A 72,089-nucleotide genomic window follows, 5' to 3' on the forward strand; every position below is an offset into this window, starting at 1 on the left:
TGTTCGTACGAGGATCGAAAGGAGGGACCGTATTACGATTTTCAGCCATGAATTAATTTTGGAAGACCGAATTCTGAATTTCAACCTTCCGTTTCTGTGCCCGTATGGTCACTGAATGATTGAATAGATGAATTCGAATCGGTTATTGATTTTACGTAAGACCAAAACCTCCTACCGTTCTCAGTCAGATCGGCTGACAAAATTTTACTTTCAAAGTCACTTGAAGCTTCCCCCATTGATTTCCACGCGCTCATTTTCGCTTCGTTCAGTTTTTGTGCGTCTGTTTGGCTTTGATATCTATTTTGAATCTATGATGAAGTTCCCTTTGTTTATGTAGCAGTTTTCTAATGCATCTATTAAATCATGGTGCGTCTAACCCATCCCTTAAGACCTTGCTGTGAACATACTTGTCTAAGGCATATTGAATGATGCTTTTGAAGTTTTTCCAGTTGTGCTCCACATCTTCACCCTTAGCAGTTTAATATTTGTTGTTGACTGCTCAGATACTCTGCTGTTTTTATCCTGTTACTCTTCCTAAACAAAAATAATTTAAAAAAAATGGTTTAAACGGCTCTGAGCACTATGGGACTTAACAAAAAAAATGGTTCAAATGGCTCTGAGCACTATGGGACTCAACTGCTGTGGTCATTAGTCCCCTAGAACTTAGAACTACTTAAACCTAACTAACCTAAGGACATCACAAACATCCATGCCCTAGGCAGGATTCGAACCTGCGACCGTAGCAGTCGCACGGTTCCGGACTGCGCGCCTAGAACCGCGAGACCACAGCGGGCGGCGGGACTTAACATCTCAGGTCATCAGTCCCCTAGAACTTAGAACTACTTAAACCTAACTAACCTAAGGACACCACACACATCCATGCCCGAGGCAGGATTCGAATCTGCGACCGTAGCGGTCGCGCGGTTCTAAACTGACGCGCCCAGAACCGCTCGGCCACCATCGGCCGGCAAAAATAATTTCCTTCCTCTCTTAACATTGCTTGTAATACCTGTAGTCATAGTTGCTGTCACAGCCTTATGATCACTGATACCTTCCAGTACGTTAACTGATTCGGAGTTTATGGGTCTCTGCAAAAGATAAAAGTCGCTACGACGTTTCACTCAAAGATTTCTCACGTCATTCTAGAACGGGCGCAGTACAGCGGCAGCAGACATAAGTTCCGTTGCACAGCCTCGCTGTTGACTTCGTCTGCCCAGGTCTTTACTTAACATAGCGGTCATGCCCATTAATTTTAATACTATCTGTAAGTCTTTAAGTCTTAAGCTTCGTCGTATCAGCATTTTTCCAATCAGTCGCCCCATTATGCGCTAGATTAAATCTCTCTTTCAACGAAGATAATTTTCAAAGTAACCGCTAAGTGCTGATCACATGCGAGATTAGGTTCGTCATTTAACAGTAAAATATTCCGTGTACCATCATTACACAGACTTGAAAATATCCATACAGTTTGGTCAGCACGTTTCCTCCTCACCTTTAACTACTTTCCTACATGCCATCTGAAGTGGACTGACAAGGCAGCCAGTTCACAGTGACGGGTAGCCGATAGAAAGGCACGCGTACACACTCACGCCGACGGGCGTCAATTCTGGAACAGGATAACTATTGAATGGTAGCAAGAAAAGTACGTAGCTGCTTTATACTTAACTTTATTAGTTGATGACTACAGCATTCTTCTTGAGACATTTATACTATCTCTCAAAGTAGGTAAGGCTAATGGCGCCTTGCTAGGTCGTAGCCATGGACTTAGCAGAAGGCTATTCTAACTGGCTCTCGGCAAATGAGAGGAAGGCTTCGTCCGTATGGTCGCTAGCAATCTCCTCGTACAACTGGGGCGAGTGCTATATCGTCTCTCGAGACCTGCCTTGTGGTGGCGCTAGGTCTGCGATCACACAGTGGCGACACGCGGGTCCGACATGTACTAAATGGACCGCGGCCGGTTTAAGCTACCACCTAGCAAGTGTGGTGTCTGGCGGTGACACCACACCATCACCCAGCGATCGGTCGTTCCTTGGTGATCGCTGATAGGTGTATCACAAAGGTACCAAACAGCAAAGGTATTTGCTTACTTCCTATTCTTTGGAGGCTTACTCACTCCGCAACAGTTAAAAAGTGAAACTAAGTGTTTAATTATTTTTATTTTTACTAAACACTGACCAACAGAATTTTCCCTGAAAAAGACAACTCAAACTTAACCTATTTTTTTATTACCCACAATATACAAGCCCAACGCAGTCTGATTGCTGTACATTGACAACATAACTACCAATAAGTGACACAAGAGAATGGTCCCGAATTCCAAGAAATCCTAATAATAATACAAATCCAAAAAAATATTAAATTAAAGGTATATGAAACTACCTCCAACTCTGTTGATTGCCTAAACTCATTTCAATCCCGAATCCCGATAGTGCACAGCCCATTGTTTTTTATAAGTCACTTTCTTCACAGAAAATCTTCATTACGCGAACTTCAGCAATTACAGCAAGTAGCAATGACAGCCAGCTAAATAAAAGGATTCTAACTGCTATAGACTCTAACTGCTAGGAGGCATATGATTAGCAAAAGCAAGATTTTGTTGTAGTGCAAACAATGTACTTAGAAAATACCTTCTACATGTGACATGCAGTTCCAATAATTATATGGTTGTCAATAATTCCATTAGCCAAACATTATCAACCATACATCCATTATCATGCATTTCCTTGCGTCTCACTTTACAATGCATGTCCTACCAACACAAAGTCTCCACTAAGAACATCACGTCCATACACTTCCTTATCCACTCGCCAACTACCAGTCCGTCCAACCACAGAACTTCTTGCCGACGGCGCAGAGCGCTATCAGCGATATTAACACAATCTATAGCGCTGCAAACGTACAAACTGGCTACTTACAAAAGAGACATGAATGATCTTAAAATAAAAGCAAACAGACCCAAATGTGTGATGAGACAACTCAGTCATGAAGAAATGTTTTCGAATTTATTTTCATTTTTCCATTTCTCTCCGTGTATTGGCTTCATTGGCGTCTTGCTCTGACTTAACGATTAAAGAAGAGAGTTAGTTTCTAAGTACCAGGAACCATTTTTACAAAAATATACTTGCCTTTCATTTCTTGATTGTATGACATTTCTGTGACAGCCTACTCTTATTATTGTAGTTGGTTTCCGTGTCAAGTAATAATTTTGAACGGAGTCTAATGATCTGCACATTCCAACACACGATCCCATTATGTGATATAATCACTTCATTTCAAAAGTCGAGTTGAAGGTTTTAATGTTTGTAGATATGATGTTGCAATTTTGTCATATGATCACATAGTTGGAGACCGTGGCTGTTATTTGAAGACAAATGTTGATGGTGTTCGGACAGTAACCAGCCACAAATTTATTTTCAGTTCCTTTATTCAAAAGGTACCGTTACCGGTTTCGAATCGTTATGATTCATCTTCAGACGGTTTTCATGCTTTCATTACATGTGGTGCATTTTTTTTTACAGATTAATTGTCGGGAGATGTCGGTTTGGCGTGTTTGTTTTCATTACATTCGTGCAAGAGATGTGAATACGTTTCCACTGCATTCTTATCGTTGCACACGTAAATTTTTCTCGCTGAACAGCTTAGATTTGTCACAGGCGAGATTTCTAACGCGCACCACATGGTTTGATACATACAGAGTCAATGACGTTTCTGGCTCTGATGTATCAATAATCATGGAACTGGTTACTTCTATATAGGGAAACAGTTTCACAGCTTTCAACGATTTACTACTCATTTTGAACTTCTAAAATCTCTGCTATATGTCAGTAAATTACAAGAGATTCGTAACCCAACGATTCTATAATGTGGTGTGTCATACCTCTTAGGGGCTTCAGGAAACCTAAAGATTGGCAAATGTTATTGGTCCAATGTATTGCGCAACTTATGCTCCGTTTGAGGTGAATACAGGGTTATAAATACAAAATCAAATAGGGGTAATGCAGGAGTAGGTTTAATAATGAATAAAAAAATAGGAGTGCGGGTAAGCTACTACCAACAGCATAGTGAACTTATTATTGTGGCCAAGATAGACACGAAGCCCATTGCCTACTACAGTAGTAAAAGTTTATATGCCAACTAGATCTGCAGATGATGAAGAAATTGATTAAATGTATGATGAGATAAAAGAAATTATTCATATAGTGAAGGGAGACGAAAATTTAATAGTCATGGGTGACTGGAACATGACAGTAGGAAAAGGAATAGAAGGAAACGTAGTAGGAGAATATGGATTAATGCTAAAAAATGAAAAAGGAAGCCACCTGCTGGAATTTTGCACAGAACGTAACTTAATCATAGCTAACACTTGGTTCAAAAATCATAAAAGAAGGTGGTATACATGGAAGAATCCTGGAGATACTCGAAGGTATCAGATAGATTATATAATGGTAAGACAGAGATTTAGGAACCAGGTTTTAAATTGTAAGACATTTCCGGGGGCAGATGTGGACTCTGACCACAATCTATTGGTTATGAACTGTAGATTAAAACTGAAGAAACTGCAAAAAGGTGGGAATTTAAGGAGATGCGACCTGGATAAACTGACTAAACCAGAGATTGTACAGAGTTTCTGGGAGAGCATAAGGGAAAAATTGACAGGAATGGAGGAAAGAAATACAGTAGAAGAAAAATGGGTAGCTCTGAGGGATGAAGTAGTGAAGGCAGCAGAGGATCAAGTAGGTAAAAAGACGAGGGCTAGTGGAAATCCTTGGGTAACAGAAGAAATATTGAATTTAATTGATGAAAGGAGAAAATATAAAAACGCACCAAATGAAGCAGGCAAAAGGGAATACAAACGTCTCAAAAATGATATCGACAGGAAGTGCAAAATGGCTAAGCAGGGATGGCTAGAGGACAAATGTAAGGATGTAGAGGTTTATCTCACTAGGGGTAATGTAGATACTGCCTACAGGAAAATGAAAGAGACTTTTGGAGAAAAGAGAGCCACTTGTATGAATATCAAGAGCTCAGATGGAAACCCTGTTCTAAGCAAAGAAGGGAAAGCAGAAAGGTGGTAGGAGGGTCTATACAAGGGCGATGTACTTGAGGACAATATTATGGAAATGGAAGAATGTTGTAGATGAAGATGAAATGGGAGATACGATACTGCGTGAAGAGTTTGACAGAGCACTGAAAGACCTAAGTCGAAACAGGCCCCGGGAGTAGACAACATTCCATTGGAACTACTGACGGCCTTGGGAGAGCCAGTCCTGACAAAATTCTACCATCTGGTGAGCAAGATGTATGAGACAGGCGAAATACCCTCGGACTTTAAGAAGAATATAATAATTCCAATCCCAAAGAAAGAAGGGGTTGACAGGTGTGAAAATTACCGATCTATCAGTTTAATAAGTTACAACTGCAAAATACTGACGCGAATTCTTTACAGACGAATGGAAAAATTGGTACGAGGGCAGTTCAATAAGTAGTGCAACACATTTTTTTCTGAAACAGGGGTTGTTTTATTCAGCATTGAAATACACCAGGTTATTCCCCAATCTTTTAGCTACACAACACTATTTTTCAACGTAATCTCCATTCAATGCTACGGCCTTACGCCACCTTGAAATGAGGGCCTGTATGCCTGCACGGTACCATTCCACTGGTCGATGTCGGAGCCAACGTCGTACTGCATCAATAACTTCTGCATCATCCGCGTAGTGCCTCCCATGGATTGCGTCCTTCATTGGGCCAAACATATGGAAATCCGACGGTGCGAGATCGGGGCTGTAGGTTGCATGAGGAAGAACAGTCCACTGAAGTTTTGTGAGCTCCTCTCGGGTGCGAAGACTTGTGTGAGGTCTTGCGTTGTCATGAAGAAGGAGAAGTTCGTTCAGATTTTTGTGCCTACGAACACGCTGAAATCGTTTCTTCAATTTCTGAAGAGTAGCACAATACACTTCAGAGTTGATCGTTTAACCATGGGGAAGGACATCGAACAGAATAACCCCTTCAGCGTCCCAGAAGACTGTAACCATGACTTTACCGGCTGAGGATATGGCTTTAAACTTTTTCTTGGTAGGGGAGTGGGTGTGGCGCCACTCCATTGATTGACGTTTTGTTTCAGGTTCGAAGTGATTAACCCATGTTTCATCACCTGTAACAATCTTTGACAAGAAATTGTCACCCTCAGCCACATGACGAGCAAGCAATTCCGCACAGATGGTTCTCCTTTGCTCTTTATGGTGTTCGGTTAGACAACGAGGGACCCAGCGGGAACAAACCTTTGAATATCCCAACTGGTGAACAATTGTGGTTCAAATGGTTCAAATGGCTCTGAGCACTATGGGACTCAACTGCTGAGGTCATTAGTCCCCTAGAACTTAGAACTAGTTAAACCTAACTAACCTAAGGACATCACAAACATCCATGCCCGAGGCAGGATTCGAACCTGCGACCGTAGCGGTCCTGCTGTTCCAGACTGTAGCGCCTGTAACCGCATGGCCACTTCGGCCGGCGAACAATTGTGACAGCACTACCAACAGAGATGTCAAGTTGAGCACTGAGTTGTTTGATGGTGATCTGTCGATCATCTCGAACGAGTGTGTTCGCACGCTCCGCCATTGCAGGAGTCACAGCTGTGCACGGCCGGCCCGCACGCGGGAGTTCAGACAGTCTTGCTTGACCTTGCGGCGATGATGACACACGCTTTGCCCAACGACTCACCGTGCTTTTGTCCACTGCCAGATGACCGTAGACATTCTGCAAGCGCCTATGAATATCTGAGATTCCCTGGTTTTCCGCCAAAAGAAATTCGTTCACTGCCCGTTGTTTGCAACGCACATCCGTTACAGACGCCATTTTAACAGCTCCGTACAGCGCTGCCACCTGTCGGAAGTCAATGAAACTATACGAGACGAAGCGGGAATGTTTGAAAATATTCCACAAGAAATTTCCGGTTTTTTCAACCAAAATTGGCCGAGAAAAAAAATGTGTTGCATTACTTATTGAACTGCCCTCGTAGAAGCCGACCTCGGCGAAGATCGGTTTGGATTCCGCAGAAATGTTGGAACACGTGAGGCAATACTGACCCTACGACTTATCTTCGAAAATAGATTAAGGAAAGGCAAACCTACATTTCTAGCGTTTGTAGACTTAGAGAAAGCTTTTGACAATGTTGACTGGAATACTCTCTTTCAAATTCTAAAGGTGGCAGGGGTAAAATACAGGGAGCGAAAGGCTATTTACAATTTGTACAGAAACCAGATGGCAGTTATAAGAGTCGAGGGGCATGAAAGGGAAGCAGCGGTTGGGAAGGGAGTGAGACAGCGTTGTAGCCTGTCCCCGATGTTATTCAATCTGTATATTGAGCAAGCAGTGAAGGAAACAAAAGAAAAATTCGGAATAGGTATTAAAGTCCATGGAGAAGAAATAAAAACGTTGAGGTTCGCTGATGACATTGTAATTCTGTCAGACAGCCAAGGAATTGGAAGAGGAATTGAACGGAATGGACAGTGTCTTGAAAGGAGGATATAAGATGAACATCAACAAAAGCAAAACGAGGATAATGGAATGCAGTCGAATTAAGTCGGGTGATGCTGAGGGAATTAGATTAGGAAATGAGACACCTAAAGTAGTAAATGAGTTTTGCTATTTGGGGAGCAAAATAACTGATGATGGTCGAAGTAGAGATGATATAAAATGTAGACTGTCAATGGCAAGGAAAACGTTTCTGAAGTAGAGAAATTTGTTAACATCGAGTATTGATTTAAGTGTCAGGAAATCGTTTCTGAAAGTATTTGTATGGAGTGTAGCCATGTATGGAAGTGAAACATGGACGATAAATACACTCCTGGAAATGGAAAAAAGAACACATTGACACCGGTGTGTCAGACCCACCATACTTGCTCCGGACACTGCGAGAGGGCTGTACAAGCAATGATCACACGCACGGCACAGCGGACACACCAGGAACCGCGGTGTTGGCCGTCGAATGGCGCTAGCTGCGCAGCATTTGTGCACCGCCGCCGTCAGTGTCAGCCAGTTTGCCGTGGCATACGGAGCTCCATCGCAGTCTTTAACACTGGTAGCATGCCGCGACAGCGTGGACGTGAACCGTATGTGCAGTTGACGGACTTTGAGCGAGGGCGTATAGTGGGCATGCGGGAGGCCGGGTGGACGTACCGCCGAATTGCTCAACACGTGGGGCGTGAGGTCTCCACAGTACATCGATGTTGTCGCCAGTGGTCGGCGGAAGGTGCACGTGCCCGTCGACCTGGGACCGGACCGCAGCGACGCACGGATGCACGCCAAGACCGTAGGATCCTACGCAGTGCCGTAGGGGACCGCACCGCCACTTCCCAGCAAATTAGGGACACTGTTGCTCCTGGGGTATCGGCGAGGACCATTCGCAACCGTCTCCATGAAGCTGGGCTACGGTCCCGCACACCGTTAGGCCGTCTTCCGCTCACGCCCCAACATCGTGCAGCCCGCCTCCAGTGGCGTCGCGACAGGCGTGAATGGAGGGACGAATGGAGACGTGTCGTCTTCAGCGATGAGAGTCGCTTCTGCCTTGGTGCCAATGATGGTCGTATGCGTGTTTGGCGCCGTGCAGGTGAGCGCCACAATCAGGACTGCATACGACCGAGGCATACAGGGCCAACACCCGGCATCATGGTGTGGGGAGCGATCTCCTACACTGGCCGTACACCACTGGTGATCGTCGAGGGGACACTGAATAGTGCACGGTACATCCAAACCGTCATCGAACCCATCGTTCTACCATTCCTAGACCGGCAAGGGAACTTGCTGTTCCAACAGGACAATGCACGTCCGCATGTATCCCGTGCCACCCAATGTGCTCTAGAAGGTGTAAGCCAACTACCCTGGCCAGCAAGATCTCCGGATCTGTCCCACATTGAGCATGTTTGGGACTGGATGAAGCGTCGTCTCACGCGGTCTGCACGTCCAGCACGAACGCTGATCCAACTGAGGCGCCAGGTGGAAATGGCATGGCAAGCCGTTCCACAGGACTACATCCAGCATCTCTACGATCGTCTCCATGGGAGAATAGCAGCCTGCATTGCTGCGAAAGGTGGATATACACTGTACTAGTGCCGACATTGTGCATGCTCTGTTGCCTGTGTCTATGTGCCTGGGGTTCTGTCAGTGTGATCATGTGATGTATCTGACCCCAGGAATGTGTCAATAAAGTTTCCCCTTCCTGGGACAATGAATTCACGGTGTTCTTATTTCAATTTCCAGGAGTGTAGTTTGGACATGAAGAGAATAGAAGCTTTCGAAATGTGGTGCTACAGAAGAATGCTGAAGATTAGATGGGTAGATCACGTAACTAATGAGGAGGAATTGAACAGAATTGGGGAGAAGAGGAGTTTGTGGCACAACTTGACAAGAAGGAGGGACCGGTTGGTAGGACATGTTCTGTGGCATCAAGGGATCACAAATTTAGCATTGGACGGCTGCGTGGAGGGTAAAAACCATAGAGGGAGACCAAGAGATGAATACACTAAGCAGATTCAAAAGGATGTAGGCTGCAGTAAGTACTGCGAGATGAAGAAGCTTGCACGGGATAGAGTAGCATGGAGAGCTGCATCAAACCAGTCTCAGTACTGAAGACAACAACAACAACACATGCTCCTTTTGTTGAAAATATATTGGAAGTCAGTATGAACGTTACTATTCGCATTTAGATGATACATTATCTAAGCTACTGCGAAGCTTTCTGGCCGCAGTCGCAGTGTAAGTCGTGAGTGGTGTGTTAGTCCGTGGTCAAAGCCTCCAAGTAGCCAGTTGTTGTTGTGGTCTGCAGTCCAGAGACTGGTTTGATGACGCTCTCCATGCTACTCTATCCCGTGCAAGCTTCTTCATCTCGCAGGACCTACTGCAACCTACATGCTTCTGAATCTGCTTAGTGGATTCATCTCTTGGTCTCCCTCTACGATTTTTACCCTTGACGCTGCCCTCCAATGCTAAATTTGTGGTCCCTTGATGCCTCAGAATATGCCCTACTAACCGATCCCTTCTTCTATCAAGTTGTGCCACAAATTTCTCTTCTCCCCAATTCTATTCAATACCTCCTCATTAGTTATGTGATCTACCTATCTAATCTTCAGCATTCTTCTGTAGCTCCACATTTCGAATGCTTCTATTCTCTTCTTGTCCAAACTATTTATCGTCCATGTTTCACTTCCATACATGGCTACACTCCATACAAATACTTTCAGAAATGACTTCCTGACTCTTAAATCTATACTCGATGTTAACAAATTTCTCTTCTTCAGAAACGCTTTCCTTGCCATCCGTAGTCTACATTTTATATCCCCTCTACTTCGACCATCATCAGTTATTTTGCTCCCCAAACAGCAAAGCTCCTTTACTACTTTAAGTGTCTTATTTCCTAATCTAATTCCCGCAGCATCGCCCGATTTAATTCGACTATGTTCCATGATCCTCGTTTTGCTTCTGTTGATGTTCATCCTATATACTCATTTCAAGACACTGGCCATTCCTTGCAGCTGCTCTTCCAGGTTCTTTGCTGTCTCTAGAATTACAATGTCATCGGCGAACCTCAAAGTTTTTATTTGTTCTCGATTGATTTTAATTCCTACTCCTAATTCTTCTTTTGTGTCCTTTACTGTTTGCTCAATATACAGACTGAATAACATCGGGGAGAGGCTACAACCCTGTCTCACTCCCTTCCCAACCAATGCTTCCCTTTCATGCCCCTCGACTCTTTTAACTGCCATCTGGTTTCTGTACAAGTTGTAAATAGGCTTTCGCTTCCTGTATTTTACCCCTGCCACCTTTAGAATTTGATAGAAAGTATTCGAGTCAACATTGTCAAAAGCTTTCTCTAAGTCTACAAATGCTAGAAACGTAGGTTTGCATTTCCCTTAATGTATTTTCTAAGATAAGTCGTAGGGTCAGTGTTGCCTCACGTGTTCCAACATTTCTACGGAATCCTAAGTGACCTTCCCAGAGGTCGGCTTCTGCCAGTTTTTCCATTCGTCTGTAAAGAATTCGTGTTAGTAATTTGCAACCGTGGCTTATTAAACTGATAGTTCGGTAATTTTCACATCTGTCAACCCCTTCTTTCTTTGGGATTGGAATTATTATATTCTTCTTAAAGTCTGAGGGTATTTCCCCTGTCTCATACATCTTACTCACCAGATGGTAGAGTTTTGTCAGGACTGGCTCTCCTAAGGCCGTCAGTAGTTCCAATGGAATGTTGTCTACTCCCGGGGCCTTGTTTCGACTTAGGTCTTTCAGTGCTCTGTCAAACTCTTCACGCAGTATCATATCATCTATTTCATCAACATTCTCTTACATTTCTATAATATTGTCCTCAAGAACATCGCCCTTGTATAGGCCCCCTATATACTTCTTCCACCTTTCTGCTTTCCCTTCTTTGCTTAGTACTGGATTTCCATCTGAGCTCTTGATATTCACGCAAGTCGTTTTCTTTTCTCCAAAGGTCTCTTTAATTTTCTTCTGGGCAGTATCTATGTTACCCCTAGCGATATGCGCCTCTACATCCTTACATTTGTCCTCTAGCCATCCCTGCTTAGCCATTTTGCACTTCCTGACGATCTCATTTTCGAGACGTTTGTATTCTTTTTTGCCTGCTTCATTTACTGCATTTTTGTATTTTCTCCTTTCAAAATCTCTTCTGTTACCCAAGGATTTCTATTAGTCCTCGTCGTTTTACCTACTCGATCCTCTGTTACCTTCACTGTTTCGTCTCTCAAAGCTACCCATTCTTCTTCTACGTATTTATTTCCCCCATTCTTGTCAATCGTTCCCTAATGCTCTCCCTGAAGTTCTCTACAACCTCTGGTTCCTTCAGTTTATCCGGGTTCCATCTCCTCAATTTACCACTTTTTTGCAGTTTCTTCAGATTTAATCTACAGTTCATAACCAATAGATTGTGGTCAGAGTCCACATCCGCCCCTGGAAATGTCTTACAATTTAAAACCTGGTTCCTGAATCTCTGTCTTATCATTATATAATCTGATACCTTTCAGTATCTCCAGGCTTCTTCCATGTATACAACCTTTTTTATGATTTTTGAACCAAGTGTTAGCTATGATTAAATTACACTCTGTGCAAAATTCCAGCAGGTGGCTTCCTCTTTCATTTCTTAGCCCTAATCCATATTCTCCTAATACGTTTCCTTCTATTCCTTTTCCTACTGTCGAGTTCCAGTCACCCATGACTATTAAATTTTCGTCTCCCTTCACTATATGAATAATTTCTTTTATCTTATCATACATATCATCAATATCTTCGTCATCTGCGGAGCTAGTTGGCATATAAACTTGTATTATTGTGGTAGGCGTGGGCTTCGTATCTATCTTGGCCACAATAATGCGTTCACTATACTGTATGTAGTAGCTTACTTGCATTCCTATTTTTTTATTCATTATTAAACCTACTGCTGCATTACCACTATTTGATTTTGTATTTACAACCCTTTATTCGCCTGACCAAAAGTCTTGTTCCTCCTGTCACCGAACTTCACTAATTCCCACTATATCTAACTTTAACCTGTTCATTTCCCTTTTTAAATTTTCTAATCTACCTGCCCCATTAAGGGCTCTGATCCGTAGAATGCCAGTTTTCTTTCTCCTGATAACAACGTCCTCTTGAGTATTCTCCCCCCACCCCTTCCCCCTGGAGATCCGAATGGGGGACTGTTTTACCTCCGGAATATTTTACCCAAGGAGACGCCATCATCATTTAAACATACAGTAAAGCTGCATGACCTAGGGAAAAATTACGGCCGTAGTTTCCCCTTGCTTTCAGCCGTTCGTAGTACCATCACAGCAAGGCCATTTTGGTTAGTGTTACACTGCCAGATCAGTCAGTCATCCAGACTGTTGCCCTTACAACTAGTGAAAAGACTGCCACTCTTCAGGAACCATACGTTTGTCTGGCCTCTCAACAGATACCCCTCCGTTGTGGTTGTACCTACAGTAAGGATATCTACACTCCTGGAAATGGAAAAAAGAACACATTGACACCGGTGTGTCAGACCCACCATACTTGCTCCGGACACTGCGAGAGGGCTGTACAAGCAATGATCACACGCACGGCACAGCGGACACACCAGGAACCGCGGTGTTGGCCGTCGAATGGCGCTAGCTGCGCAGCATTTGTGCACCGCCGCCGTCAGTGTCAGCCAGTTTGCCGTGGCATACGGAGCTCCATCGCAGTCTTTAACACTGGTAGCATGCCGCGACAGCGTGGACGTGAACCGTATGTGCAGTTGACGGACTTTGAGCGAGGGCGTATAGTGGGCATGCGGGAGGCCGGGTGGACGTACCGCCGAATTGCTCAACACGTGGGGCGTGAGGTCTCCACAGTACATCGATGTTGTCGCCAGTGGTCGGCGGAAGGTGCACGTGCCCGTCGACCTGGGACCGGACCGCAGCGACGCACGGATGCACGCCAAGACCGTAGGATCCTACGCAGTGCCGTAGGGGACCGCGCCGCCACTTCCCAGCAAATTAGGGACACTGTTGCTCCTGGGGTATCGGCGAGGACCATTCGCAACCGTCTCCATGAAGCTGGGCTACGGTCCCGCACACCGTTAGACCGTCTTCCGCTCACACCCCAACATCGTGCAGCCCGCCTCCAGTGGTGTCGCGACAGGCGTGAATGGAGGGACGAATGGAGACGTGTCGTCTTCAGCGATGAGAGTCGCTTCTGCCTTGGTGCCAATGATGGTCGTATGCGTGTTTGGCGCCGTGCAGGTGAGCGCCACAATCAGGACTGCATACGACCGAGGCACACAGGGCCAACACCCGGCATCATGGTGTGGGGAGCGATCTCCTACACTGGCCGTACACCACTGGTGATCGTCGAGGGGACACTGAATAGTGCACGGTACATCCAAACCGTCATCGAACCCATCGTTCTACCATTCCTAGACCGGCAAGGGAACTTGCTGTTCCAACAGGACAATGCACGTCCGCATGTATCCCGTGCCACCCAACGTGCTCTAGAAGGTGTAAGTCAACTACCCTGGCCAGCAAGTTCTCCGGATCTGTCCCCCATTGAGCATGTTTGGGACTGGATGAAGCGTCGTCTCACGCGGTCTGCACGTCCAGCACGAACGCTGGTCCAACTGAGGCGCCAGGTGGAAATGGCATGGCAAGCCGTTCCACAGGACTACATCCAGCATCTCTACGATCGTCTCCATGGGAGAATAGCAGCCTGCATTGCTGCGAAAGGTGGATATACACTGTACTAGTGCCGACATTGTGCATGCTCTGTTGCCTGTGTCTATGTGCCTGTGGTTCTGTCAGTGTGATCATGTGATGCATCTGACCCCAGGAATGTGTCAATAAAGTTTCCCCTTCCTGGGACAATGAATTCACGGTGTTCTTATTTCAATTTCCAGGAGTGTATATCGCTGAGGCACGCAAGTCTCCCCACCAACGGCAAGGCCCATGGTTTATGGGGGAGGGGGGAGGAAGTTGCCAGTAATAAGTTTAATTACGTGTATGTTTCGTGTTTGTTTGAGTGTGTGTGGTTTTATTGTGTGTATGTCTCCTACATTGTACTATAGACGGGTGGATGCACTACCATTTGCGGAATGATTATCGTATTTACACTTACACTGTTTGTCTTAGTACTTAACGAGGCTATAAATGTTCTATATGGGCAAGTACAAGCACGAAAACTAACGCCTTGTTTACGAAACCCGGTTCCCCCATGCTCATGTGGCGCCGTCGTGGCCAATATGTCAAGTAGCATGAGGTAATGGTGTTAATTACAGTGAAATTGCAACAAGACAGGGAGAAAAGAAAAGAGACAGACGACAGGGGCATTTAATGACATTAGCAGACAGTGTTTACGATTTACGGTGTGGTTCTGCATTATGACATTTTTGCCTTACATAGTTTACGCCAGTGAATAGATCTATCACTCGAAATCACGAACAGGTCGGCAACATTAATTTTACTACTTTGTACAAGGGAAAGTGTTTCCCTCAAAGATCTGTCTCTTAAAGAATGGTCGAAACCCTCTACGCGGTAGTACATCAAAACCGGTATGAGGGCAATACAGGGTTTCTTACACAATATATCTGGCCTACGATATTCAGTGCTCCTTTCAATCAGCAATAATCTTGACAACTAAACTCAGAATTTTATTTACTGTGTCTGGTTTCTTGTTGAAAAAAACATTTCAATATGGTCACATGACAACGGCAGTGAGTTTTGTCAGTTCTCGCATCCGTGAGCCCCTGCAGGAAGTGTGTTGATTTGTGCGCGGAACTCTAAAAACTAAATTTAAGCGTTTAACGCCGTAGACGGAAATGGGAAGTGGTAGACTTTGGCTGAATACCAGTAAACTGACCCTGCGGTGTATACCGATTAAAATTTCGACCATACACGAGCCTATTTTCAGTACAGAAAAAGGTTGTTCTCACAGGCGAACAATGGTGTGTTTCCAGGATGGCTACTGAGTTTAACGCTACTGTAACTTTTCAGATTGAGAATGCAGCACATGTCCAGTGGGTATAGTTAATCGGCATTTCTGTGATACTAAAAAAAGTCATAGGATTGGTGTGAGGAAAATGGGAGCATCATACCAACAGATTATCAGACAGTTTGCCGTAGTGCAATAATTACGGAACCAGTAGTGATGTGATGGGCTGAGCAGAACACTGTGGTAAGAAAAGTAGGAGTTGGTCCTTTCAGGTGGACAACACTTCAAGAAGATCGTAGGACTGTTTTGCTGGTTCTGACGAAGAGACGGATGACAATAGCTGAAATTCTGCCTGAGGCTACAGCGTCGTGAACAGATTACCAGATGCTGGGTTGAAATATCGAGTTATCACACGTTTTTTGCTACTGACAACACAATACAGACAACAATCATTTGCGTGGGCTAGAGCTAGAGCAGAATAAGAAATTGGCCACACTCTGTCCTCCGTCGTGTTCAATGATGTGTATCGGTAGATCGACGCCCACAGACCACCTGATGAAATGTCACAGAATGCAGACATTCTTCTTATATCATTGTATGGAAAGCTATTAAATAAGACAATAGGACAAATTTGGTAATTATTGTAAGCAGCCCGTATGCTAGCCAGTATAAGGCAAGAATGGTAAACCCTCTTCTTATACCCTTTTTAACCTTAGCACCAAATGGCACATTCTAGCAGGATAATGGAAAACCTCACAATGCACTTCACACTACAAACGCCTTGAGGAATGTACGAGTCCTTGACAGGTCTGCACGATCCCCTGGTTTATCACCTGTGTAGCTTAGATGGAATGTGATCGGAAGACGTGTACTTTCATACCAGCCTCCAATCAGCACTCTTCATGAGCTACATAATATGCGTTTCAGGCACTGCAAGAAATTTCTTGAGGTGACATTCTGAAACTGTTTGCACCCGTGCCACAATGTATACAACAGTATATTCTTGCACGTGGATGTCACATATCATACTGATGTTGACGATGGGCATCAGCTCCGAATGGAACGAATGTTTAACCAGTTAATACTCGTTACGTGATGAACTTCACCACAAAGTTTGGCACATATTGGACTGGTGATGCATGGAGTACCACTTCCTATTTCGCCGGTCTATACGGGACAGTCAAATGAGGCAGATGGGAAAAAGTAAGTAAACTACACTCCTGGAAATGGAAAAAAGAACACATTGACACCGGTGTGTCAGACCCACCATACTTGCTCCGGACACTGCGAGAGGGCTGTACAAGCAATGATCACACGCACGGCACAGCGGACACACCAGGAACCGCGGTGTTGGCCGTCGAATGGCGCTAGCTGCGCAGCATTTGTGCACCGCCGCCGTCATTGTCAGCCAGTTTGCCGTGGCATACGGAGCTCCATCGCAATCTTTAACACTGGTAGCATGCCGCGACAGCGTGGACGTGAACCGTATGTGCAGTTGACGGACTTTGAGCGAGGGCGTATAGTGGGCATGCGGGAGGCCGGGTGGACGTACCGCCGAATTGCTCAACACGTGGGGCGTGAGGTCTCCACAGTACATCGATGTTGTCGCCAGTGGTCGGCGGAAGGTGCACGTGCCCGTCGACCTGGGACCGGACCGCAGCGACGCACGGATGCACGCCAAGACCGTAGGATCCTACGCAGTGCCGTAGGGGACCGCACCGCCACTTCCCAGCAAATTAGGGACACTGTTGCTCCTGGGGTATCGGCGAGGACCATTCGCAACCGTCTCCATGAAGCTGGGCTACGGTCCCGCACACCGTCAGGCCGTCTTCCGCTCACGCCCCAACATCGTGCAGCCCGCCTCCAGTGGTGTCGCGACAGGCGTGAATGGAGGGACGAATGGAGACGTGTCGTCTTCAGCGATGAGAGTCGCTTCTGCCTTGGCGCCAATGATGGTCGTATGCGTGTTTGGCGCCGTGCAGGTGAGCGCCACAATCAGAACTGCATACGACCGAGGCACACAGGGCCAACACCCGGCATCATGGTGTGGGGAGTGATCTCCTACACTGGCCGTACACCACTGGTGATCGTCGAGGGGAGACTGAATAGTGCACGGTACATCCAAACCGTCATCGAACCCATCGTTCTACCATTCCTAGACCGGCAAGGGAACTTGCTGTTCCAACAGGACAATGCACGTCCGCATGTATCCCGTGCCACCCAACGTGCTCTAGAAGGTGTAAGTCAACTACCCTGGCCAGCAAGATCTCCGGATCTGTCCCCCATTGAGCATGTTTGGGACTGGATGAAGCGTCGTCTCACGCGGTCTGCACGTCCAGCACGAACGCTGGTCCAACTGAGGCGCCAGGTGGAAATGGCATGGCAAGCCGTTCCACAGGACTACATCCAGCATCTCTACGATCGTCTCCATGGGAGAATAGCAGCCTGCATTGCTGCGAAAGGTGGATATACACTGTACTAGTGCCGACATTGTGCATGCTCTGTTGCCTGTGTCTATGTGCCTGTGGTTCTGTCAGTGTGATCATGTGATGTATCTGACCCCAGGAATGTGTCAATAAAGTTTCCCCTTCCTGGGACAATGAATTCACGGTGTTCTTATTTCAATTTCCAGGAGTGTATTTATTATATGAAAAATAACCGCCGAAATTGTTAATACTTTTATCCTACTGTGCGAAGAGACGGCCAATGCCTGAATGGACAGACCCAGATCTTGTCAAGGCTGTTTCGAGTACGCTGCAGAAGTTTCTTGCGGAAGTCCTTACACATGTACCCATTCAGCACTCCCTATGCGTTTGCCATATTGTTGGAGTCTGATGAAAGACGATAATGACCGTCGATTTGCTTTGGATGAAGATGTGCATGCCTGGCCACAATCATGATTTCGTAGGCAACTGTAAACACATTTCTTTGAAGGCGTTGACCATCTTGCCCTACAGCGGGACAAATATATTAAGGGTTATGGAGTTTACTTTTCAGGTAAGAAACAATTTACCTGTTTTTTCTGTCTGTTTCATTTTCATTTGACTACTTCTTATAGCAAGAGAAGTAGTGTTAAAAACTTATATGTTCTTTCTTATTAAATTTAAATCCTTGCACCTTTTTGTAATCAGTAAATGATAGGATAAAAAAAATTTCGGGTTTCCAATCGTGTTAAGCAATTAAAATTACACGAGCTTTCGGCTAAGCACTCCTTGGCCATTTTCAAGTGGTACGACTTCCAGGGGGCTGCTGGTACAACCCTAATATACACCAGATGCCGGCTGTTACGTCACTGGTGCCTGCGGCATCGCCATATGTGCGAGTATGTTGACTCCACGTTCGATGCGACCGCTTCAACCGCGCGATCGCTGGATTCCACGCCTTGCTGAGCTGTGGACCATCGTCTCTATTTACGGTGTTATATGTGATTTTTATTTCAATGACTTCTTTAATTACACAATCCATGAAGCCGTTTGTGCGAGCCACGACTGATGTTTCGTCAAATTTTAACCGGTGTTCATTTTCTAAAGCATGCTGAACTAATCAGATTACTCAGGATAGCCTAGACGATAAAACCTTTCATGGTCCTTCCTGCGTTGTTGCACAATGCGTATTGTTTGTACGACATAAGACTGGCCACGCTTGCAAGGTATCTTGCAGACCCGAGGTGTTTTGAGACCTGCTGTGTCTTTAAGTGGACTCAGTAATTGATGAACTTCAGCTGGAAAAGCCAGAAGGTCGATTTGAACTGATGTCGTTTCAGCAGGCGGCTTATGTTTCCCGACACGAAGCCACGGAAAAGCAAGAAAACAATTTTCCTTTCCCACTCTTCGTCGATGGTCTTATTGTGGTCTCTTTTGAAATCACTTCATTTATTTGATCGACGTTATAGCCGGTGTTTCTGAAGACCTTGCGTAGGTGGTTCTGCTCTCGGGGCATTTTATAAGCGTGTGATATTATTCTTGCATGATGCACCAATGTTTGTAAAACACTGCGCTTCTGTGCCGGATGGGGCACCGGTGGCGTCATAGCCGGCATGTAGTGTATATAAGGACCGTTGTAGCTGCCAATTGGCTGTCTTACCCCTTGACAATGGCCAAGGAGTGCTTGGTCGAAAACTCGTGTAATGTTAATCACTTTTTATTCAATGTTATCGCCGCGAGACTCTGCATTCTATCATCAATAAATGGATACCTTGAAAGCCAGACTCACAAGCCATGATGACGTAGCATTTAAACTGCCTCGTTCCAATTCATTGCAATAAATTAGTAAGTATGGTCTTCAGAACAGATAACCTTTTAAATAACTAATTCAACAGAGCAGGGGAGCTGAACCTCCACAACAGAACACGTCTATAACAAGTGATTTCTCGTCTGTTCTCTTGATCATGAGACCCGGTTCGAGGGCAAGGGAAAGAAGTGGATTGCGCTCATGAAGAGCCTTTTGTAAGGACCGTCTTCCCGAGGACCGCAATTACACTTGAGCCGTGGTAAAAATTGCTGTTTTGAAGAGCATGCCGCAGCGCGTTGTGCGAAGCAGTCGCCCTCCGTTTCTGGCAGTGGTGCCGCTGTGGCAATTGCAGCTTTGGTGTCTCCCTCTGGTGGGAACGGGGAAAGGTTGCCTGTTCACGTGCATTTAAGGAGCGCTATGAGCTCGCCAGTCTACCCTCCAACGGTCCCAACGCCTTCTCCAGAATCACCTTGACCTTTTTGCTGCATGGTGTAACCAGTGGCTCCTGAAACTCAACCCTTCCAAGACTCAGGCAATCATCGTAGGTCGTACCACTCGCTCCTTCCGGCTCCTGGATTTCTCCCTTACTGTCTGTGCCCGTCCTGTCCGCCTCACCCCCACCCTCATCTACCTAGGCCTCACCATTGACCGTCACCTCACCTGGATCCCTCATCTCCGCTCCATCCAATCCAAAGCCCACAACCGCCTCCAACTCTTCAAACTCATCTCCGGCCAGACATGGGGGTTGCACCCCTCTACCATCCTCCACACCTACAAATCCTTAATCCGTCCCATCCTCTGTTATGCCAGTCCTGCCTGGATATCTGCCCCCCCCCCCCAAATTCTATAAGTCCCTCCAGATCCTTGAGTGTCATGCACTCTGCCTCGCCTTCTGTATACGTCTCCCGTCACCCACGCGGATCCTCTATGATCTCATTCCTTTCCCCCATCTGCTCCTATTCCTTGAACATATCCGCATCCTCTACACCTCCCGCTGTCTTGAACCCCCTCACCCCGTGGTTGCTCCTCTCCTCTCCAATCCCCGCCCCCTGCCCCGTCTTCACCGTTGTGTCCCCCCTACCCTCCATCTCTACACCCTACATCTCCTTTCCCAAGGTGGCTTCCATCAACTCCCCCTCCCGGATGATGCCCTCTCTCCCTCCATTTATCCCTCCTATCAACTCTGATCCTCACTCCCCCTCCTTTCCTCTGTCCTTTTCCCGGGCTCCCTCTCCCCCCCTTCCATCCTCTTTCTTCCCCACCTTCCCTCTCTTTGCCCCCTTCTCTCCCCCGCGTCCTTTTACATTTCCCTCCTCTGCCTCCTCTCATTCCCTCTCGCGTCTGCCCTTCTCCCCCTTTATTAGTCCTCTCCCTCCTTAGTTTCCCCCCCCCTTTTCGTTTTTTCCTCTCCTCCCTCCTTGTTTTTCCCCCTACTCCAGGTCCCCCCCCCCCCCCCTATCTGCCTTGGGTCGGAAGTGCCATGTTTGTGCCGCCTTTTTCGTACAGTGTTTTACAGTGTGTTTTTCCAGTGCGTGCTCCGTGTTGCGTCCTTTGGGAAGTATAGCGAACAGCCATCATACTGTCGCTGGGTGTGCTTTTTATTACTTGCAAACAGAAACCAGACTGTCGCCATGTTTTTTAATTGTGTGTCTACTGTGTTACTTGTCTGATTCCTGTGTCTTTTATCTACATTGCCAACCCCCTTTTGCTTTCTGTTTTAACTTTCCGCAATTTTACGCCATTTTTCACTTTAAATCGCCATTTTATCGCCTGTTTTTCCTTGTTTCTTTCTTCTTCCTTTATTTAAAAAAAGTCTGTAGGCTGTAGAGCAGCGTAGTAAGCTGCTGCCGGCCCGCCCCCTTCGGGGGGGAATTGAAAATCAATAAAGAAAAAAAAAAAAAACTCGCCAGTCAGTCAGACTGGGTCAGTCTCTCGTCCCCAGCTTGCTAGTCTGTCTCTCGTCTGCAGTTGTGAGGCAGTTAGTGTCTGTCTGTCGTCCGGAGTGCTAGTATGTCTTTCGTTCGGATCAACCTTCAAAGCCGGCAAAATAAGAGTCTTTCCACTCCGCCAGCAAGAGAACTCAGCGAGTTGGTCGCCCGGTCGGGGCTTAGTTAGTGCATCTGAGCCTGCTCGACTTTGCTCAGGCAATGGCCATCGGCGGTTGGATCAGTCGGTTGGTCGGTCGCGCACTGAGACACAAGATGACTTGTCCGTCTTGAGCGTCGGCGCATGTGAGGTCGCCACGTGAGTCCAGTGGGCCGCGGCATATAGCGAGGGGTAGTGACCTCGCGGTCGACACAAGAGCAACAGGGGTCAACCCACGACATCAGTCTGGCCGGTGCGAGCTGCGACGCCGTGAGACGGGAGATCGGCGCGCCTTCCTGCGTCCGTTGAAGCGGCTGGCAGCCGTTCGGGAGAGCGGTTTGGGGGTGCTGGCCAGGTCTTCTTGAGAAATCGCAGTTTATTTGAAGTGATTGGTGATATGTTGTGTGATTTACTCTTCTTAAATTTTACTGTTTTCTTAGTCAGTCTCTCGTCGCCAGCTTGCTCGTCTGTCTCACGTCTGCATTTGTTAGGCAGTTGGTGGCTGTCTGTCGTTCGGAGCTGCCTCTGTAATGTTTGTCGGCATTGATGTGTTAACGAATTTATTGCTTGGAGTGTAACGGCATAATACCTGCAATATGTTTTGGCCTTGCCTATGATCTTGAGAGGCGGCATCTGTGTACTCTAGAGCATCTTAGCTTGTTTGGCCAACTGTGTAGAGTTTTATATAAGTTTGCACTTCATGGGCTTTTATTTAAATGGTCATTTTAGTATATAAAGTTGCCACCCTTCCACCGTAAGACTTTTCTTAGAAGTTAAAATCAAGTTGCACCTTCGGTGGCAAGTTAATCATTTAATGTTAGTGCTTTGTATCATTTCCATCCCTCCTACGGGGTGCATAGTTTGTGGGCTTACGTGAATTGTTAAAACTTTTAGTTTAAAGTAATCTCGTGTGTTGCAGATTTGCACCAGTGTAATCTTTCAGTGGTTGTTGTGAGTGGTCGTGACTACGGCCGAGTCAAAACGGAGCGGCAAGGTTCTCAGTCCGAAAGCTCATACACTCAAAAATTTGTTTGTTTCTGCCTCTGAATAAATTGTAACTTGATATTTAGATTATAATTTTAAATCTGTTTCTTAACAAAAAAGCTTTTAGGAATAAAATTCCTATTTGTTAAAAGCAATTTGATTTTGATTTCATCAGTTACTCTCTGGCAACTACTTCCACGCTCTCATAGTGTGATTAAATGTGTTAATGTTTTTGATGAATCGCTAGTAAATAAAGTAAATTCTTAAGAAAAAATTTTGAAAGTAAATGCACGGTTCAACACTGACAGAAAAAAAAAAAATCGCGGCGCCAAGATGGAGTTGTGCGACGTAAAGAAAAGTTAGTAGGAGTTTTTGCACATCTGGAAGATGATGTCTATTCATATTTCGCGCCAGTCGCACAACAGTGGCGTTTAGTAGCATCACTTCGAGGATGCAAATGAAGTTTGCTTTAAAGACACGGTGCAACGGTCGTAAGCGTTAGTTATCTTTGAGACTGGACGAGGTGACCTGATGTAAGTCAAGAATACCTTTCAGGCAGCAAAGACGCCGTTATCAACCCCTCACTCATTTTGAATGAGGTCCTGTAATAGCGCTACGAGATGCTGGATGTTCCTTCTGTGATATTGCAGAAAGGCTTGGAAGGAATGTAGCGACTGTACATGACTGATGGCAGCGATGGACACGAAAATGTACTGTCGCAAGAAGATTGCTCACGTGGCACCACCGAGAGGGAGAAGCATCGCTTTCGACGTATGGCTCGGGTGCAAGTGCTGCGTCTGAAGCAGCAATTTCAGCAACAGTTGGCACCACAGTGACACAAATAACTGTTACAAATCCGTCACTTCAGGTACAGCTCCGAGCCAGACGCCCGGCGACGTGCATTCCACTGACCCTAACCCACCATCATTTGCAGGCCTGACACTTTGGTGTCAAGCGAAAGCTCATTGGAGGGCAGGGAGGAGGTCTGTTGTGTTTCCTGATGAATGTTGTTTTTTCCTCGGTGCCAGTGATGGCCGTGTGTTGGTCAGGAGGCCAATGGAGGGTCTCCAACCAACCTGTCTGCGTGCTAGACTCTGGAGCTATACCGGGATTTATTTTCTCGCGTGCTATTTCGTATTGCAGCAGCAGCACTTTCGTGGTTATCCCACGAATCCTGACTGCACAACTGTATGTCAGTCTGGTGATTTGACCTGTTGTGCTGACATTCATGGACAGCTTTCCAGAGAGTGTTTTCCAACAGGATAACGCTTGTTCTCATATCGCTGTTGTAACCCAACATGCTCTACAGAGCGTCGACATGCCGCCTTATCGCGCTTGATCGCACCTCTGCTTGATCTCCAGTGGTATACATATGGGACATCATCGGACGACAACACCTGTACCATCCACAACCACCTTAATAATCCCTGTATTGATCGACCAACTGCAACAGGCGTGGAACTCCATCCCAAAAACTGACATTCGGCACTGTATACAAAGTGCACGCACGTTTGCATACCTGCAGTCAACATTCTGGTCGTTACACCGGTTATTATTGTTCCACCATTTTCAATTTGCAATGAGTTATCTCACGCGTACAATCTTGCTATGTTAATCGCTTAAATACGTAGGTTGGAACTTAAATAGTGGCAACACTGCTGTTGAGACACTATGCAATGGAATCTACTATTGTCGCTGATAGCACACGTTGTTGACATACCTACCTTGCCTCCGAGCAAATGGACTCGCCCGTCCCACGTCACCGGCGTGCGCACAATCGAGGGAAACATAGCCACTTGTAAGCGGGCGGTCCAACGCAACGGTGTGACTATGTTTTAGAAACAGGAACAACGGAGCTGGATCAAGATTGAATGTGCCAGAGGTCGTACAGCACGACAGCGTCATCAAGGTCTTCAAGAGGCTTGCGGGGAAACGGCATTGCCGTACAGAACAGTGGCACATTGGGTATAAGCCTTCAACGAAGGCCAGGCAACTGTGCAGGCATGCATTGGGCAGGTCGTCCTAGCGTCTCTGAAGAAGAAGTGCATGCTGTTGCCATGTTAGTGGACAGTGATCGACGCCATACGATTCGTGAGCTCTCCCACGAAACCGGATTGGAGAGTACAACTGTGCTTCGCATCCTGAAGGAAGGCCTGGGCATGCGAAAAATTGCATCACGATGGGTTCCGCATGACTTGACAGTAATGCAGAAATGAATGCGTTACGACGCTGCTCAGACGCACTTGGAGCTCTATGATCGCGAAGGAGAAGCTTTCCTATGCTGTATCGTAACACTGGATGAGCGACGGGCCACGTCGTCCAAGCCAAAACTGAAACGCCAATCCAACGAATGTCGTCATTTTGGGTCGCCGCGAAAGTCAAAAGTCCGTCAGAGCCCCAGAATGGTGAAAGTTATGATGATTCTCGTGTTCGACTGATGGCGATAGTGTTAACTCATTACGGTCCTCCACGGCAGACCGTCAGTGCACAATATTACTGTTCGTTTTTGGAGCATCACCTGCTACCATCTGTGCGAAAGAAGTGGCGACGCTTTCTGCGCAACCCACCCATCATTTTGCACGACAATGCGCAGCCGCATACAGCGCAAGCTGTGGCTGCTCCGTTCGGTCGATGGGACTGGGAAGTACTGTACCATCCACCATACTCTCCGGACTTAAGTCCTTGTGACTTTGATTTGATATCGAAGATGAGGGAACCACTTTGTGGAATTCGCTTCAGAACTATTCCAGAGATTCGTCCGGCAGTAGACCGCTACGTTCGCACCATCAACAGACCAGGCTCTGCTAACGGTATACTACGCCTTCCACATCGCTGGCAACGGTTTCTATACAACGCTGGTGACCGAAGGACAGTATCAGGTGCAAACATATAACTCTTTTGTATCGATTGTGAATAAATACACTCCTGGAAATTGAAATAAGAACACCGTGAATTCATTGTCCCAGGAAGGGGAAACCTTATTGACACATTCCTGGGGTCAGATACATCACATGGTCACACTGACAGAACCACAGGCACATAGACACAGGCAACAGAGCATGCACAATGTCGGCACTAGTACAGTGTATATCCACCTTTCGCAGCAATGCAGGCTGCTATTCTCCCATGGAGACGATCGTAGGGATGCTGGATGTAGTCCTGTGGAACGGCTTGCCACGCCATTTCCACCTGGCACCTCAGTTGGACCAGCGTTCGTGCTGGACGTGCAGACTGCGTGAGGCGACGCTTCATCCAGTCCCAAACATGCTCAATGGGGGACAGATCCGGAGATCTTGCTGGCCAGGGTAGTTGACTTACACCTTCTAGAGCACGTTGGGTGGCAAGGGGTACATGCGGACGTGCATTGTCCTGTTGGAACAGCAAGTTCCCTTGCCGGTCTAGGAATGGTAGAACGATGGGTTCGATGACAGTTTGGATGTACCGTGCACTATTCAGTGTCCCCTCGACGATCACCAGTGGTGTACGGCCAGTGTAGGAGATCGCTCCCCACACCATGATGCCGGGTGTTGGCCCTGTGTGCCTCGGTCGTATGCAGTCCTGATTGTAGCGCTCACCTGCACGGCGCCAAACACGCATACGACCATCATTGGCACCAAGGCAGAAGCGACTCTCATCGCTGAAGACGACACGTCTCCATTCGTCCCTCCATTCACGCCTGTCGCGACACCACTGGAGGCGGGCTGCACGATGTTGGGGCGTGAGTGGAAGACGGCCTAACGGTGTGCGGGACCATAGCCCAGCTTCATGGAGACGGTTGCGAATGGTCCTCGCCGATACCCCAGGAGCAACAGTGTCCCTAATTTGCTGGGACGTGGCGGTGCGGTCCCCTACGGCACTGCGTAGGATCCTACGGTCTTGGCGTGCATCCGTGCGTCGCTGCGGTCCGGTCCCAGGTCGACGGGCACGTGCACCTTCCGCCGACCACTGGCGACAACATCGATGTACTGTGGAGACCTCACGCCCCACGTGTTGAGCAATTCGGCGGTACGTCCACCCGGCCTCCCGCATGCCCACTATACGCCCTCGCTCAAAGTCCGTCAACTGCACATAAGGTTCACGTCCACGCTGTCGCGGCATGCTACCAGTGTTAAAGACTGCGATGGAGCTCCGTGTGCCACGGCAAACTGGCTGACACTGACGGCGGCGGTGCACAAATGTTGCGCAGCTAGCGCCATTCGACGGCCAACACCGCGGTTCCTGGTGTGTCCGCTGTGCCGTGCGTGTGATCATTGCTTGTACAGCCCTCTCGCAGTGTCCGGAGCAAGTATGGTGGGTCTGACACACCGGTGTCAATGTGTTCTTTTTTCCATTTCCAGGAGTGTAGTTGCCACTATTTAAGTTCCAACCCTTGTATGTTACCTAGACAAATGTTTTCCGAAATTTCATTACTCTACTTTCTTTTTTGTCGGCAGCTCGTGGTCTTGCTGAAGCGTTCTCGCTTCCCCCGCACGGGGTCCCGGGTTCGATTCCCTGCGGGGTCAGGAATTTTTCCTGCCTCGAGATGACTGGGTGTTATTGTGTCGTCTTCGTCATCATCATTCATCCCCATTCCGGTCGGAGGAAGGCAATGACAAACCACCTCCACTAGGACCTTGCCTAGTACAGCAGTGCGGGTCTCCCGCATCGTCCCCTACGCTCCCTGGAGTATGGAACCTCATCATCTCATCAATTATTTTTTAGTGCTGAGATTTTTGTTCCGTCAGTGGATATCAGGTTTGTACCACACTGAACAGACATAAGGTCTCGAGTCTTGTATTGATCAATGATGAGTTAAGTCTTTGTACGACGGAAGCTAAACCTATTCGTGTGTGTAGACTCAATTAGTTTATTTGGGTTTAGAACTTATGGAGAAACTGGCGATCTGCATTAGAGAAGGAAAAATTCTTTCATTGCTAATTTTTCAGTTTCAGTTGGGTGTGTGAAGTTCTACGCCATAGACTTTGGCAAGATAAAGCTTCGTTGAAAGACATATATTGTAATATACTAAAGTTGTCACAGTGGTATAAATCATTGAAATAAGAAAAAGCTTACTTGCCCGGGTCTGTATACTATTGTCCAGAGCTGTACTCGCTGTAAAAAGAATAAGAAGGATGGAAAAATGCGTGAAACGAATGAAATCTGACTTCGGGTCAGTGTGATTTTCCAGGTGCTGGAGCATTAGTGTGGACTGATCCGTCGCGAGAGAGGAAATCACTGGAGTGTGGTTCAGGGAGCTCTCCCAGCATTCATCCGAAGTGACTTATGAAAACAACGGAACAGAGATCCTTGCTTCTTTAGTCTCTTAATCACTACGCCACTTCACTCGATGGTAAGAGTATCATTGTTTCAGCGCATAGCGACGCGAAAGGTCCGTGAACCATTGCACCGAGCGCTTGTTCAACATTTTCTTGTCTTTCAACAATTTTAAGAACTTAACCCAAGGAATTTTTTGTTAAATAAGTTACCTGACAAAAAAAAATGAAGGACTCAGAAGGGGAGGAGAAGAAACGGAAGGATGGTATGTGATGTTATTGCCGCGATTACAAAAACGACTGATTTTGACGTTGCATCCCTTCCGGCCTTCCTATAAGCACTGATTCGGTTGGAAAGGGTGTCGTAAGGCTGCTGTATCCTCTCCTGAGGCAAGCTGGCCCACAACTGTTGTAACTGGTCCGTGATATCCTGGATACTACCACTGGTTAAGTTAGGGACAGATGGACAGATATGAGTATCTCGCTGGTCACGAGAGTACCTCGAGATCACGCAGACAGCTCACAGACACACGTGCCACGCGCGGACAAGCATTTTCCTGCTGAAAAATGGTGCCACGATACTGTCTCACCTCCATGTTCTTCATAGTGATCATACATTATCTGTTGCTGTTCACTTCCCTTATACAGGGTGTTAGGTTTATACGTACAGATATTGTGTTGGTACCTTAATATGTGCCCACTTCAGTGTGTTAATTGTTTTTTCTCTGTGTCTAACAGCCTTCCCGCAAACACATCATATAATTTGCTACCTGATGTTTTTTGCAAGATCGTAACCGTGCTGTGAAGTGAACTCGCCTGTCAGGGTAGACTTCCCGATTGTGACGTCCTCTCTTCAATACCTAACCTACGGCCCAGGGAAAAATAAACATTAATGCCTTGTTTATGCCATTTGTGCTTGGAGGTACTAACGAACGCAAAGACATACTGCTACTAATAGCCAGTATTGTCAGTCTGCAAATGAAGCAAATACGGAGGAAATGTCGTTCAGCTCACTAACATCAGCCATCAACACTTATACCACTAATATCCTGTATATTCTATATGGTCTAAACAACACTAATGCTCCCTGGTGTTAGTTTTAATTCTCACAGGGATCTGAAACTAGTCATTTATATTCCGTTGGTGTGCATGTGTACGAAGTTATAGTGACATCTGACCGCGTCCGCGATTAGCAGGAGTACGTCCCGCAATCTGATAACAGGCTACTAAGACGAAGCCAAGAAATTGAGAGGAAAATTTCGGTTTAAAATCTTGTCAGAGATGAGGTAGAGGTGGAACAAAAGCCTGGATTCGAGAAGTAATATCTGGAGTTTTCCAAAAAAGAGTTATAGGTGCAAATGGCTCCAAGCATTATGGGACTTAACTTCCGACGTCATCAGTCCCCTAGACTTAGAACTACTTAAACCTAACTAACCTAAGGACATTGTTGTGGACTGGCAAGACAGCCAATCCACAGTGACGGGTAGCCGAAAGGCACGCGTTTAAGCTCACGCAGGCTGGCGTGAGGTCTGGAACAGTTAAAGGAGTTATACTAGCAAGAAAAGTACGAAGCTGCTGGAATACTTAACTTTAATCCATAATTGGTGAACATCGGTCTGACGGTACATGCATCACAAGATAAATAGCAAATGATAATGGCGTCTTGCTAGGTCGTAGTAAATGACGTAGCTGAAGGCTATGCTAACTATCGTCTCGGCAAGTGAGAGCGTAATTTGTCAGTGAACCATCGCTAGCAAAGTCAGCTGTACAACTGGGGCGAGTGCTAGGACGTCTCTCTAGACCTGCCGTGTGGCGGCGCTCGGTCTGCAATCACTGATAGTGGCGACACGCGGGTCCGACATATACTACCGGACCGCGGCCGATTTAAAGGCTTCCACCTAGCAAGTGTGGTGTCTGGCGGTGACACCACAGACATCACACACATCCATGCCCAATGCAGGATTCGAACCAGCGAACGTAGCAGCAGCGCGGTTCCGGACAGAAGCGCCTAGAACCGCTCGGCCACAACGGCCGGCCAAGTGTTATAGGCCCTCTACTGTTCCTGACTTACATAAACTGCATAGAAAACAATTTGAGCAGTCCTATTAGATTGTTTGCAGTTGATGTTGTCTTTTATCGTCCCGTACAGCCGTCAGACGATGAAAACCAGTTGGAAAATGATTTAGACAAGATAGCTGTATGGTGAGAAAAGTGGTAACTGACTCCAAATAATGAAAATTGCGAATCCATGGACGTGAGTACTAAAAGAAATACGCTGAATTTCGGTTACATAATAAATCACAAAAATCCAAAGGCTGTAAATTCAACAAAATACTTAGGCATTCAAACTACAATTAACTTACATTGGAACGATCATACAGATAATGTTGTGGGGAAAGCAATCCAAAGACGGCGATTCATTGGAAAAACACTTATAGAGTGCAATAAGTCTTCTAAAGACACTGCTTACATCCTGTTTGTCAGCCCTCTTCTGGAGTGCTGCTGTGCTGTGTGGGATCCGCATCGCATGTGACTGACGGAGGGAAAACGAGCTCCCCGTTTTGTGTTATCGCGAAATAGGTGAGAGAATGCCACGAACATAATACGTGAAATGGAGTAGCAATCGTTAAAACAAACGCGTTTTTCGTTGCGGCAGGATCTTTTCGTGAAATTTCAATCACCAGTTTTCTCCTCCAGTTAAGAAAATATCTTGTTGGCAGCCACCTACATAGAGAGAAATGATCACTGTAATAAAATAAGAGAAATCAGAGCTCACACAAGAAGATTTAAGTGCCCGTTCATCCTGCACGCCGTTCGAGAATAGAACTTTAGAGAAATAACTTGAATATGGTTCGATGAACCATCTGCCAGGCACTTAATTGTGAGTTGCAGAGTAATCATATAGATCTACATCTACATGGATACTCTGCAAATCACATTTAAGTGCCTGGCAGAGGGTTCATTGAACCACCTTCACAATTCTCTATGATTCCAATCTCGTATAGAGCGCGGAAAGAACGAACACCTGTATCTTTCCGTACGAGCTCCGATTGCCCATATTTGATAGTTTCTTTCTATGTAGGTCGGTGTCAACAAAATATTTTCGCATTCTGAGGAGAAAGTTGAGGATTGGAATTTCGAGAGAAGATTCCTACGCAACGAAAAAGCCTTTCTTTTAATGATGTCCAGCCCAAATCCTGTATCATTTCTGTGACACTCTCTCCCATATTTCACGGTAATACAAAACGTGCTGCCTTTCTTTGAACTCTTTCGATGTACTCCGTCAGTCCTATCTGGTAAGGATCCCACACCGCGCAGCAGTATTCTGATACAGGACGGACAAGCGTATTGTAGACAGTCTCCTTAGTAGGTCTATTACATTTTCTAAGTGTCCTGCCAATAAAACGCAGTCTTTGGTTCGCCTTCCCTACAACATTTTCTATGTGTTCCTTCCAATTTAAGTTGTTCGCAATTGTAATACCTAGGTATTTAGTTGAATTTACGGCTTTTAGATTAGACTGATTTATCGTGTAACCGAAGTTTAACGAGTTCCTTTTAGCACTCATGTGTATGACTTCACACTTTTCGTTATTCCGAGTCAACTATCATTTTCTGCATCATTCAGATATCTTTTCTAAATCGTTTTGCAGTTTGTTTTGATCTTCTGATGACTTTATTAGTCGATAAACACAGCGTCATCTGCAAACTACCTAAGACGGCTGCTCAGATTCTCTCTCAAATCGTTTATATGGATAAGAAACATCAAAGGGCCTATAACTCTACTGGGTCATTTTGCGAGCCTTCAGACTGCTAACAGAGAGCTGTTTTGTTTCGTGTTCTTGGAAGCAGCTCGTAATTTATTTCTGAGCGGGCGGGCTGGAACAACTTGTGCCGCAAGTTTCTGGAAAATTAGCGCAAAAACGCCAAGCTCTTGTAAGCTATACCGGCGAATCGTTTTAACTCGCATCCGGGATGTAACGAGTGCTTAGCACATCTGTGCGGTGAGCATTCAGATGCGTAGAACAGAATTTTTATCGCCAATATTGACTAGGGAGTCAAGTAGTTATAGCTTCCTATAGCCGTCGAATGTGAATTTTATCTGCTGGAAAACATTGCTTTAAATGTGTACGCATTGAACGGATTGTTTGGCAGCACACTCTTACTGTCTAGGTGTTTCGTAAATATGTGGCCATACAGTCACATAAATTAGCCCTGTGGTCGTTTTCTACACATAAAGAGCCTCTTAGTAGAGTTGATATGGTTTTCAGTCCGAAGATTGGTATGTTGCAGCTCTCCATAACAGTCTATCCTGTGGAAGCCTCTCTCTCTCTCTGTCTCTCTCTTTCTCTCTCTCTCTCTCTCTCTCTCTCTCTCTCTCTCTCTCTCTCTCTCTCTCTCTCTCCACACACACACACACACACACACACACACACACACACACACACACACACACAAAGAGAGAGAGAGAGACCATTCCCTTCAATTTGACGATTCCTTGATGTCACAGGACGTGTCCTAACGACCAATCCCTTCTTTTAGTCGTCTCATAAATATCTTTTCGACGCAGTTCGATTCAGTACGTTTCATTAGCTATACGATCCACGTACACTATGTGATCAAAAGTAACCGGACACCAGGCTGGAAATGACTTACAAGTGCGTGGCGCCCTCCATCGATAATGCTGGAATTCAATATGGTGTTGGCCCGCTCTTAGCGTTGATGACTGCTTGCACTCTCGCAGGAATACATTCAATCAGGTTTCTTGGGGAGTGGCAGTCCTTTCTTCACGGAGTGCTGCACTGGGTAGAAGCATCGACGTCGGTCAGTGGTGCCTGGAACGAAGTCGGCGTTCCAAAACATCCCAAAGGTGTTCTGTAGGATTCAGATCAGGACTGTGAGCAGGCCAGTCTATTAGAGGGATGTTATTGCCGTGTAACCACTCCGCCGCAGGTCGTGCATTACAAATGGGTGCTCGATCGTGTTGAAAGATGCAGTCACCATCCCCGAATCGCCGTTCAACAGTGGGAAGCAAGAAAGTGCTTAAAACATCAATGTTGGCCTGTACTGTTACAGTGCCACGCAAAACAACAAGGGGTGCAAACCCCCTGCATGAAAAACACGCCCACACCATAACACCACCACCACTGTTGGCACTACACACGCTACAGATGACATTGACAGAGCATTCGCCATACCCACACCCTCCCATCTGATCGCTACATTGTATACCGTGATTTGTCACTCCACATAACGTTTTCCTACTGTTCAATAATCCAATTTACCGGCGTGGTGTGTGGCCTATGAGCAGCCGCTCGACCATGAAATCGAAGTTTTCTTACCTTCCACCTGTCATAGTACTTGTAGTGGATTTTGATGCAGTTTGGAATTCTTGTGTGATGGTCTTGATAGATGTCTGCCTATTACACATTACGACCCTCTTCAACTGTCGGCGGTCTCTGTCAGTCAACAGACGAGGTCGACCTGTACGTTTCTGTGTTATACGTGTCGCTTCACGTTTCCACTTCATTATCACATCGGAAACAGTCGACCTAGGGATGTTTAGGTGTGTGTAAATCTCGCGTACAGACGTATGAGACAAATGACATCCAATCACTTGACAACGTACGAAGTCCGTTATTTCCGCGGAGAGCCCTATTCTGCTCTCTCATGATGTCTAATGACTACTGAATTCGCTGATATGCAGTACCTGGAAGTAGATGGCAGCATAATGCACCTAATATAAAAAGTTTGTTTTTGGGGTGTGCGGATAACTTTGACCACTTAGTGTTTCTTAACCGTAGCACGACGTTTCAAATGTTTACAGCCTACATTTCACTTTCGTACAAGGCTACGCTCCTTCTGAACCGAATTTAAATATTAAAAAATTTTCTGTTTTTCAGGGCGCTTTTCATACTACTGGGCAACGGCCTTGCCGCAGTGGATGCAGCGGTTCCCGTGAGATCACCGACGTTAAGCGCTGTCGGGCGTGGTCGGTACTTGGATGGGTGACCATCCAGGCCGCCATGTGCTGTTGCTATGTTTTCGGGGCGCACTCAGCCTCGTGATGCCAATTGTGGACTGAACAGTAGCGGCTTCGGTCAAGAAAACCATCATAACGACCGGGAGAGCGGTGTGCTGACTCCACGCCCCTCCTGTCCGCATCCTCCACTGAGGATGACACGGCGGTCGGATGGTCCCGGTACCCGGTAGGCCACTCGTGGCCTGAAGACGGAGAGCAATTTTATACTACTGCAAGTCTGTATTTTACATCTCATCCATTACTACCATTGCAGAGTGCAGGCTTTCCGTGGCCTATCATCAACCTACACTGTCGTATGGTCCAGCTCACTGAAAAGGAAGACTGCGCAGATTAAATAAATCAATAATTTTCACGTCAGATTCGGGTTGATCGTTAAATTACCCTTCATTTGATATGCTTTTTGTGATGATAAAATAACTATCTCAAAAATCGTTATAATTAGTCTTTAATTATACGATCTCATATTAATTTCCCCGACGACGTGAGACCACCGTCGGCTTGCCTAACCAGCGAACTGGGGGATCGTGGAGGCGAACGAATTTTCAGGGTCCAAATTCAATTAATTCTGCAGTATCGTAAGATGGCGAACATCGGTAAAGGCTAGCCAGCCGTTAACTTCAAATCCAGGCCACGGCTAATCGCCGCGGAAGGACACGTGAGAGCCGGCCGTTTCCGCGGAATTCCCGGCACAATAAGAAAAAAAAAAGCTTCAAATGGCTCTAAGCACTATGGGACTTAACACCTGAGGTCATCAGTCCCCTAGACTTGGAACTACTTGAACCTGACTAACCTAAAGACATCACACACATCCATGCCCGAGGCAGGATTCGAACCTGCGACCGTAGCAGCAGTTCGGAGCCAACTGCCATCTTTGCATCGGTGATCGATTTTAGTACACCGTTTTCCGCCGTGGTCGACCACTTGCGGGATGTTACAGTAAGTTCTGTCAGTACCGACGTTCAGCGGCGTACGCGAGTTTACTGATTATCGTTCTGTACACCACAAGCCGGGCGCTATTTAAGGTGACTACTGAATAATTCTATAAAGTTCCCTCCCTGAGCTTCTGTTATCTTTCATGCCGATAATCAACGTGCTTCGTGGTTTTGCTATCTCACCCCGCAGTCTCGCGTAGTTCAGGAGCTGCACCAAGCTAATTCAATGCTTTACTGTCGATTGAATGTTTTCTGTGTAGCATTCTTGACCTGCAGCAAGAAGAGACAGGAATTACTTTTTATAAATATACCGTCATACTTGTAAATCAGGCTACCGCAACTTTTTTTGTGTGGTACTGGAACTAAAATATGCTATGACATTACCAGAATAGACGCATATTTTCTGTTACGTAACTGCCCCTGTTTTTCGCTCATTATTTCAATTAGCCATCAAAGGAACCCCTGCTAGAAGTAAAGAAGCTCGGCGCCAGCCATGGTTGGGAGAGCAGCCGATTGGTAGTTGGATGACAGTTCTCACCGCTTGCAGGGAATGGAGAATTTGGCAGCTCCAGTAATCACCTTAATTAACGGTCATTACTTATCAAGCTGTTGTCTCTAGCAGACCACTAACGGCTACCCCTTGAGCAGTTATTTGGTAGCTCATACAGCAAAATTCGTTGCCTACTTTTAGAGTCTCTGTTCCTAAAATTGTTTCAACATCGCATCATATACTGTAAGACAACAAGTGTCTGACACAGTTGTTAGATCGGTTACTGCTGCTATAATGGCAGGTTATCAGGATTTAAGTGGTGTTGTAGTGGGCACACGAGCGATGGGGCACACCATCTCCGAGGTAGCGATGGAGTGGGAATTTTCCCGTATGACCATTTCACGAGTGTACTGTGAATATCAGGAATATGGTAAAACATCAAATCTCCGACATCGCTGCTGCCGGAGAAAAGATCCCTCAAGAACAGCACCAACGACGACTGAAGAGAAACGTACAACGTGACAGAAATGCAACCCACTCGTGTGCCCTTGATGACTGCACGACACGAAGCTTCATGCCTCGTCTTGCCCCTCAACACCGACTTGGGACTGCTGATGACTGGAAACATGTAAATGTAAATGTCGTGTGGCTAGGGCCTCCCGTCGGGTAGATCGTTCGCCGGGTGCAAGTCTTCCGATTTCACGCCGCTTCGGCGACCTGCGCGTCGATGGGAATGAAATGATGATGATTGGGACAACACAACAACCAGTCCCTCAGCGGAGAAAATCTCGGACCCAGCCGGGAATCGAACCCGGGCCCTTAGGATTGACATTCTGACGCGCTGACCACTGAGCTACCGGCGGCGGACACTGCCTAGTCGAACGAGTCTCGTTTAAAATTGTCTCGAGCGGATGGTCGTGTACGGGTGGGGAGACAACCTCATGAATCCGTGACCATGCATGTCTGTAGGGGACTGTTCAAGCTGGTGGAGGCTCTGTAGTGGTTTGGGGCGTGTGCAGTTGGTGTTACGGGACTCCAGATACGTCTAGATACGGCTCTGGTAGGTGACATGCACGTAAGCATTCTGTCTGATCACCTGCATCAGTTCATGCATTCCGACGGACTTGGGCAACTCCAGCAGGACAGTGCGATACCGCACAAGTCGAGAACTGCTACAGAGTGGCTCCATGAACACTCTTCTGAGTTTAAGTACTTCCGCTGACCAGCAAGCTCCCCAGACAAGAACATTATTGAGCATAACTGGGATGCCTTGCGACGTGCGTTTTAAAAGAGATCTCCACCTCCTGGTCTCGACTAATGTCGGAAGTAGTGCTGGAGGGGGCTCTACACGATATTAGGCAGGTGTACTAGTTTCTTTGGCTCTTCAGAATAATTCGACTACATTCCATTATCATAACCACAATTAGACCCTGCTGGTGCTTGCATTTCAATAGTCCAGTGATGCACGTTATTTTTACTCACCCCTGAAATATTAATCTAAAATGGAAAAGATAATGAATCTCAAACGGTTGATGAGTGATGGAAAAAGGTCGACAAGTGACAGAAGTATTGAATCAGAATGCTGTTTTAATAGATTTTGCTTTATTGCTGTAGATAATACAGTCGCAGTAGACCAGTTTCAGCTCTGTGGCGATCTTCAGTCTACATGCAGCTAAATACGCTTCGTTATCAGTTGCAAAATTATAACTAATAAGAATTTTGTTTCATTGTGTGTTGGTTCAAATGGTTCTGAGCACTATGGGACTCAACATCTGTGGTCATCAGTCCTCTAGAACTTAGAACTACTTAAACCTAACTAACCTAAGGACATCACACACATCCATGCCCGATGCAGGATTCGAATCTGCGACCGTAGCAGTCGCGCAGTTCCGGACTGAGAGCCTAGAACCGCTAGACCACCGCGGCCGGCTGTGTGTTGGTACTTACATACATATTGCATGGTGGCGCTCTCGCTGTCTTGTAATCTTATTGTTGAATAAGGAACTTCAGTTGCAGCCTAATTTTACGTGTTAATCATTTAATGAAATTTTCACTTATGATCACTGTTTCTAGTCAGCTTAGGTTTCTATCGATGGTATATACGGTTTTAGTTTTGACAGCTACGAGGTTAGTGGTGTTTAACGTCCCGTCGACAACGAGGTCATTAGAGACGGGGCGCAAGCTCGGGTTAGGGAAGGATGGGGAAGGAAATCGGTCGTGCCCTTTCAAATGAACCATCCCGGCATTTGCCTAAATCGATTTAGGGAAATCACGGAAAACCTAAATCAGGATGGCTGGAGACGGGATTGAACCGTCGTCCTCCCGAATGCGAGTCCAGTGTTTGACAGCTACGACTGACAGCGAATCCAGTAATGCAGTATGGTTACAATTTGTTCGTTTATTTGTTTATGAATCGTAGTAATTAGAAATAGGTCCATTGCTACGGTATAGTACACAGTAATAAATCAAAATCAATTGTAGCAGTATTCTGGTTCAATACTATATTTACACTGGCATTACAAGCCATCTACCATGCTGTGGGCCCAAGAGAAAATAAGTTTCCAAAGACTGTTAAGAAGTTTAATACTAGGATGCGAAGTATCTGTAATGTTATTGCGAGAACACATTTTGTTTTTAATTCAGTGAACGGTGATTTATTTTACAGAGTGAATTTACATGAAAATGTGCTCATTAATTTAGAGTACATTACGTAGTGCGCAGTTCTTATTCGCTGCGTGAAGCGGAGTCGACCACTTCTTTCGAAATGCTGTTGTATTTCAGTTGTTTTGTTAACAGCGCCCTTAGCTCACACACATGGTGGACATGGCTCTAAGCACTATGGGACCTACCATCTGAGGTCATCAGTCCCCTAGACTTAGAACTACTTAAATCTAACTAACCTAAGGACATTACACAGCCGGCCGAAGTGGCCGTGCGGTTATAGGCGCTGCAGTCTGGAACCGCAAGACCGCTACGGTCGCAGGTTCGAATCCTGCCTCGGGCATGGATGTTTGTGATGTCCTTAGGTTAGTTAGGTTTAACTAGTTCTAAGTTCTAGGGGACTAATGACCTCAGCAGTTGAGTCCCATAGTGCTCAGAGCCATTTGAACCATTTGACATTACACACATCCATGCCCGAGACAGGATTCGAACCTGCGACTGCAGCAGCAGTGCGGTTCCGGACTGAACCGCCTAGAAACGCTCGGTCACAGCGGCCGGCTCAGCGCCCTTAGCGGCAAACATTTCTGATACAATCAAATGCTAAATTTAGGGTACCAGTTATGACGTTTACACTGGTAATTTACGCAGGGGATATTGATACTGTCCCGTCGCATTAATGTTACCACCTGAATAACCTCATTTTCCAGCGCGGATCGCAGCAAGGCGTGCAGGAAGAGAGTCAGTGAAGTTCTGGAAGGTACCGACAGGGATGTGGAGTCATACCTACTCCAGTGCTGTGGCCAGCTGCGTTAGGGTTCTCAGATTAGGATCCACGGCTTGAACAACCCGATCGAGGTAGTCCCACAGATTCTCGACTGTGTTTAAATCCTGGGAGTTTGATGGCCGAGGCAGCACGGTAAACACAATCTGATGTTCTTCGAATCACGCACGCACTGTGAGCTGTGCGACTTGTTGCATTGTCCTGCTGATAGTTGCCATCGCCGGCCGCGGTGGTCTCGCGGTTCTAGGCGCGCAGTCCGGAACCGTGTGACTGGTACGGTCGCAGGTTCGAATCCTGCCTCGGGCATGGATGTGTGTGATGTCCTTAGGTTAGTTAGGTTTAAGTAGTTCTAGGTTCTAGGGGACTGATAACCACAGCAGTTGAGTCCCATAGTGCTCAGAGCCAGTTGCCATCGTGCTGGAGACAAACGACCGGCATTTAGGACAAATGTGTAGTTGTGAAGATCCATTTTGGCTTCCAGCATGACGAGATCACCGACGAAATGGCACGAAAACATTCCCCACAACAAAATGCACCCTCCTGGTTGCAGGATGTTTGCCTCCAAATGTTTTACACCGTACACACTAATGACCACCTGCCCTCTTGTACCACGCGCCGCGGAATTTGAATCCCTGCCAGACGTCACAGATGTCGAAGACCCCATCATCTTCCCTTAGTCTGTTTTATGTCCCCATTTTTTATCGCCTTATATGTAAGACTTCATTCTTGTTTTAGTTGTCATGTCACTTGGCTGAAGAGCGGCGGATTGTGCCGCTGACAACCCTCCCCTGCCCATATGGGGCAGGGGAATTAAATCAAAATAAAGAAAAAAAGCAGCGAGTCTAATCATTGCGTGAGTCTCGGCACATCGCCTCGACAGCAGACAGTGTCTTTATCGTTCTTTGTTTTCATTAATAGTGGACGTCTTGGATTCGTTTGGTTGTCTCTCTCACTCTGTCGCTTCTTGCGTATTGTCATCGTAAGGTCTCTCTCTATTGTCCGATGTTGTTACGTGTACGTCCTTTCCGTTCGTTTGTTTGTTCGTGGGCCCCTCTCCGTTTGGTCCCACCGCGCTTTCTCAGCCACCCCTCGACCGTTCCGCTGCCTTTCTTTTCTATCCTACAAAGAAAATTGCTACAAACGTCTTTCCATGAACTTTGAGGCATAGCAACTACTACAACCACCTCTCCAAAAATAAACCTTGAATCGTCAAACAAATACAAGCGAACGGCAAACGGAATATTAAGTAGTACCAACCAACATTTTCTAGAAATAGATTCAGCAAAATGAAATTGCCATACCGAACAAGGAGTGAAGTACCAAGACGTCACAGTCACGATATTGAGTTACGATCGTCGGTAGTCAACTACTATCATCGAACTGCCACACCGACCCAGGTGTGACAGCAAAGGAGTACCAAGACGCCACCGTTTGTGCAGTAAACCACAGTCATCATCATCGGTAAAAAGTACCACTCTATGATGACAATATCAACAAGTAAGACCTGGTGTCGCATGCTAGAGTGCTTCTCTCACGATTTGTGAGACCCATACAAATGAGTCGACGCTTTCCAGCATTTCAGTGGGGATCGTCGAGCACAGAAACTGACGCAGAAAAATAAAAATGAAAAGACTGATATAACACAAAGGTAGAGTTAAGGAAATGATATATTTGTAAAAATACCTTTCTCCTTTTTTGTAAAATTAATTATTTTTATTATGTATGTAAATTGACTGGAATACTCTCCTTCAAATTCTGAAGGTGGCAGGGGTAAAATACAGGGAGCGAAAAGCTATTTACAATTTGTACAGAAACCAGATGGCAGTTATAAGAGTCGAGGGATATCAAAGGGAAGTAGTGGTTGGGAAGGGAGTGAGACAGGGTTGTAGCCTCTTCCTGATGTTATTCAATCTGTATATTGAGCAAGCAGTGAAGGAAACAAAAGAAAAATTCGGGGTAGGTATTAAAATCCATGGAGAAGAAATAAAAACTTTGAGGTTCGCCGATGACATTGTAATTCTGTCAGAGACAGCAAAGGACTTGGAAGAGCAGTTGTACGCAATGGATAGTGTCTTGAAAGGAGGATATAGGATGAACATCAACAAAAGCAAAACGAGGATAATGGAATGTAGTTGAATTAAGTCAGATGATGCTGCGGGAATTAGATTAGGAAATGAGACACTTAAAGTACTAAATGAGTTTTGCTATTTGGGGAGCAAAATAACTGATGATGGTCGAAGTAGAGAGGGTATAAAATGTAGACTGGCAATGGCAAGGAAAGCATTTCTGAAGAAGAGAAATTTGTTAACATCGAGTATAGATTTAAGTGTCAGGAAGTACACTCCTGGAAATGGAAAAAAGAACACATTGACACCGGTGTGTCAGACCCACCATACTTGCTCCGGACACTGCGAGAGGGCTGTACAAGCAATGATCACACGCACGGCACAGCGGACACACCAGGAACCGCGGTGTTGGCCGTCGAATGGCGCTAGCTGCGCAGCATTTGTGCACCGCCGCCGTCAGTGTCAGCCAGTTTGCCGTGGCATACGGAGCTCCATCGCAGTCTTTAACACTGGTAGCATGCCGCGACAGCGTGGACGTGAACCGTATGTGCAGTTGACGGACTTTGAGCGAGGGCGTATAGTGGGCATGCGGGAGGCCGGGTGGACGTACCGCCGAATTGCTCAACACGTGGGGCGTGAGGTCTCCACAGTACATCGATGTTGTCGCCAGTGGTCGGCGGAAGGTGCACGTGCCCGTCGACCTGGGACCGGACCGCAGCGACGCACGGATGCCCGCCAAGACCGTAGGATCCTACGCAGTGCCGTAGGGGACCGCACCGCCACTTCCCAGCAAATTAGGGACACTGTTGCTCCTGGGGTATCGGCGAGGACCATTCGCAACCGTCTCCATGAAGCTGGGCTACGGTCCGGCACACCGTTAGGCCGTCTTCAGCTCACGCCCCAACATCGTGCAGCCCGCCTCCAGTGGTGTCGCGACAGGCGTGAATGGAGAGACGAATGGAGACGTGTCGTCTTCAGCGATGAGAGTCGCTTCTGCCTTGGTGCCAATGATGGTCGTATGCGTGTTTGGCGCCGTGCAGGTGAGCGTCACAATCAGGACTGCATACGACTGAGGCACACAGGGCCAACACACGGCATCATGGTGTGGGGAGCGATCTCCTACACTGGCCGTACACCACTGGTGATCGTCGAGGGGACACTGAATAGTGCATGGTACATCCAAATCGTCATCGAACCCATCGATATACCATTCCTAGACCGGCAAGGGAACTTGCTGTTCCAACAGGACAATGCACGTCCGCATGTATCCCGTGCCACCCAACGTGCTCTAGAAGGTGTAAGTCAACTACCCTGGCCAGCAAGATCTCCGGATCTGTCCCCCATTGAGCATGTTTGGGACTGGATGAAGCATCGTCTCACGCGGTCTGCACGTCCAGCACGAACGCTGGTCCAACTGAGGCGCCAGGTGGAAATGGCATGGCAAGCCATTCCACAGGACTACATCCAGCATCTCTACGATCGTCTCCATGGGAGAATAGCAGCCTGCATTGCTGCGAAAGGTGGATATACACTGTACTAGTGCCGACATTGTGCATGCTCTGTTGCCTGTGTCTATGTGCCTGTGGTTCTGTCAGTGTGATCATGTGATGTATCTGACCCCAGGAATGTGTCAATAAAGTTTCCCCTTCCTGGGACAATGAATTCACGGTGTTCTTATTTCAATTTCCAGGAGTGTATTTGTATGGAGTGTAGCCATGTATGGAAGTGAAACATGGACGATAAATAGTTTGGACATGAAGAGAATAGAAGCTTTCGAAATGTGGTGCTACAGAAGAATGCTGAAGATTAGATGGGTAGATCGCATAAATAATGAGGAAGTGTTGAATAGGATTGGGGAGAAGAGAATTTTGTGGCACAACTTGACTAGAAGAAGGGATCGGTTGGTAGGACATGTTCTGAGGCATCAAGGGATCACCAGTTTAGTATTGGAGGGCAGCGTGGAGGGTAAAAATCGTAGAGGGAGACCAAGAGACGGATACACTAAGCAGATTCAGAAGAATGTAGGCTGCAGTAGGTACTGGGAGGTGAAGAAGCTTGCACAGGATAGAGTAGCATGGAGAGCTGCATCAAACCAGTCTCGGGACTGAAGACCACAGCAACACAACATGTATGTAAAGTCCACAATTTATAGATACCTTAAACCTTTTGTAAAGAAACTTAGTTAGTATAGTAATATAATCTCACAAACTCACGGAAAGTCTATTTATTTCTTTTATATGTAAAGTCAGAAAAGGATTTGTGCAGGATTTTTCTTCTTTAAGTTACATTCAAAAACACCTTTTTGGAGTAATAATATTAGTACCGAAGATAGAATTAAGAGAAAACGCTTCTTCATTCTTACAAAAAAGTAAAAAATAAAAGAAAAGAAAATGACACATAAAGAAAAAGATAATGCCTAAATAAATAAAACAATGTAACACAACAGAGCTTTTGCGAACATTTACGCAAGCTTAACTAAAGAAAAGATATAATCACACTAAATCATGATACAATGTACACTTACGAGTTCATTGGAACCCAAACTCGATAAGATAAAGTCAATGTTGTATAAATTCATGTAAACGATATGCAATTAACAAGTAAGCACATTGTGGTTGAAATACTTGAGGCTGGCATACACACATACATTCCAGAAACAGCAGTCACAGAAGCTTTTAGTTCGGGAGAGAAATCGCACAACGAGACGCCGGTCCCTTCAGAGGACGTCCCAGCCTATGTCGGTTGGTGACCGCCCATATAGCGGACAGTGTGGGCCCGAGTGAAAGGGGGGAACAACCACGTGTTCAGCTTAAAAGCAAATTCCGCTACATTGTGTGGGAGCGGCCAGCCTACGCATTCTTTACACATAGCATGCAGTTTCAGAGATTTTTCAAAGGGAGACAGCAAACGCCAAACGCCAATGCTACAGGTTTCTGGATTGGTCGCCTTAAACGAAACGTCATTCTCCCGTTTTAGAAGAGCAATGCTGACTGGCAGACGATAATTCTGACACCTTGAGCTGAAGGAATAATGGAAGAGACTGAAAGATATATCCCTTCACGTCTGGTGTGGAGAGGCGCCGTTCCATTGTCGCTCTTGGAGTGAGGAACAAGTCTCTCCTCAGTACTTCACTGGGAGAGCACCTCTGTCGAGGGTGAATCGAAGTGCTACTCTATATTGAGTCCTTGCAATTAATCGTTGTTCACTGTGTTGGCTGACACACTTATTGTGCGGTGTGAACGGACAGAGTTATACTTAAATGCCTGCGAGCGAATTTTGAGTGGCATCGCGGTGGACTGGTTATCTGACCAGTGTACCATGCCAAGGCATAGGGAGAGTTTGATTGGCGAAGGTAAATCGAAATAGAACGAGAGTTATCTTATTTGTCAGCAGCGAGCGGCGCAGACAGCAGTCATCGCAGCTTACGGTATTGTGCGCTACAGCTATTGCGAGCCCCATGTTTCCTCCACGACAGTACACTTCACTGCATTTCACACGCGACAGCCTCAACCGTACCTAGCAAAATTCTAAAGGATAATTATTCAAGTTGAGTAGGTGCGCCTCTCAGCCATTCTGCCAAGTCAACAACCATCTTAAACTTTGTATAGAAATTTCATTAGCGAATCCTATCCTTGAGAGGTAACTTAACATTCCGAAAAGAACCAGGATATATCTTGCTCAAGTCATAACTGAAAGTGCCATTGTGTTTTCGTAGAATTTTTGCAAAATAAATAATAACTTTCGTTAGTTTCATATTTTTCTTACACTAACTAGCACTACTCCAGTACCCAAGTATCCCACTAGTTACGTAAGAAATTTTGTGAATTTTTGTGTCATTTCCTTACAGCAGACGACTCCAGAAGATATTTACTGCTGAAAATTTTTCAGGTATTTCTCTTTAGAACGTTAGGAGCGTCAGTCTGACTTTTGTAGTAGTGTAAGGGTGGAAATTGCATTTTGCAGGAGCCACAGGGTAAAGGGTACATCTCAGATTAATCCGTTGCTCAGGATAACAGAATAACAGATCAACCACACACCGCAGACTGTTCAAAAAAAAAAAAAAAAAAAAAAATACAACCTGAAACTTCCTGGCAGATTAAAACTGTATGCCCGACCGAGACTCGAACTCGGCACCTTTGCCTTTCGCGGGCAGGTGCTCTACCTTTCTTTCAGGAGTGCTAGTTCTGCAAGTTTCGCAGGAGAGCTTCTGTAAAGTTTGGAAGGTAGGAGACGAGGCACTGGCAGAAGTAAAGCTGTGAGTACCGGGCGTGAGTCGTGCTTCAATAGCTCAGATGGTAGAGCACCTGCCCGCGAAAGGCAAAGGTGCCAAGTTCGAGTCTCGGTCGGGCACACAGTTTTAATCTGCCAGGAAGTTTCATATCAGCGCACACTCCGCTGCAGAGTGAAAATCTCATTCTGGAATACAACCTGACTTCAAATAATTAATTCAAAATAGTGGCCCTGAGTTAAAAGAAATCTTAACAATATCCTATACATTTCATTAAGCGCTTACCTCACAAATATCTTCATTATGCAAACTACTGCAGTACAGCTAGCGTTAATACTGCCAGCTAAATAAAAGATTCTAACTACCAAAGGCACTAATTACTAATAGGCATGTGGTTAGCAAAGGATAGATTTTATTGCAAACCATATAATGTATTTTTTTCCTTATATTGTGACATCCAGTTCAAACAAGAATATAAATCATCAATGACATCTAGTACAGAGGTATATAATCATGAATAATAATCAGTCTCCAAGTCGAACATGTACAGATCGTTAGCCTACGCTAACACTTCAGACCTCTACCCTTCATCAATGCTAATTTCTCACATCTAACATCCATCACTGCTGGCTGTTCACCTCCAACTGCCCAACAGTACTTCCATCACTGCTGGCGACTAACTTCCAACTGCCCAACACTACTGGCAATTATCTTCCAACAAGGAGTCCGACCAGCTACAGAGTCTCTTACAAAGAAAGCGCAGTCAGAGGTTCAATACAAAGCGCTACACAGCACTGCCAACATAGAAGCAGCCCTCTTACCTACTTAATCACGGTGGCACGCAAACAGCTTACAAAATGGTCGTAATGTTTCCACCCTTGGCCCGAAAGTCAATGATCTGGCCCATTTGGAAGCCAGACCAATCGCTCCTTGTCCGCGTTACGACAACGACTGCACTGTTTTTCGGTTCCCCCTCCCCAAAATGCTTTGTACATGGTGATTACAATTAAAGTTAAACTTTCAAAACGCTGTAGAAATAACATCACTGGTGAGAACGACGTGAAATTTCAGCACAATATTATCGGAGAAGGAGGAAAACGTATGGCAGAAGAAAAAAGATAGTGATGAAATTGATCGATAGATGGCACAGTATATGGAAGAACACGTAAATGAAAACACCTGTCATGCGCACGACTCTTTGAAGTTGGTATAAACACGCCGGGTATTCGGCTTTTCCTCCTTTCGCGTCTGCGACGTTCACCATGACTGTCTCAATGCGGGATCGCCCTCTGCTTGTAAAGCTGTGTTACAAGAATGATGACTGTGCACATGTCGCTCTGCAGAAGTTCCGGACACTGAAGGGTTCGAAAAAAAAAAGCGTTGTTCCGATGACTGCTGTGGGTCTGAAGAAAATGATTCGGAAATTCGAAAATACTGGTTCTTTTGGTTCTGATAGAGGGAGGAAACGAATTGATTCTACGCCAGTGGAAGCAGTGGCCACAGCAATGCGGGTGGAGACAAGTGGTGGTGTACAAGCGCTTAGTGCACGGAGAATTGGCCGAACATTGGACGTACCCGTGAGCACAGTGCGTAAAACCCTAAGAAACATCCCTCTTTGCTGTCTATTCGAAATTACCCACGTGCACGAGTTGCTTCCTGTTGACCTTAGGAAGAGAGACCTTTGTTTTTGCTCGCATAGAAGTGAACACTGATTGGCCGTGGAAGATTTTGTGGACAGACGAAGCCATCTGATAGGATACGTCAAGATAAAGAATTTTCGAATATGAGCAGCGGAAAATCCATACGCAAATCAACCACTACCACTTCATCCTGAAAAGGTCGCTGCGTCTTGCGGGTTTACTGCATCATTTATCATAGGGCGATATTTTTTTCGAAGAGACAGGTGCTTCCGTTCCTGTTACCTGTACCGTCACTGGTAAGCGCTTTGAGTGTCTTTTGCGCAACCACGTCATTCCAGCTCTCCATCGTCGTCGATGTGTGGATGGGATCTTTTTTATGCAAGAAGCCGCACCTCTGCACATTGCAAATCCAAGTAAGCAGCTGCTGAAGCGCCATTTTGAAATGCTAGAATTATCAGCCGCCATTTCCCTACAGCCTGACCGTTCCGATAACCTGATCTTCATCCGTGTGACTTTTGGCTGTGTGGCTATCTGAAATGCGTTTTGTTCAGTGTTCCGATTGCAAACTAGGTGCATTGAAGGCACGCATTGCGCAACACATTCTGAACATGACCGGGGAAACACTTCTATCAGTTGTGGAACATGCTCTTTCTCGAATTCAACTTGTTGCAGAAAACGGACAGCATATTTTGCGCCAGTCACACCGAAATTAATAATCCTATTTGATTTTGATTGACGCTTTTTGTGCGGCTTTCGGCCTCAGGGCAGTTGAAACCCGATGTGATTGATGCTTTTTATGCGGTTTTTGACCTCAGTTAAAAACCGATTTGAATGATGCTGTTGATGCGGTTTTTGGCCTCAGGACAATTAAAAACCGATTTTTACCATCCGATGTGATATGACCTAGCCGTGGTGGATGGGCTTACGCAATTAACAGTATCACACCTGTACACCCATGCACACTGAGTAGTACAGTTAATTTAACGCCAAACGTACACTTTAGGCATTGTTGTATGTTTCATTTGTCAAGTGTAATCGACCACTATTAAATTACGATGCTTACAGCACCGTCTATTGTTACATTTTGTAAATATTTATTTTTCTTCTGCCATACATTTTCCCCCTTGTCCGATAATATTCCGTTGCAATTTGACGTCATTCAGACCAGTGGTGTTACTTCTACAGCGGTTTCAAAGTTCAACTTTAATTACAATCACCCTGTATATCCTTCACCGCTAGTGCCCCTACCTGCCATCTGTGAGAGTCACTAACGTCAACATAGGTGTTGGTCACATATGATTGGATCATGTTTTTAGACCCCTTATTGCTGCAGTTGACGCAACAAAAATTATAAAACCGACATACGCTCAGGCGCTATAGGAGCACTCGAAATCGGAGGCAATCTTAAATAATGTTGAAATAAATCCAGTTTTGGTTTTAAGAAATGGAGCCGCCACAACGTATGATAAGCAGCTTTTCCTCCTGTAACAGCAAGAAGTTTTCACCATTTCTGTTGTCATTTCAAAAAGTGCGTAGAAACAGGTAAACGGTTGTAGTGTAAAATTTCGACTCAGCGCTAAATGTAAACAAAACACGTTATACGAAAAGAGCAATCGCAGTTTGATCTTGCTGACATACGCAGTACACTACGCTTACTCTATTGACATTTTGTTTACCATTCAACGCTAGCTTATTTCCAGCTCATCTGGAGCGGGACAGTCGCGTCATTTCGTGCGGAGAGGGCCCAGCCAGGATGCGTAATTTCGGCGAACGCGCGCGTCGTCAGGATCGGGGAACAAATATTTCTTCCCGCGGCAGTTTACTCGCCAGTTTAGCGGTAGCCGCAGTCGTAACAAACGGAGGCGGACAAGGCCGGCCCGGCGCGTTGTGTAACGGTGACGCACTCCGCCGCAGACACGCCCACGCACCGCGGCCGGCTGCCAAAACACGCGCTGCCCTTCCCAGGCGGGACGCGCATCGCCTCATCTGCCCATAAAGTCCTGCTTGTTTACGTCCTTACTGCGCGTGAGCGTCTCTTTCGTGTCAGAGCTACAGAGCCGCGGATAAAAGATCTACACTACTGGCCATTAAAATTGCTGCACCACGAAGATGACGTGCTACAGACGCGAAATTTAACCGACAGGAAGAAGATGCTGTGATATGCAAATGATTAGCTTTTCAGAGCATTCACACAAGGTTGGCGCCGGTGGCGACACCTACAACGTGCTGACACGAGGAAAGTTTCCAATCGATTTCTCGTACACAAACAGCAGTTGACCGGCGTTGTCTGGTAAAACGTTGTTGTGATGGTACCTCGTGTAAGGAAGAGAAATGCGTACCATCACGTTTCCGACTTTGAAAAAGGTCGGATTGTAGCCTATCGCGATTGCAGTTTGTCGTATCGCGATATTGTTGCTCGCGTTGGTCGATCCAATGACTGTTAGCAGAATATGGAATCGGTGGTTTCAGGGGGGTAATACGGAACGCCGTGCTGGATCCCAACGGCCACGTATCACTAGCAGTCTAGATGACAGGCATCTTTTCCGCATGGCTGTAACGGATCGTGCAGCCACGTCTCATTCCCTGAGACAACATATGGGGACGTTTGCAAGACAACAACCATCTACACGAACAATTCGACGACGTTTGCAGCAGCATCAGCTCGGAGACCATAGCTGCGGTTACCGTTGACGCTGCATCACAGACAGGAGCGCTTGCGATGGTGTACTCGACGACGAACCTGGGTGCACAAATGGCAAAACGTCACTTTTTCCTATGAATCCAGGTTCTGTTTACAGCATCATGAAGGTCGTATCCGTGTTAGGTGACATCGGGGAAGCCTGTATTCGTCATCGCCATACTGGCCTATCACCCGGCGTGATGGTATGGGATGCCATTGGTTACATGTCTCGGTCACCTGTTGTTCGCATTGACGGCACTTTGAACAGTGGACGTTACATTTCAGATGTGTTACGAACCGTGGCTCTACCCTTCATTCGATCCTTACAAAACCCTACATTTCAGCACGATAGTGCACGACCGCATGTTGCAGGTTCTGTACGGGCCTTTCTGGATACAGAAAATGTTCGACTGCTGCCCTGGCCAGTACATTCTCCAGATCTCTCACCAATTGAAAACGTCTGGTGAATGGTGGCCCAACAACTGGCTCGTCACAATACGCGAGTCACTACTCTTGATGAACTGTGGTATCGTGTTGAAGCTGCATGGGCAGCTGTACCTGTACACGCCATCCAAGCTCTGTCTGACTCAATGCCCAGGCGTATCAAGGCCGCTATTACGGCCAGAGGTGGTTGTTATGGCTACTGATTTCTCAGGATCTATACACCCAAATTACGTGAAAATGTAATCACATGTCAGTTCTAGTATAATATATTTGTCCAATGAATACCGGTTTATCATCTGCATTTCTTCTTGGTGTAGTAATTTTAATGGCCAGTAGTGTACATGTTAGAGCTGACTGTGGTGCACAAATGTGGGAATGTTTTTCGATCTGGAACTGTGCCCTTAAGATCTTTCATAAAATATGATAAAAGACAGTCATCTTAATAGTGGAGGATGAATTGTGCTTGAAGGATCATACTTCCTATGTTAATATTTTTTTGTATGGTCGCCTTGTTGTCTGTCTGCTCAGAACAGATTTTGAGATTTTTAAACTAACTTCCCAATGGGTTAGACTTGAAACTGTAAACACAGCTTAGAACTAGATGGCAATGCGATACTAACTTGCTGTCTTGTGTTTCTGATCACCTAGCTCCCATATAGCTGTGAGTAGGAGTGAAAAGTGTTGGTAACACCTCACATCTCGGCTTCCCTGCAGGACTGACATGTTGTACTGCCCTGCAGCACTGGCCTCACGTCGCCATGGGGCCATGCCCACCTTCCCAGCCAATTATTAATGCTCGCAACTGCACTGTAAAGCTTCATATTTGCTGCACTTTCGTAGCGTTCTTATCATACACCATTGTTTTGATCTCAGACTTGGCTACGTTTTAGTTTTCGGCTCCTGGGTTACTAGTTTGAACTTTGTTATTCTGCCATACATTCTATGGTGTCCGTTTTCCTCTTGCTGTTGTGCTCCTGTTAGCACCTGGTTTAATTGCTGGCTGGCCGGCCTGTCTCTGCTGGTTCTTTGAGTCATTCTCCATCCTTGTCTGATTCTGGTCACAATAGCGTGCAACAACAATAATTATTTAAATAAAAGTAATTTTAAATATAACACATTTTTAAATCAGACTGAAAACATAAAATCATTATTTAAATAAAAATAAAGTTTTAATGTAACACGTTTCTGAATGTGGCCAAATTGTATTGTATATAATAAATATAATAACTTCTCCTATTCCCATACAATACGTAACTGATGCGTGAATAGTTCACGTCCTAAGTATTATCTGGTGTTGCATGCACCCACATTTTTCGTTATAAATCTTACAAGCATTGTCATAGCTGTTAAAAATTAACAGTCAAAAATTTCAGAGCCATCTGTATGAGGTTAGGAATCTATTTGGGGCTAGAAGAAAGCATTTTATGCATTTTAGTCCGATTTAAAAACATGATACATTAAAAATTTATTTTTATGTAAATAAAGCCACGTCCTGGTCAGCCCTGTTCAGCGGCCGTCCCTCATCATGAACAGAGTCTCCATCAACTCATCTGTGATGGCTGCCGGATTACGACCAAGTTGTGTGCACTGCTGAATGTCGGCTGTAATGCTTTAGAAAAATGGTTCAAATGGCTCTGAGCACTATGGGACTTAACATCTATGGTCATCAGTCCCCTAGAACTTAGAACTACTCAAACCTAACTAACCTAAGGACGTCACACAAGACCCAGTCATCACGAGGCAGAGAAAATCCCCGACCCCGCCGGGAATCGAACCCGGGAACCCGGGCGCGGGAAGCGAGAACGCTACCGCATGACCACGAGCTGCGGACTGTAATGCTTTAGACATGACGTTACGCAACCTTGGTCGACACACAATGCGTGCGAGATGGTTCCCGCAGATGCCTTCTCAGGACCAAAGAAAACGTCGAATTCAACTTTATCGGTACGTGCTGGATCAATACGAGGCTGCAGGTGCCAATTTTCTGAATACCATCATCAGCAATAAGTGACGGAATCCAAAAGAGAGTCATTGGAGTGCGATTTGATAATTGTCCACCAAATAAGAAGACACGGCCATGTGCAGGAAAAGTGACGTCCAAAGTCTTCCGCTACTGGGAGGGGTGAATCATTTGAATTTATTGGTGTGTATGGCAACTATCAGTTGAAAATACTACGAGGTGACCACTGTCAAGGATAACGTCGCACCAGAGAAGAAGACAAAGTTCCCCTTGCAACATACACTGAAGCGCCAAAGAAACTGGTATATGCATGCGTATTCAAATACATAGCTACGTAAACAGGCACAATATGGCGCTGGTGTCGGTCCTTAATAGAATGACGTTTACGGGTATGGAGACAGCCTCATGAATCCATTGACCCTGTACAACAGCAGGGGACTGTTCAAGCTGGTAAAGGCTCTGTAATGGAGTGAGGCGTGTGCAGTTGGAGTGATATGGGACCCCTGATACGACAAGATACGACTCTGACAGGGGTCACGTACGTAAGCAATCTGTTTGATCGCCTGCAGCCCGTCATGTCCATTGCGCATTCCGACGAACTTGGGCAATTCCATCAGGACGCCACACCTCCAGTATTGCAACAGATTGGTTCCAGGAACGTTCATCTGAGTTTAAACACTTCCGCTGGCTACCAAAGTCCCCAGAAATGAACATTACTGAGCATATCTAGCTTGCCTTGCAACGTGCTGTTCTGAAGAGATCTCCACCCCCTCGTACTCTTATCGATTTATGGACAGCCCTGCCGCATTCATGGTGTCAGTTCCCTCCAGCACGACCAGACATTAGTCGAGTCCATGCCACGTGGTGTTGCGGCACTTGTGCGTGCTCGTGGAGGCCCTACACGATATTAAGCAGGTGTACCAGTTTCTTTGGATCTTCAGCGTAATAACTCCAGGCCCCACAACAGTTTTGTGACCATGGAACGTAGTACTAAACGTGTTTGAACTGTCCTATTGTAACGCCACATGCTGGGTGCACGTTTGTGAGCCCACCCTTGGCGTCATACAAAGAACGAAAATAGTGTAAATATAAATAAAGAAATAAGGTAACAAATAGAGGGTCATTTAATAATGAACAACCCATTTGTGTACTCATCTTTCGCTAGAAACTTTGTTTAAATGTCAGTTGCGATTTACTCCATTTACAAGTTTCCTAAGACAAAAGAAATTTTAATTCCTCCTAAAGTACAGAGGAACCGGAATCTGGGAACGAATTTCCGTTGAGCTTATTTTTTGAGAAGTTGTGAATTTACTCAGAATGGTGCAACAGTTGAAAACTTTTCAAGTTCTAAACCGTTGCCACTGCTTCCTCCTGGACATGTAGGAACACAATGAGGACCGCTTTTCCGTCGTTTGGAACTGAGTTCCAACATGAAACCTATGTCAGAAAAAGACGTGGTCAGTTTCGTATGTCACAGCAGGAAGGCTCTGGCCGGGGAGCCCCCATCTAACTAGGCAACGGTTCTATTTTGTGGTGTCGGAAGCGCCGTAGAGGGCGGCGCCACCGAAGCAGGCTGCCGCTGCCCTAACCGACTTCAGTTTTTGCGTCGATGCTGACCAACAGGTGTATTTTGCTATAGGCGTTTACCACCTTACATTAACAGCTTAAATGTCCCATCTTGGAGGGAATTTAGCAACGTTGCTCACAGAAATGCTCCCTGCCTTGTTCGCAAGACGACCATCTCGTGTTATGGCAACATAGTAGTTTCTTCAGCCCTACAGTAAGATGCCACTACGATCTCCACTTTATCATCTGAATCGGTATCTTATGGTCCAATACTCTCTCTCTCTCTGGATTAACTGAATACCCTCAAACATTTTTCGTGTAGATCAGCACCGACGTTTGTACAGAGCAAGTATTTTTGCAAGTTCCGTAGTTTCTGAGCGCCCTAGCTGATATTGTTCATGTAATCGTCTATATTACTTGACATGTTAAAGTCCTGTTAAAGACATAAAATCAAATACAAAATGGCATAAAAGGGAAACCTGGGCTGTACTTAAAAAAAAAAAAACAATAAAACAGTCAAATGGCGGTGTGTTCCTTTAAAAACATTGTGTGACTGTTGCTCATCAACATCAAAAACTGCTTCTTCAGTATTGATTCATTTCTATGAAGGCTGGCCTCTGCCGAATATTGTGAACCTAAGCTCACCGGACGAAACTTAGTCACCTCAGTGCGCACGCGCAAATGAATCGTTAAGCATTTACAAATGGCGCAGCGATCGAGTCACACGTATGTAACAGCCAGAGATCTGCCTCTACGTGACCATCAGGCAGTAGCGATCAGTGAGACATTTATGTTTCAAGCGGACTTTATACGTAAACATGGGTAAAAATAAGGACGTGACAGAGAAGCGAAAAGGGGCAACCGTGTTTGACAATTCCCATGACAATGCGGTGCGTGAAGTTGCTGGATTTGTCGGTGCTTCGCGGTGGATTGTTGAACGCGTCTACAGGGAATGGTGGACATACATGATCACATGATCACGAGAGACGACGTCATAACTTTTGTCGGAAAAAGATCCTGACTGAGGGGGACCGGGGACGCGACGGCTTGTGAACCAAAAAAGCTGCCAAGCGCGACAGGAATTTCTGCAGGCAGCGAATGAAGATCCGTCCCAAAGAGAACAAAGCGACGCGAACTGCACGCAATGAACATTTTGTGGCGCGTCTAGTTAGTGGTGAAAGTATAGTGATATGCGCATAACAAAGACTATTTATTGCAAGTAGTGTATTGAAACATTAGATTTCTCGGTGACATATAAAGATTCGATGAACTAATATATAAATGGAGGACGCCATGTTTGCTCTCTTATATCGTTTGTATTTTTGATCTTATTGCCATTCTATGTACAGAGGTTTGCTGCCTATTCATGTAATTTGAATTACCGTTAAATAATAATTATCAATATTAAATTTTAAAAATTTGTTCTTCCTTTGAAACGGAAACCTTTTCCTCGCCTACCGTTTACGTAAATGTTGACAATAGTTTGTATGGGTGGAAGCTTAAAATTAGTTTTCTTTCATTTTTCGCGCTCTATGTGCTGAACAACCCGCCTTTCAAAGTTACTTATGTAGTCCGATTTTCAGTTAACACAGTAATGCTGTCTTCGATTGCTGAAATTTTATGTTTACGTAAAACCACACTAACAGAAGCTTACATTACCTTTGGCTTGAGCCTGACGAAGTAATATTACAAAATTTAAAGACTTTTCAATTTATTTCAAGTAAGAAAAGAAAAATATTTAATTTCCGTAAGAAAAGAAAAATATTTAATATCTGTACCAGAGATAATCTTTCGTAGCAGTAAAATGCATCTATGATCTCAGAATAACAGTTCCTAACATCATGATATTTTCACTGTAAGTAGAGGACACATTTGAGGTGCAATTTCCATTATTAAATGTAGAAAGGGAAATTAATAATAATAAAAGGTTCTTATTCTTGCTTTCCCAGTAACTGTTTAGAGATATTTTCTCATTTTCCCGTAATAATATCACTCACGTCATAAGAAAGCACAGGTAGGGTCTAGCTTAATTTCGAGTCAGTCGTCTCGCAACACGCCATTACTCTAACAGGCACATAACGACGAAAACAGCAAAAGTTCATAGTTCCGGAGGGATATGTGACTGGTTTTCTGAACACTGCCCCACCGTATTACATGTTGATTCCTCTGCCTAATCGCCTAGCTTGAACCACATAGAAAATCTGTGTGACGTGTTGTAACAGCGGGTAAAACGTCGACGTCGCGTCCCCGGAATTTGGTGGAATTGCGCGATCAAATCCGCAGTATGTAGCTTAACCTGGGTGCGATGTACCTGCGCAACCTTATGGACTCACTTCCTGACCGAATCCACGCGGTTATCAAGTGCAGGAGCTGTATTACACGGCTTGTTATGATTTCTCTAAGGGTGACTAATTTTTTGTTTGGTGAGCTTATAATCTTTGAATAGATTCATTTTTTCTGTTAAACCTGACATTGTTTTTTTTTTTTTTTTCGTCGTGACCTCTCCCCCCTACGTCTTCCTCAACCTCCGTATCAACCAAGGATCCTTTGCAAATTAGACGTTGCCAGCGTCTTTCACGGTCAGAGACTCAATAGATAACGAATTTCGAAGGCTCGCCGTCCGTTGATGTCTACTGCCTCTGCAAACTGAGGAAAGTTCTTTTTATACTAGCCACCTAAGGTGGAACAGCTGTAAACAGTCAGATAGGGGAAGCAGCACACCACCAGTAACCTGTGCAGTCCTGATTTAGCACCTTCAGACGTCCATCTCTTTATAGATTTATGGAACATGGAAAGATGGACTACAGGACTAACATTTTTAAACACATGTTCTGTCGTCAAAGATACATACAGTATATGCCCTCAGCTGGTTCAGGTTTTTATCAGTGCAGTTTAGGCCGTGTCCATCGTTGGCGAAAGTGCATAATAAATGGTGGTGAGCTGGTGGAAGAAATGTGTTACTGCAAGAAAATTTTCGAGATCTGGAGTGTACAAGCCCAAATGCAGGGATAACGATAAATTTTATATAGACCAGACCGATAGGAATTTTGCGACGCGGTATATAGAGTTTACGTGCTAGTGCACAAGAGTACTTTGAGAATTATTTACCGTGAAACATAATCTATACTCTATTACAGAAAACCTCAAAATCCTGAACGAAGCACCCAAAGGCCAGGTACTCAATAATTTGGAAGGACTTGACGTTTATGCTCGTAAAAAAAAGGCTATCTCAACGTGTGATGAACGTGCAGACGGATGTTCGTAAAAATTAATTTCTGACATCTTCTATGATCTGTTTTACATTTAAGTGCTTTCAATAACCGTCCCCTCTCACCTTCACCTTATTTTTTATTGCCTTCAGATGTATATTGTTCTAGAGTAGTTTCACTTACGATTTTGTCATTACCTTTTGTTCTGTTTTTGTTGTTGAGCGCTTTTGTTGTTTCTGGGCTCCACAATTTCCTGCTTTTGGTTTGCAGTCCTCCATACGGTGTTTCAATAATCTTCTGTAAGCTCTCTTACGTAGTACTACTGTTATATTACGTCAAGTAGAGCCATGTAGACGTACATGCATTAATCCATATGCACTTGACATTTTAATGTTTGAGAGATTAACCAAAAGGGACATATGTTTGCAATGTATTTCACATCTCATTCTTCCTTGCACTTACCTGTCAACTGTCAAATAGAGTATGCTGTTAATGTGCTTTGAACGAGAGCTGAGTGACTTACCTTTTTACGGGTGGCTCTGTCGCTGCTAGTATGCATCTACACTTCGTATGAGTATGTAGTATTTGACGATATACGTATACTGTTTTGATGTTCGGCCGGCCGAAGTGGCCGAGCGGTTCTGGGCGCTTCAGTTTGGAACCGCGCCACCGCTACGGTCGCAGGTTCGAATCCTGCCTCGGGCATGGATGTGTGTGATGTCCTTAGGTTAGCTAGGTTTTGTAGTGTTTAGTAGTGTATGGGTGCCCTATTAAGAGAGAGCACGTCTCATTTTGTGACCCACCGAAATAATTTGCAACCCACGGTTACCTTCTTTTCTTACGAACATTATTTTTGTAGAAATGTATATTGCATGCTTATACATTGCGTCTCATGACAGATTCGTTGATGGCAGTTAGCCGAAACACTTAATCAGTATGATAGTCAATAAGGTGCTACCAAGACCGAAAAAATTTGTGTGTGCTTGTGCATCATTACGACCGTTGACATACAACAAGACAACCATCTACCGTAGTTGGTCCTTAAACCCCTTCCGCGAAATAAATATTGAAGATATTATAATCGTCTACAGCAAATTGTGGATCTCTAAACTTCCTATATAACACAGTTTCGCAACAAGGTCATCTTCTCCGCATTGTGGATTTCCATCTTAGCTCATGGAGGATTTCTGTAACACTCTCGCACTCATAAAACCCATCGGTAACAAAAATGTGGCAACGGATTTGAATCTTATTTTTTGTTGTCCGTTAAATTAAAAAAAATGGTTCAAGTGGCTCTGAGCACTATGGGACTTAACATCTGAGGTCATCAGTCCGCTAGAACTTAGAACTAATTAAACCTAACTAGCCTAAGGACATCACACACATCCATGTCCGAGGCAGCATTCGAACCTTCCACCGTAGCGGTCGCGCGGTTCCAGACTGAAGCGCCTAGAACCGCATGGCCACTGCGGGCGGCGTTAAATTACATAACAACTTGAAAATTATTCGTGAGGACAGCAAGAAAGCGATCGAGAACCTGCTGGCATAATCTCCAGTTTACAAATCCGTAACTCAGATCTCTGAAAATGAAATAAAATGTTCTAACTTTCTATAATTTAGAGGAGTCAGAAACTACAACAATAAATGGAAGTCTACTGTCGTCCAACAGATCAGCGTATTCAATAATACACTCCTGGAAATGGAAAAAAGAACACATTGACACCGGTGTGTCAGACCCACCATACTTGCTCCGGACACTGCGAGAGGGCTGTACATGCAATGATCACACGCACGGCACAGCGGACACACCAGGAACCGCGGTGTTGGCCGTCGAATGGCGCTAGCTGCGCAGCATTTGTGCACCGCCGCCGTCAGTGTCAGCCAGTTTGCCGTGGCATACGGAGCTCCATCGCAGTCTTTAACACTGGTAGCATGCCGCGACAGCGTGGACGTGAACCGTATGTGCAGTTGACGGATTTTGAGCGAGGGCGTATAGTGGGCATGCGGGAGGCCGGGTGGACGTACCGCCGAATTGTTCAACACGTGGGGCGTGAGGTCTCCACAGTACATCGATGTTGTCGCCAGTGGTCGGCGGAAGGTGCACGTGCCCGTCGACCTGGGACCGGACCGCAGCGACGCACGGATGCACGCCAAGACCGTAGGATCCTACGCAGTGCCGTAGGGGACCGCACCGCCACTTCCCAGCAAATTAGGGACACTGTTGCTCCTGGGGTATCGGCGAGGACCATTCGCAACCGTCTCCATGAAGCTGGGCTACGGTCCCGCACACCGTTAGGCCGTCTTCCGCTCACGCCCCAACATCGTGCAGCCCGCCTCCAGTGGTGTCGCGACAGGCGTGAATGGAGGGACGAATGGAGACGTGTCGTCTTCAGCGATGAGAGTCGCTTCTGCCTTGGTGCCAATGATGGTCGTATGCGTGTTTGGCGCCGTGCAGGTGAGCGCCACAATCAGGACTGCATACGACCGAGGCACACAGGGTCAACACCCGGCATCATGGTGTGGGGAGCGATCTCCTACACTGGCCGTACACCACTGGTGATCGTCGAGGGGAGACTGAATAGTGCACGGTACATCCAAACCGTCATCGAACCCATCGTTCTACCATTCCTAGACCGGCAAGGGAACTTGCTGTTCCAACAGGACAATGCACGTCCGCATGTATCCCGTGCCACCCAACGTGCTCTAGAAGGTGTAAGTCAACTACCCTGGCCAGCAAGATCTCCGGATCTGTCCCTCATTGAGCATGTTTGGGACTGGATGAAGCGTCGTCTCACGCGGTCTGCACGTCCAGCACGAACGCTGGTCCAACTGAGGCGCCAGGTGGAAATGGCATGGCAAGCCGTTCCACAGGACTACATCCAGCATCTCTACGATCGTCTCCATGGGAGAATAGCAGCCTGCATTGCTGCGAAAGGGTGATATACACTGTACTAGTGCCGACATTGTGCATGCTCTGTTGCCTGTGTCTATGTGCCTGTGGTTCTGTCAGTGTGATCATGTAATGTATCTGACCCCAGGAATGTGTCAATAAAGTTTCCCCTTCCTGGGACAATGAATTCACGGTGTTCTTATTTCAATTTCCAGGAGTGTAGTTCTGGATTTCATTACTTTTTTTTCACCGTTTGCAGCATTTGACACGGTTCAGAGACGATTTTCACTCGAAGCTCCAAGTATTATTAACTTTTGCTCGATTTTCAATAAAGTATACGTAGTTGTTCGCCTTAAAAGTGGTGAATAAACTACGTCATTTGCCACTCACTACTAGTGACACACAAGGCAAAACATCGGAACTGAAAGACAGGCTACCCAGTAAACTGTTAATCCGCAGAAGTTCACTTTTACACATTTGCACAAAATCTGCGCAGTATCTAATTCGATCGGAAAGCATTCGCGTCAGTCGTCTTTAGCGGGATCAGAGATTTAGTGCGCGCGATGCAGTTAGAATTACGGCGCATTATGAAGACTACCAAGGAACATCTAATGTGACTGAAGATGATCGAGCGTTTTTTTTTTTTTTCTTGACCACTCCGTCGGTCTTTATAAACAACCAGTCAGAACATTGTAACCACCTATATAATAGTCGGTATATCAACCTTCCACCTCTGGCAAGGATAATAGCGATGACGCGTCGTGCCATGGAAGCAATGAGGCTTTTTAAGTCACTGGAGGGAATGGCTCCACATCCGCACACATGTCACCTAATTCCCGTAAATTCCGGGGAACGGCATGATTATCTCTGACGCCACGTTCAATCACATCCCAGATGTGTTCGATCGGATTCAGCTCTGGCGAGTAGAGGGAGGGGTGGGGGGGAGCTCATCAATTTGAACTCGTCACTGTGTCCCTCGAACCACTCCGTCATGCTCCTTAGATTAGATTAGATTAGATTAGTTTTCGTTCCATAGATCCGTGCTGAGGAGACCCTCGTGGATGTGGAACATGTCAATTTTTTTTTAAGCTGAAATAACATACATGAATATATATATATATATATATATATATATATATATATATATATATATATATATAACATACATGAATATATACATTACATCATTTGTTTCTATTAAAATTTTTTTAAGCTGAAATAACAATACTAATAGTATGAATATATACATTACATCATTTGTTTCTATTAAAAAATTATTAAATCATTTGTTTCAATTAAAAAAAATTTTTTAAGCTGAAATAACAATACCAATAGTATGAATATATACATTACATCATTTGTTTCTATTAAAAAATTCCTCAATGGAGTAGAAGGAGTTGGCCACTAGTAAGTCTTTCAGGCTCCTTTTAAAGTGATCTTTATTTGTAACTAAATTTTTTATGTTTACTGGCAAATTATTGAAGATGAGTGTTCCTGAGTAGTGGACCCCTTTTTGAACTAAAGGAAGTGCTTTTAAGTCCTTGTGCAGATAATTTTTGTTCCTGGTATTGTATATACGTATGAACTGAGCTGTTTGTTGGAAAAAGAGATATATTATTTATAACAAATTTCGTTAATGATTAAATATACTGAGAGGCAGTAGTTAGTATACCCAGTTCTTTGAAGAGGTTTCTACAGGAAGTCCGTGAATTTACTCCACAAAAAATACGTATTACACGCATTTGGAATCTGAAAACTTTTGTTTGACTTGAAGAGTTACCCCAAAATATTATACCATATGACATTATGGAATGAAAGTAGGCAAAGTATGCAAGCTTTTTCATTTTTATGTCGCCTATGTCTGCTAACACTCGAATTGCAAATACAGATTTGCTAAGGCGTTTCTGCAGTTCTGTGGTGTGCTCTTCCCAACTGAATTTATTATCAAGTTGTAATCCCAGGAATTTAAGACTGTCAACCTCTTCTATCTTCTCTTCTTTGTATTTTATGCATATGCTGGGTGGAAACCTCTTACAGGTTCTGAATTGCATATAGTGAGTCTTTTCGAAGTTTAATGTCAGTGGGTTGGCTTTAAACCATTTATTAATATCCATGAAAATATCATTAGCAGATCTTTCTAGAACTACACTTGACATACTATTTATTGCAATACTTGCGTCATCTGCAAACAAAACGAACTCTGCTTCTGGCAGTGTAACTGATGAGAGATCATTAATGTACACAAGAAAAAGCAATGGCCCTAAGATGGATCCCTGTGGGACACCACATGTAATTTCTTACCATTCTGATGATGACTGATGACTTAATTCACTAGTCCCTTGCACTAACACCTTTTGTTTCCTGTTAGTGAGGTATGACTTGAACCATTTTGCAGCACTGCCCGTGACACCATAGAATTCTAATTTACTTAAAAGGATGTTGTGGTTCACACAATCAAATGCCTTTGACAAATCACAGAAAATACCTGCTGCTTGTAATTTCTTATTTAATTAATTAAGTACATTTTCACTGTAGGTGTAAATAGCCTTCTCGATATCAGAACCCTTCAGAAATCCAAACTGTGTTCTTGATAATATGTTATTTGTGGTCAGATGGTTGAGCAGCTGCCTGTACATTACTTTTTCTAAAATTTTTGAGAATGCTGGCAAAAGTGAAATCGGTCTGTAGTTTGATGGTATCTCTTTGTCCCCTTTCTTGAATAGAGGCTTAACATCTGCATATTTTAGCCAGTCAGGAAATGTCCCAGTTATAATTGACTGGTTACACAAGTAACTTAAAATCGTGCTAAACTCACAAGAACATGCCTTAATTAACTTTGTTGCTATTTCATCGTACCCACTAGAATGCTTTGTTTTTAAAGATTTTATTATGGACGTTATTTCTTTTGGTGAAGTGAGTGATATATTCATGTACTTGAAGCTATTTGTGAAGGCTAGTTTCAGATAATCAAGGGCATTATTTACTGATCCTGAAAGTCCCATTCTATCAGTAACAGATATAAAGTACTTGTTAAACAGATTTGCCACACTATGCCCATCAGTTACTAATGTGTCGTCTACCCTTAGTGCTATTTGCTCCTGTTCCTTTCTGGTTCTACCAGTCTGCTCTTTCACTATATCCCATATTGTTTTTATTTTGTTCCCTGACATTGCTATCTTCTTCTCGTAGTGCATTTGTTTAGATGTCTGAATTACTTTTTTTAATGTTTTACAGTATTCCTTGTATTTAGCTAAATCATCAGCATTGGAGCTATTCTTGGCGAGTAGAGGGAGGGGGGGCAGCTCATCAATTTGAACTCGTCACTGTGTCCCTCGAACCACTCCGTCATGCTCCTGGTCTTATGACAAGACGCAATATCGTGTTGAAAAATGCTACTACTGGATCGTCATGTACGCGGTCTGGTACGACTGTAGGATACTCCTTGGCCATCGTGATGCGTTGCACGAGCTCCACTGAACCCGTGGATGTTCTACAGAGCATAATGGAGCCGTCGCCACCTTGCTTGGGAATTTGTCGTGAGCTCCTATGGGGCCAAACTGCTGAGGTCATCGGTCCCTACGCCTACACACTACTTAATGTAACTTAAACTAACTTGATCGACGTGATGAAGAAGATATCGGGATTCATAAGACGATGCAACGCTTTGGCACTGCGCCAAAGTCCAGTGCCGATGGTCACGTGCCCATTTCAGTCGTAGTTGCTGATGCTGTCGTGTTAACATTGGGACATGCATGGAACGTTGGCTGCAAAAGCTCATCGTTAGGAGTGTTTGGTACATTGTGTGTTCATACACACTTGTACTCCGCCCATTATTAAGGTCTGATGTTAGTCTGCCCAGTATTAGAGTCTGATGTTAGTTCCGCCACATTTCGCCGCCTGGTTTATTTTAATAGTCCGCCCAGTCTACGAAAGCCGACATCTGTATTGAGGGGTGGCTGCCTAACCCTACGATGTCTGGACGAGGTTTCACCTCGATTCTACCACGTGGTGAAGACACTCACCACAGCACTCTCCGGACACCCGACAGCTCGGCTGGCCGCTGTGTCCGAGCGGTTCTAGGTGCTTCAGTCTGGAACCGCGCTGCTGCTATGGTCGCAGGTTCGAATCCTGCCTCGGGCATGGATACGTGAGATGTCCTTAGGTTAGTTAGGTTTAAGTAGTTCTAAGTCTAGGGCACTGATGACCTCAGATGTTAAGTCCCATTGTGCTTAGAGCGATTTGAACCAATCGACAGGTCGCGCAACACGCAAAATGCTTGTTCCGAGCCTCCGGGCCATCACAGTCTGCCTTACATCAAACTGAGATTGATCACGTGCCTTCCCCGTTCTACACATGGATACTACATGCACTGTGCGTAAAATCACATGACTAGCAGTCACTTCTCGCCAGGTGACTCTGCTACTGCCTGGACGGGTTTCTATCGGTAGTAGGTCGGTGTTCATGATGTTCTGCCTGATCAGTGTATACTCTCGGTGTGGGCGGCAAACGGAACACCTGCAGATACAGCACCTCCAGCGTCTGCACCAGCGCCCACATAGCACCCTTGTTGACCACAAAATCGTTGATATTGTTGTTGGTTGAAGACTAACAACTTTCCCAAATTTTTTCAGAGGAAAACAATGTTCTCTGTTTGAAAACTGTTACATTTAACTTTCAGAATTTTTCTAACGGAACTGAGGGTAAATTGTGACCTCTGAACTGTCTGATTTGTACCTCTGTATCTTTATCAGTCTGTACTATCATCTTGGAATTTGGTGCACCTTTCTCATTATACCTGTTGAATATAGTGCTGTCATTTCAGAACTGCATTTAATTATAAAGATCAGTTAATCCAACACTTTTTAGTTCAAATATCTGTTTTTCTGGAATAACTTGAAAATTGAACGAGGTAATGCCACATGAACTTCAACGCAATGTTTTTATCTAAAATTGAACTTGAATCCTCAAATATAACAGCATGGAGAGCTGCATCAAACCAGTCTCTGGACTGAAGACCACAACAACAACAACTTTTAAGATCACGTGCTATTGAAATTACGTTATTTAAAAATGTAATCTTTCTTTGGATAGTTGCTCAATTCTTTGTCTGAGGTGTACGGAGGAAATGCTGACGTAATCGGAGCTTGACGCTACCATCAGAAACAGCAACGTTTAACTTCAGCACGCCATTTTGACACTGTAGCTGATAGATCGCTGGCGTTTGCAGAAATGAGAAAATGGAAGTAGACATGTAGTGCTCCGGACAAATCCGATATGTGACGAAACCGAACGACGGAACCAAAGGATACCTTTTATTGTCGCCCTTCCCCCATTACCATTGTTACCATTGTTAACAAAGTTGTTGTCACCATTCGTGAACGTGCATCGCTTTCCCTTTCAGTTCTTGCTCTAAGGGGATAAGCACGGTGCTGGCTTGTTGATGTACAGAATATCTAACAATAAATCAATACTTAAATATACAACTTTAAAACCGGCAGTATATTTACAACGTCCAGGCGATATTTTTTAAGCCGGTACGTCCGTATTTTCTCCGTCGATATATCTGCAATATAACGAGGGTCGATAATGCTACTTTTTTGAATATCGATATATCGGATACCCGATGTTATTAAAAATAGCAACAGTCCTACTGCAAAGGACGATTACGCACAGCAAGTCTGGTTTATGCCCTTTCAGATTACGCTGATACAATAGCTCCCTACTTAGCAATCATAAACAACCACTCACTCACCGATAGATCTGTACCTACAGATTGGAAAATTGCGCAAGTCGCACCAGTGTTTAAGAAGGGTAGTAGGAGTAATCCATCGAATTACAGACCTATGTCATTGACGTCGGTTTGCAGTAGGTTTTTGGAGCATATACTGTATTCAAACATTATGAATCACCTCGAAGGGAACCATCTATTGATACGTAATCAGCATGGTTTCAGAAAACATTGTTCTTGTGCAACGCAGCTAGCTCTTTATTCGCACGAAGTAATGGCCGCTATCGACAGGGGATCTCAAGTTGATTCCGTATTTCTAGATTTTCGGAAAGCTTCTGACACCGTTCCTCACAAGCGACTTCTAATCAAGCTGCGGGCCTATGGAGTATCGTCTCAGTTGTGCGACTGGATTCGTGATTTCCTGTCAGGAAGGTCGCAGTTCGTAGTAATAGACGGCAAATCATCGAGTAAAACTGAAGTGATATCAGGTGTTCCCCAGGGAAGCGTCCTAGGACCTCTGCTGTTCCTGATCTATATAAATGACCTGGGTGACAATCTGAGCAGTTGTCTTAGGTTCTTCGCAGATGATGCTGTAATTTACCGTCTAGTAAGGTCATCCGAAGACCAGTATCAGTTGCAAAGCGATTTAGAAAAGATTGCTGTATGGTGTGGCAGGTGGCAGTTGACGCTAAATAACGAAAAGTGTGAGGTGATCCATATGAGTTCCAAAAGAAATCCGTTGGAATTCGATCACTCGATAAATAGTACAATTCTCAAGGCTGTCAATTCAACTAAGTACTTGGGTGTTAAAATCACGAACAACTTCAGTTGGAAAGACCACATAGATAATATTGTGGGGAAGGGGAGCCAAAGGTTGCGTTTCATTGGCAGGACGCTTAGAAGATGCAACAAGTCCACTAAGGAGACAGCTTACACTACACTCGTTCGTCCTCTGTTAGAATATTGCTGCGCGGTCTGGGATCCTTACCAGGTGGGATTGACGGAGGACATCGAAAGAGTGCAAAAAAGGGGCAGCTCGTTTTGTATTATCACGTAATAGGGGAGAGAGTGTGGCAGATATGATACGCGAGTTGGGATGGAAGTCATTAAAGCAAAGACGATTTTCGTCGCTGCGAGATCTATTTACGAAATTTCAGTCACCAACTTTCTCTTCCGAATGCGAAAATATTTTGTTGAGCCCAACCAACATGGGTAGGAATGAACATCAAAATAAAGTAAGAGAAATCAGAGCTCGAACAGAAAGGTTTAGGTGTTCGTTTTTCCCGCGTGCTGTTAGGGAGTGGAATGGTAGAGAGATAGTATGATTGTGGTTCGATAAACCCTCTGCCAAGCACTTAAATGTGAATTGCAGAGTAGTCATGTAGATGTAGATGTAGATAGAAAAAAAAAATTTCGTTTAGCGGACATGATGCGACATAGGGACTGAAGAGGCTATATGGGGTCTGCCTTACAGATGAACCAAACTTTCCCCAAATTCTCCCAATAAGCCGAAGTCGATCATTCGCCTTCCCTACCGCAATCCTCACAAACTCGTTCCATTTTATATGGCTTTGCAACGTTAAGCCCAAATATTTAAATGGCGTGAATGTCACGCAGGACATTACTAAAGCTGTATACGAAGATTACGTATTTTTTTTCCGCACTCATCCCGATTAACTTACATTTTTCCACCTTAGGAACTAGCTGCCATTCGTCACACCAACTAGAAGTTTTGTCTACGTCGCCTTGTACCCTCCTACAGTTACACTACGTCGCACCTTCCCATACACCACAGAATCATCAGCACCACTCATAAATCTCAGTCATTCACATTGATGAAGTTCACTAATCCAAATCCATTCACTCAGAAAAGCAAAAGACTGTTAATATTAATTAACAACACTTCTCAATAGAACGATTATACATCTTCCACTTTGAATCCGCATATTTCTGACTTCCAACTCTTTTACAAGCTGCGTACTGGTTCGCCTCCAGGCCGTTGCTCTCTTTTCGCGTTCTCTACTAACCAGTAGTGTCAACGAGACAAGCCACTGCCCTTTTCGCCGAAAAATGCATATAGATCACGGTATACTGACAAGTATCACAGTGTTTCTGTTCAACCAGGCCACCTTTAATTTTCGAACGGCGTCTCCGTTTTTCAGTTGGAAAGCACATACTATTTATTATTATACAATACTAGCGAACCCTGCAATGCTTCGCTGTTGCTAAACATGTATGCAAATTGGATATACATCCTAAACTCACCCCCCCCCCCCCGTTTCTGGCTGCCCATGTCCTCCTCCCACCCTTTACTGTCCATTCCTACTCCCTCTCTGTTCACGTGGACCTCTCCCCACCGCCGGTCGGAGTGGCCGTGCGGTTCTAGGCGCTACAGTCTGGAGCCGAGCGACCGCTACGATCGCAGGTTCGAATCCTGCCTCGGGCATGGATGTGTGTGATCTCCTTAGGTTAGTTAGGTTTAATTAGTTCTAAGTTCTAGGCGACTGATCACCTGAGAAGTTAAGTCGCATAGTACTCAGAGCCATTTGAACCATTTGAACCTCTCCCCACCGCCTTTTCTTCTCTGAGCCTTCTTTATTGTTATTGCAAACGATACCTTGACGGGTGCGTGTTTGTATTGTGTATTGAACTGGGGACCTAGAAACGACGGAGAAGCTTAGTCCCGCAGTAGTAGCCCACAGTGGTCCACAACTCAACAACAGACCACTGCGGTCCACGCATCCCACCGCCACCCCACACCGAATCCAGGGTTATTGTGGAGTACCCCCTCCTCCCTCCCCCCCCCCCCCCCCCCCGCGGGTAGGTCTAATACCAGATGAGTGCAACCCCAAATGTTTGCGAGGTACGGTAATTATGGTGTACGATTACGTTGAGACGGCATTTGCACAGCAATCGCCGACATAGTGTAACTGAGGCGGAATATGGGGTACCAGCTCGCATTCGCCGAGGCGGATGTAAAACCGCCTTAAAAACCATCCCCAGGCTGGCCGGCACACCGGACCTCGACACTAATCCGCCGGGCGGATTCGTGCCGGAGACCGGAACGCCTTCCAGCTCTGGATGCAGCGCGGTAGACCGTGCGGCTAGCCGGGCGTACGCCTTGATGGGTAATTCAAGTCAATTAAAATGAACCGGGGGTAATAGGTTGCGACAGTTGCTACATGAGGTGTGATAGCAACTGTCCAGCTGTTGGATTTGTGAGGGTAGTTGCTCCAGTGACAGTACAGGGTGTTTCAAAAAGAATATACGTATTTCGAATGCATATATTTATTAAACTGTAAGACATACGAATATGAAACTTTACACACGTATTTATGAACCTCTCAAATTCAGATTACAGATGTTCAATATGTCCTCCGTCAGCGACACGAACAATACCACATCGACACTCAAATTCCTCCCATACTCGGGCAAGCATGTCCTTCGTCATTGATGTTATGGCAGTGCGGTTCCGGTTCTTCAACTCTTCCAGGTTCTGTGGGAGTGGTGGTACGTAAACGTTGTCTTTAACTAAACTCCACAGGAAGAAGTCAGAGGGTGTCAAAAATCCGTGGAGCCCAACTGAGAGATGTTAAGTTTTCTTCAGGAACTCGAGGGCGGCCAGGACTCTTTCCTTTACATACACAGCCTTTATCTAGAAACTGTCGATACCATCTGCGTATGTTCCATCTACTCGGAGGATCAATTTGGTACCTCAACCTGAAACGTCTTTGCACTGTAATCACGGAATTGCACTTCGCAAACTCGAGGACACACAATGATTTCTGCTGCGGAGTAGACATTTTAAACACATGGCGGTTACCAAGCAAAACAGAAGACAACTGACATCTAGAGGATATTAATATAAACTAGACTATGTATTCCTTTCTCCAATAGCCGAGCCGAGGCCGAGCGATCGATAGTGTGGACAAAATAATACTTTATAATACGTATATTATTTTTGAAACACCCTGTATTTTGCGTCTTTTAATCGGTGAATGGCTGGGATCACGAAGCTTCAGGCGATTCAGATTTCTAAGTAGTATTCTAATCATAAGATGATAATCCATATATACAGCTTACTCGTTTTCAGTAAAAACGACGACAACAAAGAAAACTAAACAGTACACTGTCATATATACGACTATAAGGGGAAAGAATATATTCGGAAGAAACAATTTGTCTAATGGCTTATGTATCATCCTTTCATAGTTGAAACCGATTGTGTGAATGAGACTGATACCGCACATTTTCTTCCTCGTAGTCGGTTTTAATAGAAAACATGCACAACAACATTAAAAAATATATACATATATAACTGATGCCCGCCCGAATAATTATTAGAGTACCTTATAAGAATGTGAAGTAAATCATTTAATAATTTTTCAAGATATTTGTCTTACATCGTTTCACCTTTCTGTATTTAATATATATTTGTATATTATATACATTAAAATATATAGTCTGTTCGCCAGAATGTTCATTATAGTGTAGTGTAAAAACTTGAAGTCAGTCTCTGAATTTCTACTACAGTATCGTGTAAAAATATGAAGTAAATCGGTGTAGAACTTTTTGAGATTTTTGGTAGCAACATTTTCCCTTTATATACGAGCGTTGCACATACATTTATTTAAAGGCTATTAAAACTTATGTCCGTTCGAATGTTCGTTAGAGTATCGGGTAAAATTTGAAGTAAACCGGTCAAGTACTTTTCGAGACATTTCGTAACAACGTTAAACAACGGATTATCTTTTTACGGTAGTAGAGATGAACAGCAAGGGTACCAACACATTCCCTTGCGGGCTGACTGAAGATCGACATCTGTCGATCAGTCGCCGTTCAAATAACATGCTGTGTCCTACCTACTAAGAAATCTTCAGTCCAGTCATAAATTTTGCTGAATAGCACATGCGATCCTACCATCATAAGCAAATGTTGGTTTGACGCTAAACCGCATCCTTGGAAGTTAAGAAACACTGATCGCTTTCATGTATGGATTTCGGAATGTCGTGGGAAAAAAGTGCGACTTCGGTCTCGCATGATCGATGCTTTCAGAATCCGTGTTGCCTAGCGTGGCGGAGGTCATTCTTTTCGAGAATCCTCACAACGTTTGTGCTCAGAATATATTCTAAGATTCAACAAAAGACGGGTGTCAATGATACTGGATGGTGGTTACATTTCTCTTGCAGACGGTCGTGGCCTATGCTTTCTTTCAACTACTGGCCACTGTTTTTTGTTCGAAGGATCTAGTCTGTAATATGGTTAAAAGAGAGCAGAAGATTTTGTGTAGAATCTGATAGTGATTTCTTCGTTTGCTGCGTCATGTATAATTCTAGCAATTTTAGCTGTTTCGCAACACCACTGACACTAATATTTAAATCATCATCATTACCATGGAGGGTATTAAATTGGGACAGTAATCCTGGGCTCTCCTTTGTAAAGGAATAGTTGAATGCCCAGTTCAGCATTTCTGCCTTTGTTTTGGTACCCTCAAATTCAGTTCCTTTCTCATCCACGTGTGCGCACACAAATTTTGTGACCACACACATCCATCACATACGACCAAAATTTCACTCTATTTTGTGAGTGATATCCGATATTTTTCTACAGCAATCACTCAAAGCTCGTATGATTCCTCTGTCGAAAAGTGTCAGCGCGCATGAATATTACATGCCAAAAATTTACGGAAAACATTCGAAGAGCGGTGTTTACCTTTGACGCAGTTTGGATGAAATACACTCATTCATATCAATGAAGCTGACCTTTCTTTGCACGTTAGTTAGGAACAATGATCTGGCTCCTCCGTATAAGGAGTGCAACTGTAACGTAAAGAAAACACTTCCCAGCATGAGATTACCGGGGGAAAAATGTGCCTGTCGGAGCACAAAAATTTGGATATGCTCCTATTTAACAGACTGACTGAAAAGTGGGTACCAGCTGCATATTTGTGCTCAATTTAACATGCAAGATCCCCTGATTGTAACTCTCTCTCTCTCTCGTCTTTCTCTTTCTCTCCTCTCTCTCTCTCTCTCTCTCTCTCTCTCTCTCTCTCTCACACACACACACACACACACACACACACACACACACACACACACACAAAAGTCCATCGCTAAAAACCGCTCACATCCATCCACTACGACTTGCAGATTACAAGAGTGACACTCGTTGCACTTTTATTTGACGTACATATACCCAGCAAAACCAAAATAATTTTTATTTGTGAAGCACAGCCGCATCCAACCACTTTCACAGTGTCCAGTACGTAGCAAAAAGTCAACCGTTCTAAGATTAGTTCAGCTGAGATGACCTTAACTATTATTAATGAACTCGGTTAGACTCTAGCGATTGACAGTGAGTTGAAGAGTCAATAACACCACGTAACACCCCCGGTTTACGTGTAAACATAAGATACCAGTCTTATCGCTTTCAAGCTTCACACAACGTATACGTAACAGCTTCAGTTACGTAACGAATTATCAAAACTACTGCTTTAATGGCAATTCTATTATAGAAAACCACTGTAATTAATGCAAAGCCGGCCGGGGTGGCCGAGCGGTTCTAGGCGCTACAGTCTGGAACTGCGCGACCGCTACGGTCGCAGGTTCGAATCCTGCCTCGGGCATGGATGTGTGTGATGTCCTTAGGTTAGTTAGGTTTAAGTAGTTCTAAGTTCTAGGGGACTGATGACCTCAGAAGTTAAGTCCCATAGTGCTCAGAGCCATTTTTAAATTAATGCAAAGTCGTACCTTCACACTACGATAATACGA

The 72,089-nt window shown here is 45.1% G+C and overlaps 1 pseudogene; it reads left to right on the forward strand.

Moving 5' to 3' along the window:
* The first annotated feature begins 33,923 nt into the window (after positions 1–33,923).
* On the forward strand, positions 33,924–34,041 carry LOC126420133 (5S ribosomal RNA; annotated as a pseudogene).
* The last annotated feature ends 38,048 nt before the right edge of the window (positions 34,042–72,089 follow it).

Source organism: Schistocerca serialis, chromosome 1 (assembly GCF_023864345.2).
Source record: "Schistocerca serialis cubense isolate TAMUIC-IGC-003099 chromosome 1, iqSchSeri2.2, whole genome shotgun sequence".
Lineage (NCBI taxonomy): Eukaryota > Metazoa > Arthropoda > Insecta > Orthoptera > Acrididae > Schistocerca > Schistocerca serialis.